This window comes from Sebastes umbrosus, chromosome 2, assembly GCF_015220745.1.
Source record: "Sebastes umbrosus isolate fSebUmb1 chromosome 2, fSebUmb1.pri, whole genome shotgun sequence".
Classification (NCBI taxonomy): Eukaryota; Metazoa; Chordata; class Actinopteri; order Perciformes; family Sebastidae; genus Sebastes; species Sebastes umbrosus.
Genome location: NC_051270.1, coordinates 8157078 through 8228067, shown reverse-complemented (window position 1 = coordinate 8228067; position 70990 = coordinate 8157078). Strand labels below are relative to the sequence as shown.

The 70990-nt window shown below is 40.9% G+C and overlaps 5 protein-coding genes across 7 annotated transcripts in view; all 5 read left to right on the top strand.

Annotated features, from left to right (window-relative positions):
• The window catches only part of eprs1 (glutamyl-prolyl-tRNA synthetase 1), a 26037-nt gene extending 11110 nt beyond the window's left edge, over positions 1-14927 (top strand). For 2 of the 3 annotated variants that reach the window (XM_037794197.1, XM_037794206.1), the window contains 23 exons: positions 884-994; positions 1621-1757; positions 1876-2083; positions 2184-2296; positions 2391-2502; positions 4205-4381; positions 4484-4651; positions 4969-5211; positions 6789-7049; positions 7188-7418; positions 7496-7767; positions 9414-9465; positions 9569-9778; positions 9930-10002; positions 10159-10238; positions 10350-10451; positions 10650-10805; positions 11008-11205; positions 11467-11640; positions 12276-12436; positions 13385-13463; positions 13564-13628; positions 13916-14927. In XM_037794197.1, coding sequence (XP_037650125.1) covers positions 884-994; positions 1621-1757; positions 1876-2083; positions 2184-2296; positions 2391-2502; positions 4205-4381; positions 4484-4651; positions 4969-5211; positions 6789-7049; positions 7188-7418; positions 7496-7767; positions 9414-9465; positions 9569-9778; positions 9930-10002; positions 10159-10238; positions 10350-10451; positions 10650-10805; positions 11008-11205; positions 11467-11640; positions 12276-12436; positions 13385-13463; positions 13564-13628; positions 13916-14066 — 3534 coding nt within the window. In that variant the 3' untranslated portion in view covers positions 14067-14927. The remainder of the gene's footprint in view (positions 1-883; positions 995-1620; positions 1758-1875; positions 2084-2183; positions 2297-2390; positions 2503-4204; positions 4382-4483; positions 4652-4968; positions 5212-6788; positions 7050-7187; positions 7419-7495; positions 7768-9413; positions 9466-9568; positions 9779-9929; positions 10003-10158; positions 10239-10349; positions 10452-10649; positions 10806-11007; positions 11206-11466; positions 11641-12275; positions 12437-13384; positions 13464-13563; positions 13629-13915) is intronic. The other variant, XM_037794214.1, reaches the window with a different exon arrangement.
• A 1534-nt stretch (positions 14928-16461) lies between these two features.
• On the top strand, positions 16462-25119 carry LOC119481439 (lactoylglutathione lyase-like). Its single transcript, XM_037758334.1, has 6 exons — positions 16462-16618; positions 21239-21321; positions 22638-22778; positions 22875-22942; positions 23332-23421; positions 24637-25119. Exons 1-6 carry the CDS (start codon positions 16550-16552, stop codon positions 24726-24728), a joined length of 543 nt encoding a protein of 180 aa, XP_037614262.1. The 5' UTR covers positions 16462-16549; the 3' UTR covers positions 24729-25119.
• A 2746-nt stretch (positions 25120-27865) lies between these two features.
• Positions 27866-31355, top strand: LOC119478392 (secretory phospholipase A2 receptor-like). Its single transcript, XM_037753114.1, has 3 exons — positions 27866-28077; positions 30010-30292; positions 30948-31355. Exons 1-3 carry the CDS (start codon positions 27866-27868, stop codon positions 31134-31136), a joined length of 684 nt encoding a protein of 227 aa, XP_037609042.1. The 3' UTR covers positions 31137-31355.
• Positions 31356-40130: 8775 nt separating this feature from the next.
• LOC119479139 (secretory phospholipase A2 receptor-like) lies at positions 40131-41857 on the top strand. The gene is made up of 2 exons (XM_037754418.1): positions 40131-40345; positions 40952-41857. The coding sequence occupies exons 1-2, from the start codon at positions 40184-40186 to the stop codon at positions 41138-41140; spliced, it is 351 nt and encodes a 116-aa protein (XP_037610346.1). The 5' UTR covers positions 40131-40183; the 3' UTR covers positions 41141-41857.
• Positions 41858-60045: 18188 nt separating this feature from the next.
• LOC119477041 (gonadotropin-releasing hormone II receptor-like) lies at positions 60046-63974 on the top strand. The gene is made up of 4 exons (XM_037750857.1): positions 60046-60242; positions 61164-61761; positions 62976-63180; positions 63299-63974. The coding sequence occupies exons 2-4, from the start codon at positions 61210-61212 to the stop codon at positions 63778-63780; spliced, it is 1239 nt and encodes a 412-aa protein (XP_037606785.1). The 5' UTR covers positions 60046-60242; positions 61164-61209; the 3' UTR covers positions 63781-63974.
• Positions 63975-70990: the final 7016 nt, after the last annotated feature.

Genomic DNA, 70990 nt, shown 5'->3' with positions numbered 1-70990 from the left:
TATTTAAAAACACAGACAGTCCTTCACCAGAGAAAGACATTAATATCCAGTGTTAAATCCTCCTCCCTTAATGTGTTCCTCTCCATCTATTCCCTTCTCTTCATCCTTCAGTCCGTTGCAGCTTTTTGAGCGAGCAGTTGAGACGTTTCCTCGTCATTTATTGACCGTATCCATCATTTATGTGAGATTTCAAAAGTGCTTCACACTTTATTTCCTAAATCGCCATAAATAAGTTAATAAAACACACTGATTGTTATTGGGAAATAGCATGCAAAAAACATATTTGTTAGTTTGAAGAGTTTATAGTCTTTGAGTTTATCAACTGGTTTGATTCCATCCTTGTTAGAACTAGGGAGACGGGACTATTATTGTTCCTACTGGGGCCTGCATACTGAAAATGTCTACTTCTATTGTACTGGGAAGTAATTTGCATAAAAGTATGCACAAGCGCTTCTTTGTGATCTTTGGGATTAAGATGGTGTTGGTGTCTTTCTGCTTGGATCATTTGGGCTCCTAAATGTGCTGGCTGGTAACGTAGTGAAAGTGAAAGGTGACTGAATAAGCAGCTGAAGAAAAGCTTGTTTCCCTTGTCTGCATACGATCATGATCCACTCATGAAATCCGCTTTTCTTTCTCCATTCGTCTTTCTTCTTGTGCGTCTTACGTTCTTCATTCGTGACTTACTGAGCCGGGGTATATTTTACATTTTTGGTTTGTTTTCCAAAGAAAACTGTTTTTGAATTGAGTTGCACCATTTTCTGCTTTGTCCTTTTCATTACTCAGCATTTTGTATGTAGAGATTGTTACAAAGCACTAGTCTGCCGTTTCTTTTACTGACCCGTTTGTGTCTTTCTGTGTGTGTCTTTGTTTGTGTGTGTGTTAGGTTATTGACCCAGTAGCTCCCAGGTACACGGCTCTGTCCAGCTCCTATGTGGTTCCCGTCTCCGTCTCAGAGGCTACAGAGGAGATGAAGGAGGTGGCCAAACACCCTAAGGTTAGAGCTCTCTCATACGGTCTCATCAGCGAACCTCGAACTTGTGATGTTTGTTAGTGCTGTTTGTACCTGGAGGAGATCTGACTGATCAAAAGTTACACAGCAGCAGGAGATAATAAAGAAACAAACATTGTGGGGATGCTACTTTTTTGATCATCTTTCATTTCAAAAAGCTGACAAAACACTGTCAAAAGAAACTACAGTTTACAAATGTCTGGTAGGCTAATCATGTTCGAGTTCTTCCTCATCTTGGGTTGGTTGGGATGCGTCCTCTTGCTCTACTTCACTCTCCTTCTCAATGTCTGCTCAAATCACGTTACCTCGCAAGGCAGCTGGATTCGTGAGAATTGTGAGATAACGTGAGAATAGCTTCCGTGGTAGAAACGGTGTAGCCAAATCTCTACCGGTGGACACATTTCTACCGTCGCATAGTATATACCGTCATATCGCCCAACCCTACCTGTTGGCGTCTACACATGATTCAGTTCAGTGATTCTGTTACAAACAACACTGCTGTAGTGTTGGACACATTGAGCTTTTAGAGGCCATTGTATTCTCACTCATTGGTCCCACAACTGTCTCTTAGTACACATGCAAGTGCTGAAGTCATTTCTGTGTCCTTCCAGAACGCAGAGGTGGGCATGAAGAACGTCTGGTTTGGACCTCGAGTTCTGGTTGAAGGAGCCGATGCCGAGACCTTCTCCGTAGGAGAGATGGTCACCTTCATCAACTGGGGCAACCTCATCATCACCAAGATCAACAAGTATGTACTGGGGGATCATTGCTCAGCTAATCCACGTTGTTGTTGTTGTTGTTGTTGTTGTTGAGAATCACGTGGTGTCGCATTAAAGTAATGATATGCATCCTTTCTCCTCGCTCAGAGGGGCTGATGGTAAGGTCGTGTCCATGGAGGCTCGTCTGAACCTGGAGAACAAGGACTACAAGAAGACGACAAAGATCACGTGGCTGGCTGACACAAGCAGCGCCCCCATGCTGCCCACCATCTGCATAAACTACCAGCCTCTCATCTCCAAAGCCGTCATCACCAAAGAAGACGACTTCAAGGACTTCATTAACAAAAACAGCAAGGTCTGTTTTCCAACGCGTGTTCTTGATCTCACAGCATGCGTCGCATTTATCCTTTTCAAATCTTATGTTTTGTTTGATTGTCTCATTTTCACTTTCTCAGTTGGAGGAGAAGATGCTCGGAGATCCTTGTCTGAAGAACCTGAAGAAAGGTGACATCATCCAGCTCCAGAGGCGGGGCTTCTACATCTGTGACCAGACGTATGAGCCAGTCAGGTGAGGGGAAACGACCAATTTATTTGTTTAAATGGAGATCACCATAAACATACTTGGATCTAACTATGTTGATTGTCCCACTGTCTGTGTACAGTCCTAACAGCTGTAAGGAGAGTCCCTGTGTCCTGCTCTACATTCCTGATGGACACACCAAGGAGATGCCGACTGCTGGATCCAAGGACAAGAGCAAGGCCTCCAGCAATGAAGTGAGTGCTTTTGATGAAAACCCCCCAATGTGTTTTAATTATTTACCAAGGACCATTATCCTCTATCTGTATATCAGACTTGTTATCAGTGTATAAGACCCCTTAAATAATCCAACAGAAACTGGTTCATCTGTTAGTGTTAATGTTGAATGGGAAGGACTGTATACTTTGACTGGTTCATAAAAGTTGTGGCCACCAGGGGGCAGCGGTTTAAATGCACTCCAGTTAAGATGTTCCTTCTGGTTATTTATTTGAAATAGACAAATGAGTGTGTGGAGTACTGGAACTGGAGATAAATGACAATAATTAGTACAATTTATATGTTTCAACAGGTTGTTACATAACCTACAGGTATACAGTGCAACAAATATACACTTTTAGAGGTTAAATACATAAAGCAAATACAAACCAGAAATGAAATAGTCACTGACATCTCTGTTCAAACATTCATTTTGCAAATAAGTCTCATACAACAATAAGGCATTACGCTGAATCAGCTGAACATTTTCTACAGTTTTTTCTTCATTATGACAGATGGCATAAAGTAGCTACTAGCATCCATCCAATATTAGCAATCTCACAGAAATAAACTTTGCCTAAATTTTGCAGAGAACAGCAAACTAATAACTGCCTAATTAAGGCTTGTAAAGCAACACCGCCATTAATATACAGCGTTGGTTATACATTAGTTGAAGGATTAAACATACAGGGACAGAATACAGGCTGTAATAAAAAAAAATTGAGACTGCTACTCTCTCCTTTATACAAACAACAGCGAACGAGCAGCAATATATATCGGACTAGATTGCTGTGCAAACCAACACAATGTAAACGTTATTATGCGATAAAACTAACAAGAAAATATACCTATATACTCAGATCATTACCCTGGGTGTTCTCAGTGTCTAGAATATCTCTCCCAATTCATTGTCTATGGAGCAGCTCCACACTTTAGACCCTATGTTTGAGTTTTAATTTTAGTTTTAACACTCTAGTTTTTGGATTTGGGAGAGAGTTGTTCATGTTTACTAATATTTTTTGGACCAATAGGAATAACATGTACGAATTTTGAAAATGGCCGTAGTTCCCCTTTAAATATTTTAGTATATAATCTATTTAAAACACTGCAGTCTTTCCACGCCGGCACTCCCTTCTTAACCTTTTCACAAACTCAATGTCGACCGTCTTCTTCCGCGTGCAGCAGAGTGTAGTGCGGTTCCTGCTTGGCTGCTTCTCAGACAACCAATCTGACCTGTCTACAGTAAGCCAGCGCTCTGCTTCTGTCAGCTTGTTGATTATTCACACACTAGTGCTCTGATCTTTTGTTACTTAACATCAACTGGTTGAGGATGTAAAATTACTTGATCTGGTATTAATAAGGGTATATGGGTGTTCAGCCTTGGGGTGGGTACAGAGTGTAGTTAGCTGTGTTGGGACGTCAACCACAGTAGGAGGAACCTGAGTGGTAGTGATTGCTAACTAGTCTAACCAGTAATGCAAATGTTGGCCAAACAATAGATAGACTTTAGGTATGCTTTGAATCAAGCTTTAAAGACACTAGTAGAGTCTTTAGTCACAACAGGGAAGGTGTTAGAAAAAGAAAGAGGAGCCCGCAGTCATCTCTTTGACGTCTGGGATAAACTGGCACCTGTCAGTTTCTTTCTCTTCTTTGTTTCTAAATCTACCTTACCTCTCATCTTAGCCTGCCTCAACCCCTGCAAAGGCTGCCTCCACCTCTGCCCCAGCGCCTGCCTCAGCCTCAGCCGGTGACGTGTTCTCCAGCATAGTAGCACAAGGGGAAGCTGTCCGTCTGCTAAAGGTTGCCAAGGCTCCTAAAGAAGAAGTGGACAAGGCAGTCCAGCAGCTGCTCTCTCTAAAGGTACGTCAGCTGTTATGAAAAGCAATTGAACTAAATAAAGTTATACACATGATTTGCAGTCTCATTCTTACTCTCTCTCTCTCTCTCTCTCTCTCTCTGCAGGCACAGTTTAAGCAACAGACCGGTATGGACTACAAGCCAGGAATGGCCCCTCCCACCTCAGCTCCAGCCCCGCCCACCACATCAGCAGACACCACCTCCTGTCCGTTCACCCTCGTTTCCCAGCAGGGTGAGCTGGTCAGGAAACTGAAAGCAGAGAAGGCACCCAAGGTAACCTAGACATTTGTCATGTCCACATCTGCTTGCCCTGTCACTGTTCATGTCCTCATCCGTCAATCAGCACTCACGTCCCAAGTCGTCTGTCCGTTCATTGATATTGTCCTGAGTGATTTGTCCAGTCATTTCTCGTGTCCTCGTTCGTTGTCCAGTGAATCCTCACGTCCAGAAGTTGTTTGTTTGTTAGTCGCTCGCTGCTCGTGTCCCAATGATTTGTCCAGTCATTGCTCGTGTCCCCAACGTCGTTTGCATGCCAGTCGAGTTTGTCCTTAACTACCTGCAACAATAAGCTGGTTTGTTGATGGCACCAGGACCAGGTTGATGTAGCAGTGAAGCAGCTCCTCGCACTCAAGGTGGAGTTTAAAAAGCTGACTGGTCAAGATTACAAACCTGGGATGGCCCCTTCCACTCCTGCCGCCTCCTCTGCTCCTTCTCCTGTGACCTCCTCCTCCTCCTCCTCTTCTTCTTCCTCCTGCTCTTCTTCGGGCCTGTATGAGCGCGTTTCACAACAGGGGGACCTTGTGAGGAAACTGAAGTCTGAAAAAGCCCCCAAGGTATTCTGATGCAGCATCGCAGGCAGTAGAGACGTAGTGATAGAAAATAATGTCAAATAAAAATCAAGTACAATTGTCAATATCATTGTAATCCCGCAAGTAGCTATATATTATTACTAATAACTAGTAACTCATTACTCATACAAACACCATTTAACAAACAAATCAGCCTCACATTTCTAAGATGACCAAGACGCTAATAACTGATTAGTCCATTACTCGACTGAGTAAAGTACCAATCTTTTATTATATAAACTATTAACCCCTTAACAATTCGATGGCCCGCCGGCGGGCCGGGCCGCTATTCTGTCTTTAAGAAGTTGTAGCGGGCTCAGTCTTAAAGCCAGAGTGAAAATCCTGGTATCACATGAAACTAGAAAACCTTTCGATTGGTACCAACCATGTCATGTTAGCTTGTTTAGAAAAATGCTAAATAACGCTCCAAAGTTACGCAAAATGTTGGTGTGGAAAAATTTGCCTGGGCATTTTCAAAGCGCTCCCTTGACCTCTGACCTCAAGATATGTAAATGAAAACTCTGAGGTGAACAGAGTGAAAACTGTATCTTATTAGATAAAACAAACGTTGACAAAGGTAAAAGGTTATATATCACAATACATGTTATTGCAATACTCAGCATATCGCAAAATGTTTAAAATCGCAATAAGATCGTATCGGGGGCCACTTGTGATTCCCACCCCTACTGTTTTCTGCCAAAGTTGGAACCAGTTGGGTTACTTCACATGATAGATTACAGTATTTCTTTTTTCTCCATGCTTTTCTCACATGTCTGAGTTGTTCGAAGCTCAGTTGGAGAAAGGTGATGTCACGTACGTCTGTGCACCAATCAAGATTTAGCAATTTAGAATCACTGGTCGACTCCACCTGCAACACTCAGCCAGACTCCTTTGTGCTAAAATCAAACATTCCTCCTGTTTATAAGGTCTTTTTACTCTCTGATGCCACCAGCCAATATAGGTTTTCAGAGAGGTATGAGGAATCATTTCAGGTTCACTTGCCAGTGTCTGATCTAGGGAGGCCTCTATAGTCTATGCCACTCCAAGCTGTCTTGAAGTAACATTGTGAGATGCCTACAGTGTTTCTGGTCTTATTTTATATGCTGAATTTAATGATGGTCTTATAGGAACACGCAAAAGACAAGTCTTAGTAGAACATACGACAAAAGGGAATCCCAAAGATGGTTAGAACAGGTGTTTAGAGTGGGTAATAACATTAATAATAAAATAAATGTACAAAATACACAGTATAAACACTAAGAACTTTTGGTTGAAACAAGATCTGGGGTGGGGCATTAACAGCTCTGAAAAGAGACTGACCCAACACCAATACGGATGAAAAGGTACACCTGGCCAGTGATTGTGAAAATTAGCTATCAGCTTATATGCTTAAACAAGTGATTTTATTCTTCAGTGTCAACATTACATAATCACAATATTTATATTTTTATTCAGTGCTTCCATGTCAATTATGCACATGTGCTGTCACAACAGTGTTTTAGCCATTACAGGATACTAAAAATATGAATTTAGTCACTGTATCCTTGTCCGTGTGTCCCCAGGACCAGGTTGACGCAGCAATTAAACAGCTGCTTGTCCTGAAGGCAGAATACAAACAGGCCACAGGCCAGGAGTACAAGCCTGGAGCGGCCCCAGTAGAGAAAGCCTCCGCCCCAGTCCAGAAAGCCGCCGCCCCGGTCCAGAAGGCCGCCGCCCCAGTCCAGAACAACCCCAGCCCTGCCCCTGCTGCCACCGGCCTCTATGAGAAGGTTGCTGAGCAGGGAGAAGAGGTCAGGAAACTGAAAGTTGGAAAAGCACCCAAGGTAAGACTATAACTGCACTATCACGACTACTAAGTATCCATCTACTACCAGTGTTTCCCTACTTTCAGAGTCTTTATACTGTTGAATAGTCTCTGCTGCTCTGACTAAATGGTTCTCTTCTTCCTGGCTGTTCATCAGGATCAGGTAGAGGCTGCAGTGAAGCAGCTGTTGGCTCTAAAGGCAGAGTATAAACAGCAGACTGGACAGGATTACAAACCAGGATTACAAGCCCCAGGTAGCCAAGCCAAGACCCAGTCCAGCCCCCCCTCGACCCAGTCCAGTTCTCCCCCGCAGGCCCAGGAGCTGTTCTCACAGGTGTCCCAACAGGGAGAGCTAGTGAGAAAGTTGAAGTCTGAGAAAGCCCCAAAGGTAAGGACTCAATCACAGAGTGGAGTTAAATACGGCTAGTACTGAAGAGGAAATATATAACTTTACATCCATTTCAGGATCAGGTGGAAGAAGCCGTGAAGGCTCTCCTGGACCTGAAGAGCCAGTACAAGACGCTTACTGGACAGGAGTACAAACCAGTGGCAGCTGCCGGAGCCACTGGAGGAGAGGACAAAAACCGCAAGGAGAGGGAGAACAAGTCTGAGAAGCAGGGAGGAGGAGGACAAGGAGGTGGGAAGAAGGGTAAAGGAGACAAAGCCGGCCAGGGCAAAGAGGCGTCAGGAGGAGCAGGAGGATCAGGAGAGGGTCAAGGACCTAAGAAACAAACACGGTGAGAGACTGGAAACGGATATATAAAAGGAGAGAGGTTAAGAAGTAGATCCAGACGATGATAAACTAGCTCTTTCTTCATCTGACAGTAGTTTGAAATGTTACCAGCCAGCACGTTTAGTATAAAATGGGCTCCATTACGGCGAGTTGTTATCTCAGGAACAAAAATGTTATTTTACTTTTTGCATCTGAAGTCAACTTTTTCTACTTCAAACTCTTTCTTTCAGTCTCTCTCTGTAAATGCACATTTAACCTCTCACATCATGATTTTCAAACCTGTTTTCAGTTTTAGTTTGGTGTCTCTAACTATAGTGAAACTATATTTCTCCGTCATCCCACATGTGGAGCTCTGCAGGCTGAAGAAAGATATGTGGATATTTAGGCAGTTAGATGAACAGATGTATGAGGAGATCATAAGCAGTCACAGTTGGTTGTACTGAAAATGGATTATGCTGAAATTGACAGGATTTGGTGTCAAAATGTCTGAGCCAATAAAAAGCCTTGTACTGAACCGTCTTTTCTCTATTGGGCACGCTATAGTTCGTTGAATGAGATGCTTCCTTAGCAAGGTGCATTGTTTCATATGGAGGAGTTAAAAATACAGTAACTGGCAATTAATAGACCTTATGATGCCGGGAGTTGTATTTTTTAGTCTTTAAAACAAATACTGGAGCGGTGACACATTGTGGGGACAGAGACACATACTTGGATTTCTTACTTGGACACTGAAGATGGATCACCTGTAAGCACGACCCTCTGCTACGGTTGCTTAACGACTGAAGAGGTTTTGTTTTTTGTAATCAGATTTGGTGAGTTTTAAATGGTTGGTGTGTTTTTCGTCTGCTTGATCAGTGCTTGTGGTCTGCTGTAAGCCTCAAGGGTGCTCTGTGAATGATAGTGCTGCACTACTAATGAATATGAATATCTATATTCTGCATGGTTTTCTATCAATAGTAAATACAGAACACATCAGCACCCTTAAACCCTGAAGACCTGTGGAAGTTGAAAAGGTTTTGATAAAAGATGCAAAAAGGACAATAAAAACATCTGTTCCTCAGATAAAGATAATCATGATCACACTGTCGCCCTAATAATGGAGATTATGATATTTTGCCCTTATGGTGAAGCTCCGTCTCCGTTTTGTCTGTTAGCAGATGGAAGCTGGTTTGCTGGTTTTATAGCTACTGATGTGAGCTTTGAGTTGCATATTTGGCTGAGCTGGGAATGGCTTTGTGTTTTGTTAGAATTGTGTTATTGCACTCAAGAGTATTCTTGTACCTACACCTAGACTAACTAATCAGGCATGGCCTGACATATTGTGTTGTGTTGTGGTATAATTTCCAAGATTGCTCTGCCACTTTATTTGGGCAGTGCTTCATCACCACTGCCTCTAATTTGACAAATTGTTCTTTCAGTGCAAAGATAATAAAGCAATATGAGTGGAGAAAACTCTAATACAGTAAAACAGACAAAATAACCACTTCTTAAAAAAAGTGATGCCTATAAAACAAAATAATAAATTGAACTGTGTGATTAACAAAATAAAAACACTGTTACACACAGTTACACTTTAGGTATTGTTTTGGAGTGTTTTGGTACTCTTAATCTCGAGGTTTGCATCACACTAACTTGTCTGTCTCCTGACAGGTTGGGCTTGGAGGCCAAGAAAGAGGAGAACCTGGCTGACTGGTACTCTCAGGTGAGTTACTCCAATAAAATATGTTTTTCTACCCACGGAAAAGCCATTTAAAATGTATTTTAAAAATCCCCCTCGTCAATGTAATGCTGCTCCTCCTCACCAGGTCATCACTAAAGCAGAGATGATTGAGTACTACGATGTCAGCGGCTGCTACGTGCTGCGGCCCTGGGCCTACTCCATCTGGGAGGCCATTCAAGACTTCTTTAACCGGGAGATCAGGAAAATGGGAGTGGAGAACTGCTACTTCCCCATGTTCGTCTCTCAGGCTGCCCTGGAGAAGGAAAAAACACACATAGAAGACTTTGCTCCAGAGGTAAGAGGAGAGGACCTCCCATGGTTGAAATAATAAAATGGAGGGAAGAAGCATGATAATAGAAAATACCAGAAGTATACTTTACTGAAACAATGCAGCACAACGATTTATATTATAATAATCATTTAATGATGATGTTATCTTTTGTCAGGTTGCCTGGGTAACCCGGTCAGGGAAGACCGAGCTGGCAGAGCCCATTGCTGTCAGACCCACCAGTGAGACAGGTCTGAACCACAGCATCAATCATCATCATCACCATCAATTCAGACACATACAATGAACATAATAGCTTTTATCTTGTTGTTAATGCAGCGGTCGGTGTTGTTTTGCTGTTCTGTCATGTTTGGTATGAACCTGTGGTCTGTTTTGTTTTGCCTCAGCGATGTACCCTGCCTACGCTAAATGGGTCCAGTCCCACAGAGACCTGCCAATCAAACTCAACCAGTGGTGTAACGTTGTGGTCAGTATCCTCTTACAAGCTTGTTAAAGAAAATTAGAACACAGAGGACTGGCAACCTTGTGTCTTTTTCTCTCTTCTCACCTCTTTCTCTCCTCCCACTTCTGCCTGCAGAGATGGGAGTTCAAACACCCCCAGCCCTTCCTGAGGACAAGAGAGTTCCTGTGGCAGGAGGGACACACAGCCTATGCCACCAAAGAGGAGGCAGCTGAGGAGGTAATAGCCGTGCTGGCAATGCTGTCGTACCTACAACTGACACAAGCACTCCTCTGTCCGTTATGTTTAATGAAATACACAAGAACTGTTTTTGATGCATCAGTGCTGAGATGGATAATACATTTACAGCCCCAACAGTAGTGTTGTTGTTTTAACTACGCTGTATTGTACAAAACTGTAACTCTAATCTATTTGTAGGTGCTTGAGATCCTGGATCTGTACGCCAGGGTGTACGAAGAGCTGATGGCGATCCCCGTGGTGAAGGGGAGGAAGACGGAGAAGGAGAAGTTTGCAGGAGGAGATTACACCACCACTGTGGAGGCATTCATCTCTGCCAGCGGCCGAGCCATTCAGGTACTGTAGTAGAGTAGATCACTCAATTTGATCCTTTCACACCGATACCAGCAAAATGTTACGTTTAATTCCTATGATGAGCTGCAGAGAAACAGACAATGATTTGTGATAATTATTCTCCTCTTTTTCACACTTAATTCAATATACAGTCTGTAAAAAACAAAACAAAACATGAAGTCATCTTGTCTTTGTGCTTCGTCAGGGTGCTACATCTCATCATCTCGGCCAGAACTTCGCCAAGATGTTTGAGATCATGTTCGAGGATCCGAAGAAGCCGGGTGAGAAACAGCTGGCTTACCAGAACTCCTGGGGAATCACAACCAGGACCATCGGTGTCCTCACCATGGTCCACGGAGACAACATGGGACTCGTATTGCCACCCAGGGTTGCCTGCCTGCAGGTAGACACACACACACCATTCTAACACAGAGAAATGGAAATACAGTAGATATACTTGATGGATGATTTTATTCATTATTTACACCCATAAAACCCAAGACACCTGATTTTTTTACCTCCATCTTATATTTTTACATGAATTAAAAGAATAGATGAAGAACAAACCCCCCTTCTAAGGGAACAAAAACACCTTTGATAAACTGATACATGCAAGAAAAAAAGCATATAGCACTTTATGATTAAAATGTCTCTTTTTTTCCAGGTTGTTATCATCCCATGTGGGATCACTGCCACCCTGCCAGAGCCGGAGAAGGAGGCACTGTTGACCCAGTGCTCTAAATACCTGAAAAGGCTGCAGGCTGCCGGCATCAGGGTGAAGACTGACCTCCGAGACAACTACTCCCCAGGGTGGAAGTTCAACCACTGGGAGCTCAAGGTCAGACATAATATGATGACAACAGTGGTAGTTGTAGTGATAGTTGTGGAACTGCTTTACCGGAAGGCATAAATTCAACAATAGGAAACAATAAAAAAGAAAAGACAAGTCACTGTCTACAGATCTGAATAGTCCAGTGTGACAGCCTGAGTGTCAGCAACCACTAACTCTTACTTTTCTAATACTTGTTTTGGTGTCTGTATTAATATGGTTTTGTTTTTTATTTATTTTTATATTATTATTATTTTTTCTATTTATTTTATTTTTGTATCTATTTATTTATTCATCTGTTTATTTCTTATTTACTTTGTCTGTGATTATCTAATTTAATTCCATGTTAAACTTTCCAAATCTTCCATGTGTACCACACTATCTCAATCACATCAGAGGAGCCCTGGTTTGAGGGAATATTGGTCTAGGATGACAGTGTTGTGAAAATATGTAAAATACCTATCCCTTTATAATCGTACTCTTGTATTACACCTTTGTGCCAATAAAAGTTCAAGTCACAACAAACTAGTTGTGAAGACATTGCTAATGACAGTATCTGTTTCTCTCTCTCTCTCTCTCTCTCTCTCTCTCTCTCTCTCTCTCTCTTTGTTGTTTCTCTGTGTGTACGTCCGTCTTTCGTCCAGGGAGTTCCTATCCGTCTGGAAGTGGGTCCTAAAGATATGCAGCAGCGCCAGTGTGTCACAGTGAGGAGAGACTCGGGCGTGAAGACGACAATTCCAGAGGCTGAGGTGGAGAAGAAGCTGGTCGTCATGTTGGAGGACATCCAGACCAACCTGTTCAACAAGTAAGATGCAGCACCACACACCAGGGTCAGACCTGCACTATACTTGTCTGGCAACTTGACATATCAGCATTCAACTGACCACAGAAAAGGCATGGAAAAAACAGCAGTGAAACCTGTCTCGCATGATCTTAATCTCACTCAAAGGATTTTAACACCATGTGCTTTAATGTCATGTGATAGAATAAAACCCGCTGTTTCAGAGGCATTCACACTGCACAGAATAATTAGTCTACTGACCCTCCTATTCTCATGTTGGTCGGACCTTTGCTTACACACACAGATTACATAAACCCATACATATAACTGATAGATAGAAGGGGCTTTTTGATATAATAAAATACACTTGTATTTGATAAATGTATGACATATATATAGTCCGCTTGGTCGGTCATTGCTTTAGGACAGCTGCTGATCAACACTAACTTTCACAAAGGCACAAAAAACCTGATACATGCAGTATTAAACTTCTTATAGTGTTGTGGTTGACATAGCTGTAAATTGAAGTGGCTTTAATTGATATTTTATATAATAATGTATCAAATGATAATGTGTAATGTGAGAGGGATTCGTTCATAGTGAACCTACCTATCACTCGAATCTGCAGCTCCCCTCGACTTTACAGAGCTTTATAGTGCTGCTGGACGTGTAAAGAAGCATGCTAAGACGTTAGCTATATGAACTTAAAAGGTGATGATATGTCAGTTTACTTTTTTTTTTTTTTTTTTCTGCTGCCCCCAAGTGGCCAAAAAACATTTTGTTGCAGGTTTAAAATCTTAATCCCAACCAGCTCGGGGCAACATTGTGTTAGAAGTGATGTACACAGACTGTGACAGATCCAGTTGTAAATGAGAATACACAGAATTATAGTAAAAAGAAGAGATGCTTACATGGTGTCCATAAACATACAATAAGATTGATTGAAGTGTGTTATGTGTGCGTGTTTGTCAGAGCATCAGATGACCTGAAGAGAAACATGGTGCCTGCAGACACAATGGAACAGTTCCAGAAAGAGCTGGATCAGGGCAAGGTGAGTAACAACAAACCACATGCAGCACAAAACGTTTAATTTATCTCGTCTGTTTCTCACCAGAGTAAATAACTGATAATACGTTTATCTTGCTTGATAGATGGTCCAGATTCCGTTCTGTGGAGGAATCGAGTGCGAGGATTGGATCAAGAAAACCACTGCCAAGTACGTCGAACATGTCACTGGCTGACAAATATACAATAAGCACTGAGTCACATTATTAAAAAATAATACTTTTTGCACATTTTGCTGTTCTATGGAGTCATTTCAAATACACATATTCAAGATAGGGTTATTTGTAAAGTACTATATGATTTGTCCCTTTCACATCAGGTTTTTGGAAAATACAAAATGTTAAATATTAATTATTCCTGCCAAATTTCATCTCCTTTTGCTTTGAGTGCTTTAATTTCAACCAGTAAAGACATTGTTGTGCTTCGTTGTCCCTTTAGGGACCAGGACCTGGAGCCTGGAGCTCCGTCCATGGGAGCCAAGAGCCTCTGTATCCCCTTCTCCCCTCTGAAGACGCTGCAGCCCGGTCAGATGTGTGTCAGCGGCAAGGAGCCTGCCCAGTACTACACTCTGTTTGGACGCAGCTACTGAGCAGCTGCTACGCTGCAGCACGAGGACGAACATCTTAGCTAAAAAGGGCTTTCCTACCTTCTCTCATCTCTTTCTTTTTCTCTGATCTCTTGTGTGAGCGTATGGGGTATAAGGGGTAACGGGTGACTGGACTGTGGGATTTAGAATGGCAATATGTTTTTTTTAAACATTATATGTTAACATTGTTATAAAGCATCTGGAAGAAAGTTACTCTTAACAGTTCCGTCATGAGAGGAAATGCTGGTTGTGCTGTTTGTCTCCTACATGGCTGATTACTCTCTAAAGGCCATGTCAAAATAACACTCACTGTCAGGCAGTGGTTTGTATTAGGATGGGAAATACCACCAAAAAAACAGGCAAATGTTAAATCTTTCTACCCATATTTTTTTTACACTGTTAAAAAAAATCTAGTTAAAATGTTTGTTAGGTTAAGTTTCTGTCACACACATTAAGTTGGTTTGCGCCTTTTGAAATCTGGAAAAACTCAAAAAAACAAATACTGTTAGAAAAAAATCATGAGAAACATACCATCTACTGCCGTCTGGGGGAAAAAGTACTCTTTGCCTGCTAACAGTCCCGTCTCTTGCAGCCAAACTGTCTCAGGAACTCTGCAGGTACTCAGGCTTGTAGTTGGGGTATTATTCTCACAGCTTTATCAGCCCTCCTCGCTCCGTATGACTGGTTACAGTATGTGGCTCATGATTCACAGCTTAATATAAACTCCTCAGATCCACCAGAGCCAAATGACGCAAGGCTGCGAGGAACTGTAAATGGTTAATAGTCAGTAATGTAGTCTTCTGTCACTACTCTCCCGTTAAGGAACTCGACAACTTGTCTATAATAAAGTCATTTCCATGGCAAGCTGCCCTGTGTTGTGTTTGATTCTGGATAAACATGGGTGGAGATGTGAAACCAGGGAATCCTGGGCCTGCTGAGTTGGTCATTGATTATGCTTTACATCCATATGAGTATTATGCAAGTCAAATTAAGGTTTACAATGTAAATGTGTTAATGAATTAAAATGGTTTATAACTTTATAATATGCAGTATTAACACACCATTACCAAACTGCAATGCTGGGATGTAGTATTACACTAAGCTGAGCATAATTAGCTTCACAAAAATATGAGTTATTACAGTGTTATTGGAACACATCAGGTTGTGCAGGTGTACCTATTAAACTGGTAATGGTGTATAATAAGTGGAATATACAAGGTAATTAATAGGACATTATACATTCAGCAAGCTTCCTTGGTTACATAATACTGAGCCTTGTAGTCTAGTTCTTTTAATACATCCATGGTCTTGGTCTTGACCAGCCAAGAGATAAAAACCGATACTTCCTGTCTTATTTTCAAAATAAAATTGTTGGAGGTGTTACTTGGACTTCACTTTAAGTTAAAGTGATAAAAACAGATTCAAACACAAATTAATTTTTCCAATAAAAGCTTCATGAAATGTAGTGTAATCCAGAAATTATTGCTGTGTTAATAGCATATGATTCGATTTTATAGGCCATTACATATGCAATATAAAATCAGTCTAATTATAAAGAGGGCAAAGGCCTTTAAATGTCTTTTGAGGTGGCCCAACAGTGCTGTCCTGTTATCAATATTTATTTTTCCAATAGACTTTATTTTAGATTTGTAACACAATACAAAGAACACTTAAATCCAAACATACAGTAAGTAAACAATACATATCAAGGAAATAAAGGGATGAATAAAAACAAACATAAAAATTAAATAAATTAAAAATCAGTATTTATTTTTCCAATAGACTATTTTAGATTTGTAACAATATAAAGAACAATTAAATCAAAACATATAGTAGGTAAACAATACATATAAAGGAAATAAAGGGATCAATAAAAACAAAAACAAAATTAAATTAAAAAAAATAAAAATAACATAAAACACAAAACATTGCAGGAGTTAATATAAATAAGATAATAGTAACTTAAGTAAAAACATTTAAATAGGAGCACAAACTAACCTTTTTATTTTTTGCAGAAGGTATTGTTATTGCTATTATAGTTCCATCTCTTTCTTGTAAAACTTTGCGACAATGATAATGAGATTGATTGGAAAATATTCTCTCTCATATACTGTGTTGAACCTTAAAAAAAAACAAAAAAAAAACATATATTTCCCAGTAGAAATTCAAAGTCACAGACAATATTTTCCAAGATAAATCTACAAATATCTTGCCACAGTTTACAGGGTATATGTACATTTCCAGAACAGTTGGTTTCAGTATGGGAAGGCACAGCTTAAATCAATATAATTTTTTAATTTAACAAGAAAAAAAAGACCTATATCCTGTAATCAATACATTCAAATTATTATAGTGGCTTTTATTTTTGAAAGCTGGTACCGGAAGGTGTTTCTTTTAAAGTTCCCCCCGGCGGCGTTGCATTCCACTCTGGTGGTTCCACTCCCACTGTCAGTCCGGTCCAGATTCGTACAGTTTGTTAGCAAAACATGAGCGACAAAGGTTTGTCAGACGAGGCAGCGGCGTCAGCCTGCAAAGATGGAGACCCAGTTACTAAGGTAAGATTATTGTCGTCTCTCTTGGAAGTTAAACTAAACTTATAACGTTACTAGAGACACTGAAACCGAGTCAACCCGAGTCAAACTGAGTCAACCCGAGTCAACCCAAGAGGCCAACGGCTCCCAGATATGCACATTCCGTCCATCTGACAGCGGTTTGTCATCCGGTGACAAGAGATTTGCTTATGTTAAACATGTTTTCCAATGCTTATTATTATATTTACAGTAACGTTAACATGTCAGCTAACTAATTTGTGGGTTTTTATTACATATATGTTAAAGCTAGGTAATTTATAATCTAACTTTCTCGTGTAGAAACTCATTAAAAGCTCAGACGTGATTGCCAAATATCGCGAGAGAAACAAGCGACCCCCAAAAAACGCCCCAAAACAAGCAACCTTACCTACCACAATAAGAGAGAGAGAGGCAAACTTCATATACATGTATGAATTTATTCTGGATTGAATGCATTGCATTGCATTTTTTGCATCAATTTTTAGCTTGTAACTTCACTTTTTTTTTGTTAACTAAACTAAAAGAAGTTTGACATTTCATGTCATTTTTGCACCCATTTTTAGCTTGTAATTTGTTTTATTTGTATTGTTATAGACTTAAAGTTGAACGTTTCATGTCCATTTTTAGATTGTAACTTTATATTTTCTTGTTAACTAAACTTAAAGAACATTTTATAATTTAGATTTTTTTTATGCTAGTTATAGTAGTAGTAGTAGTATATTTTTAGTGTATTCCAATATTCTTTATATTTTGTATTCTATGGATATTTTTCTTTAGTGTTGGCATGTAAATTTGATGTATTGTTCCTGTGCATTCTTGGATAACCTGATGCTGTTACACAATAATTTCCCAATGTGGGATCAATAAAGTACAATTATCTATCTATCTAGACCAGGGGTCAGCAACCTTTACTATCAAAAGAGCCATTTTAGGCAAAAATAATAAAAGAAAATCTGTCTGGAGCCGCAAAACATTTGAGCTTTGTGATGAAGGTAACACAGTTTATAGTCTAAGTATATAGTATATAAGTCTAATGCAGTGAGGGCCAAAGAGCAAATGTACTACGGAGTATTAGGGCCACATTGAGGGAAAGAAAATCTGAGATTTCCAGAATAAAGTTATAATGTTACGAGAATAAAACCATTACTTTACGAGAAAAAAAAGGTCGTAATATTACAAGAATAAAGTCATAACTTTACGGGAAAAAAAGTCTTAATATAACGAGAATAAAGTCATAACTTTACGAGAAAAAAAAGTCATATTAAGAGAATAAAATCATAACTTTATGAGAAAAAAAGTCGTAATATTATGAAAATATGGTCATAACTTTACGAGAAAAAATCATAATATTACGAGAATAAAGTCATAACTTTACAAGAAAAACAGTCGTAATATTATGAGAATAAAGTAATAACTTTACAAGAAAAAAAGAAAATAACACTTACAATTACTACTTTATATTATGACTTTATTCTCATAATACTACGAATTTTTTTCTCGTAAACCTATGACTTTATTCTCATAATATTACGACTTTATTACCGAAATCTCAAATTTATTTTTTTCCCTCAATGTGGCCCTAATACTCTGTCGTACCGTCGTACCATAGACCTACAACAATGATAAATAAATTTGAAAATGTAAACAAAAAAACAGCTTTCATTTCCACTCATTTTTTTTTTTTAAATCCACAGGGAGCCACTGGAGAGGGGCTTAAGAGCCGCATGTGGTTAGCAACTGTTCTCCTTTCCTGTGCCCTTCCTCCAACCGTGTCAAATATTCACAGTGTACAGAAGTATCTTCACTTCCATAGAAACTCCCCAAACACTGCTGCAGCATAATCTCCAGTTGACTACATCCATACATTCCAAACAGTCACAGTTTTGTCACCTTATCGCTAAATGCATTACTTCTGGTGGAGCTTTTAAAACTCCAAGAGGGTTAACGGGATGACATAGAAGCAGAGTGCATTCAGCCATATTATGTCAATCTGATTATGCGGTGAACTCTAAGCAAAGAAAGAGCAGAGATCATGCTGCAAGCGAGATATGAAAGGTTTCTATGGACTTTTATCCAGCATTATAAAGTCTATTTTATTTCTAAGGGTCAAAGGTGAACTTTGACATGTGATTCTACTGATACTGCCAGAGCTACTGCTACCAACTATCAACTTTATTGAACAAAAGGCTCGTAGAACAGAGTGAATATCCATTGTCCTGTCAGTTTTGTATTGTAGTCCTATACACTGTACATACATACAATATATACTTGCTTAGGAACAGGAAAATATCATATCTCCCAAATTGACAGGACATTGGAGATTCACTCTGTTCTGCGAGCCTTTTGTTCAATAAAGTTGATAGTTGGTAGTAGTAGCTCTGGCAGTATCAGTAGAATCACATGTCAGGTCATGTTCACCTTTGACCTGATAAATAAAAGAGACTTTATAATACTGGATTAAAGTCCATAGAAACCGTTCATATCTCTCTTGCAGCATGATCTCTGCTGTTTGTTTGCTTAGAGTTCGTCACATAATCAGGTTGCAATAATATGGCTGAATGCACTCTGCTTCTATGTCATCCCCTTTTGGAGTTTTGAAGCTCCGCCAGAAGTAATGCTTTTAGCTATAAGTGACAAAACATTGACTGTTTGGAACATATGTATGTAGTCAACTGGAGATAATGCTTCAGCAGTGTTTGGGGAGTTTCTATGGAAGTGAAGATACTTCTGTACACTGTGAAAATTTGACACGGTTGGAGGAAGGGCACAGGAAAGGAGAACAGTTGCTAACCACAGAGATAACACTCAACTGTGAAACACACAGAGTAGTATTTTGGTTTCCATACGCTCATATGATACAAATATCAGAATCAGAGTGAAAACCAGTTTTTACCAAATTTGCGATTTCTCCTTTGGTTACTTTGACACATTTCCCTAATCAAAATCCACGTTCTGACCCCTCCATGGGCACGCAAGATAGTTTACCTAGATTTACCTCCAATTTACACTCAATAATCCTTTGTGAAACACGACGCTGTAACCATTTGCTTATGCGTGGAGTCGCTAATCGCTTCTGTGAAATCGGCCCTAGTACAGTAAAAAAAATGAGGACATCATCAGACCATCACTGTCACGCCATGTTTTTGCATAGAAAACAAGGAAGTTAATGTAACTCATCCAAGCAGGCCTGATCTGTTCAGTGTGGTGATATTGACCGATGCGTCGCTCACACAGATGTGGTGATTCATATGCGCTTGGTTGCACAGAGGTGTAGTTTGGCTGATATACCTTTTCACGAGTGAGTGCCAGCCAGGATACAAATTTCCCTCTGCTGGAATTCAGGCACAGCCGACAGAGATCTTGTACCCTGCAAGCAAATGTGTTGTGAAGGCTTTTCGGAGCATTTTAACACAAGAATATAATTATATTTCACATCAGTAACTATCCCTTTACCTTACATCTCTAGCGTTAATCCTTCCTTATATGTATATTCAGTGTATTTTTATTTTTCCTGTGGAAGAAGCAGGGTCTGGAGTATTCATACACACTTCAAATGCACATACAGTGTACTCGCTGGGAATTAGCATAACAGGAAAACCAGTGACTGGGCCACTAGCCTCTAACGTTGGCTAACATGCAAGCTTTTGTAAATGGTTTCTATTCAACTTATTTTTTTGTATTGGCTGATGGCTGGCCACAATTTGTTTCGGAGTAACCAATAGAGTGCTACAGGGATGACGTATTTTTGTTGGCCAACCAGGAAGTTAGCATCGCCCTGGTTCCCTCGACAAAAAGCTAATGGGATTTTTCCATTGAGTTTTGGATTATTACAGAAAATAAGCTCTGTGGCAAACGCGTGTTTTGTTCAGCAAGATAATCTCCACAAATGAACACCACTTTTGTAATTTCTGAAGCATAAATGCAATCGCCAGAAGTAAAAAGCCAACGTTAAAGAACTACACCACGGTCACATGAGCGCGAGTATACACAACAAGGCTGTAAAGGCGGACGAGTCAACGGCGTGATGGCGTCTTGTAGTCTCATTTAGCCACTTGTTAACAACCGCCTTTTATAAGACACACAGGCTTCAAAATTCACGAGCGGGATATATATTGACGTATTTTATAATGTAGAACAAAATGTTAAAATCTATCAAGCTTTATTTCAGGCATCTAACTAAAAACCCATTAAAAAAAACATTGACTTTCAGATGAGGGAACCGGTCCAGAAGTGATAAATTAAGTAATTTCTGGGTTTTAGGACTCATTCCTGCAGCACTCTCTTGGGTCTGTGGCTAACCAACTGTGGCATGCCTAGAAAATGAACCAGCAGTGTTTCTATTTAACACACTGTGGTGCAACACATCCAAATTCACACTTTCAGCTACTAAAATGTCTGTTTCTCCTCTTCGGAAGACCTGTTTTTAGTAGTGCTAAATCAGCACTAATCAGTATTAGTCAAATGTAACGCCCCGGGAAATTTGAATTACTGTTCCATCTGTATTTTAGAGATATGATAACTCACTATCCTGTAATCTTTGTGATTGATTCATAGTATTGCCGACCACCTGACTTAAAGCTCTGTTATTGTATTTGTGTGTCCTAGGATTTTATGATGCAGCAGACTATGCTGCGGGTTAAAGATCCAGTTAAATCCTTGGATTTTTACACCAGAATCCTCGGCATGACGTGAGTATGTAGTGTGGGCTTCAGCTCAAAGAATCTTTATTCCCACTTGCAACAAATTATTCCCAAAAAGTGACACAAGGGGTGTTTCTCAAATTCAAGGATGCTTCTTTGGTAGGACGGGTCCTTCCAAGTCGTGTCCTACTGAGGCTAGGCAAGACTCCTTCCTAGCATTCGGAGAGCACACATTGGAACAGTCTAGCTAGTGTGCCGGTGTGCGGAAGAAATGGACCTGGTATTTGTACTTTATTTAGAACAGACCAGTACAATACAATTTCTAGTAGGAATATTGATTTTGCATTCCTCAAAACAATATAAACAGATTAAAAACATGTCGGCCTATTGAAAAATAACTAAAACCAACAGAGATTTGGACAATTAATATAATTTAAAAACGTACAAAACATACAATTAATATGCTCTCCTCAAAGCCACCAGACTCCATTGGAAAAACACAGCAATTTTACCTCGCTGATTAATAAAACACACTTCATTCAAACTCAACAGAGACAAAATCAAACTCATCTTGGTTAACTCTTTCCGCTGTTCCAACAATGACCCACTCTAGTTTGAAATAAACCCTTAATTCCCCCTCGTTAAATGTGAAAAGAAACAACCGCAATGCTCTCCTCAAAGCTACCAGACTCCACTGGAAAAACACAATACTTTTACCTCGCTGAGTCTTTACACTTCCAACAATCTGGGTTGGTTGAAATAAAGCCTTAATTCACAGAGCTCGATGCGGAAATATGCCGGCTCTACCCGGCTGTCTATCTCTTGCCGTTGCCTTCCACTGTGCTATTAATAGCTCGCTGAACAAGTCTGTTAATGAAATTATGCCTTAAATTAGGCCCTGTGGATCTAATGTGAGTGGAGATTCAACATCTGGTTTGGCAATTTGTCACCTCAAATTTGTTCAGAAACATATTTGGGCGGACTGCTGAGGTGAAATAACTGAAAGTTTACTAGAGTGTTTCCGCTGTTTCCAAATCGGGGTACAGGAAATGCATCATGAGCACAGGATTGTGGGTGTTTTAGGAGTGCAGAGGACACACGCATGCATTATTGAAAATCCTCAGTCCTCGGTAGAATTGGAAGGATCTTCGACATTGGAACAGTCCTCCGGGGGGATTCGATGACGTAGCATCCTTGAAATTCAGCCGATGAAGGATCCTTCCTTGACTTTGAGAAACAAACATGAATCCTAAACATTTTTCAGAGATGTTTTTGTGTGCATGTGCTGGTGAGAACATCTCATACATAAACTGGACTTGGTGACTAAAGTGGGGTTTTCTCTCCTTCTGTGTAAAATCTTCCAGACTCCTGCAGAAGTTTGACTTCCCCTCCATGCGTTTCTCTCTCTTCTTCTTGGGCTACGAGGACAAGAAGGAGATTCCTACAGAAGTGAAGGAGAAGACGGCCTGGACCTTTTCCAGAAGAGCCACCATTGAGCTGACACAGTAAGGGTCTACAATATGTGCCTTCCTCTCTTTCCTCTTTCTTCATTTCGTCTCTTACCTGGTCATATTCCTCCTCCCGCCCCTCCTGTCTTTCAGTAACTGGGGCTCTGAGGCTGACGAGAGCCAGTCTTATCACAACGGAAACTCAGATCCACGTGGCTTTGGTAAGATCGCTTCCCTGTTTTACAAACGGACAGGAAAGACTTTGTTGTCCCAAAACATAAAGTTTTCTTCTATGATGACATACAATATATGAATGGATGAACTTGAAATACAGGAACACACTCTTGGTTTACTTAGGTTAGTAACATTTTAGCTGTCGTGATCTGTGTTTTAAATGTTGAGCATTCAGTTTTTCCAAAAATCTATCAAAAATTCATACAGTACCAATTCATCTATCATTTATTCTTTCTTATATTGCACCACATTTTTAAAGGATATACTGTATGCTTCTTGTCTGTTACCGTTTGAAGACTCACTAGAGCAAACTATGTGTGACTGTAGTGTGGATTTACAGTGAACAGTCTCTATTTGTCCTCCTGGCATTTGACAGGACACATTGGAATTGCCGTTCCTGACGTCTATCAAGCCTGCAAACTGTTTGAAGAACAAGGAGTCACATTTGTCAAGAAGCCAGACGATGGTAAGATGAGAAGCGTTTGTGAATATGAGGGTCACAGACAGGTTAAATAGACACAACTTAACCGCCTTTTTAGTATATTTAGTTAACCTTTAACCTTTCTTTCCCCACTTCACTTTTTAGTTGGCTTATACACTCAAAATGGAAAATAATTGAAGTTGTAATCGGGGTTGAAGCCATTTATTCAAGACAGAAAATTCTTGATTAGGGCGATGGGCAGTAAGCGCTGAAATATATATTACAGTAGAGGTGAAGAATCTGCTTTCTCACAGGTAATGTTATTTTATTAATAAATTAATTTCTACACTGCACAGTAGGGATATCACAAGAACCGATGCTTGCCAAAATCCTCGTTTCTCTACATACCGCAGGAACCGTCAGGGCTCGAGACTAACAACATCCTGGGGATGATAGAAAATGTGTTTGGGACGCAATAAACTCACTATCGACGCATCCATGTCCAAATTAGCAGCCGGTGAGCAGCACAGTCCTGCAGAGCTAACAGCCAATGTCAACGGGAGGTGCATTATGACGTGTTCAGGCTTTGTTAAGTATTGGGCGAACGTAAATTCTAACGTTATCATGGTGTGTTCAAATGTATTGTAAAACGCAGTTTTTGTTGAGAAACTTTAATAAATCCAGTTGTTTGAAGATGTTTTCACACCAATATAGAATAAATAATAGAGAGAGAATTATGACCTGTTTATTACCGTGCATACTGGTATTTGTTAGGAAGTTAAAGGAGTGTATCATGAAGTACACAAGGTTTATTGTTCTACTTTTGTTTTTTACCGTGGGAATCAAATTGGTAACGAGAATAGTGGAATTTCACTGGTGTTGGTATTGACTACTAAATTTCTGGTAACGTGACATCTCTACTGCACAGCTTGAGTTTCATCCACTTCACCCCAAGAATATTAATGATTGCAGATTTCTGTAAACTCTAAACTAACAGATAATTATAAGTATTTGTACTGGCGCAACTAGTTCATGAAAGTGTCAAAAGATAATTATGTATTACCGTAATACACTGTATTGTATGGCTATTCCTTTCCATGTCCTGCCTCATTCCATAACAACAGAAAGCACCTGTTCAGTACCTGTTTCTACATTTGAAATATATTTTTCCTCAGTGTATTGTCATGTCATCACTGCACCATGATTAGAGCATTTATTCATACAGTATTAACAGTTCCTTTTCTCTTATTTCCTTCTCAGGTAAAATGAAAGGCTTGGCCTTCATTCAGGACCCTGATGGTTACTGGATTGAGATCCTGAGTCCTAACAACATGGTGTCCATTACCTCCTAAAAACTATGACAACACGCTACCTGCTGCAGTTCATACAGGCAAGACCTGTGGCTTCACATGTGAGAGGAGGACGTCTGGGTTTAGAGAAGAATTTAGCAGCTGAGCTGAGGGAAAACGGAGCGGGATCACTTGCACCACAGGAATCAGTCTGCCCTCCCTGGCATGTGCTGGACTTCTATTGGACAGTTGATGAGCAAATAGATTAGATACCTGAGTTATTGCTATGAATAGCAACGACTTTGTGTAGCTGTTGCGTTTGTCTACAATCATCAGTTTGTATGCGTCTTCAAAAAGGGATGCTGAAACAAAGCGGTATTACTGTGTAATAAATGTGAAAGCCATCGTTTGAACAAAATGGATTTGTGTTTTCTTGTAGTTTTGAGAGACGAAGCAAAACGTAACTGTATTTGTTTGTGCAAAAAACACTCAAGGCAGTTCAGTCATAAAGGGAAAAGTGTGATTTACAGTTTTTAACGTTTTCTGAATTATTTTAAAACAATGAATTCTCACATGTATTGTTTTTCAAAGAAATAGTTTTAAAATCCACATGGTTGCTTTACCACCTTCAACCGCATAACTGTTTCCACTATTCGGTCGACATCATTTTGAAGACCTTTCTGATTCAATAAGAAAAAATCTGGGCTGTAAAAAGAAACTTAAAAAAAAGTTAAATCTTTAATTTGTGTTAAAATGTCTGGCTGTTTTGAGAAATCAGTTTTATAATTCAACATTATACCAGAATATCAAAATCTCAAATTTTAAGTGTCTTTACAATCACACTTTTGCGTGTGGGCTCACATTTTGATGAATTTTCAAACCAAACAATAAAATGAGTTGTTGAGATCTTAAGATAATTTCCCTAGAGCAATTTTAGCGAAATTTGAACCAAACCAAGAAGTTGTGAGGCACTTTTTAGATGTGTTCAGTGTGCAGGAATTTTGGCTCCGTTGGTTAAAGTGCCGGTCTTGTAAACAAAATCCCAACCGTGCCTGTCTGACACTTCTGATCCAACCTGCTGTTGTTGGGCTTCAACATGAAAGCTTGCTCTCTAAAGCGCTGAGACCAAATTTTGACCTCTGCCACCTGCTCTTCATTCTATCCATCTAGTCAGGGACTGCTTTACATCCGCCAGACTACTTGCAGCCTACTAGAGATGAGATCATTTACTGCATCAGAAAGTCTTACAGTCTAATTTGGCTTCATTGTTAGCAGATTACACATCAATTTATTGACCACTTGAACCCGGTAGAAAGGTCTCTGTGGTGTGTTGATCAGTCAGCGCCTACAGCTTTTAACCTGAAGGTTGGCGGCTCAAGCTCACCCAGGAACGATGTGACTTCATTTCTGCACCGTCCGAAGGGTTTTGTGCTTTGATAAAGCAGAATCGACCGTGAAGTCGCTGCTTCAGGGTCTGGATTTGCTGAAAATGCTACCAGTATTGCCTATTTTTGGATGTAGATTTAAAGGGCCAGTGTGTAACAATTAGGGGGATCTATCGGCAGAAATGGAATATAATGTTAAGTATGTTTTCTTCAGTGTATAATCACCTGAAAATGAGAAACGTGTGTTTTTGTTAACTTAGAATGAGTCGTTTATATCTACATAGATAGCAGGTCCTCTCCACGGAGTCGGCCATGTTGTACCGCCATGTTTCTACAGTAGCCCAGAATGGACAAACCAAACTCTGTTAACTTTTCCTGCTTGGACCGGAGTCGATAATGTTACTCGCTCCCGTCGCCGCCGCTCTCTCTCTCTCTCTCTTGCTTCACCACTGCCCCCCGGAAAGTGTCACCCTAGGCGACCGCCTATATGACCTATGCCTTACGCCGGCCCTGAAAACACAACATGATCATCCATCCATCCATTATCTGTAACAGTTTATCTTATTCAGGCTCGCGGGGCGGCTGGAGCCGATCCCAGCTGACATTGGGCGAAGGCGGGGTTACACCCTGGACAGGTCGACAGACTATCGCAGGGCTGACACATAGAGACAGACAACCATTCACACTTACATTCACACCTATGGGTAATTTAGAGTCAACAATTAACCTGGGCGGCTGGTTAGCTCAGTAGGTAGAACGAGCGCCCATGTATGGCCAAGGCTCAGTCCTAGCAGCGGTGGACCTGGGTTCGAATCCGGCCTGTGGTCCTTTCCGCATGTCATTTCTCTCCGGAGAAAACCCACGCTAACACGGGGTTAACATGCAAACTGCACACAGAAGGGCCCCAAGCCGGGTTTGAACCTGCGACCCTCTTGCTGTGAGGCAACGGTGCTGATCCAACACAACCAGCTCGGTCAAAATTTCAGCATGTCCGTCTGGGTTTGTACTTCTTGCAAAATAATATGCAAATCTATCTCAGGTAAATGTAAAAGGCAAATCAAAGAAGACGCTCATGTTTGTTTGTTGATGAGATTTTGTAATCCCAATTAATGCTCCCTGGTCTCTCTCCGCTTTGCATCACTGCAGACATTTGACTACTGAGGATAAAAGCGATTAAAGATGTCCTTTGTGTGTTTTGGTGGATGTTCAGGTGAACGACCCAGACTGCTGGGACCTGAGCTGTTTCTACGCGCTGCTCTGATTGGTCCGTTTAGTCGGAAATCAGGCATCCTCTCTATCAGCTCTGTCTCTGAATAAGGAGCGTCCCGTCTCTTTTCAACAAACGCTGAGCTCCCTTTGTCGGTGCCGTCCTTTATGGTGAGTGTTAACACAGAAACAGGATTGATTGTTGTTTGGAAAAAAAAAAGGTTGGGTTCATAGCTGTTGATTTTAGTGTAAATCTTTTAACCGTACCAGCTTTTCATTTTTGCCTGTGCCAATAGAAGATACTGAGAAGTTTATGCATAAATGTAGTGTGTGAGAGACAGAGTTCATCCTCAGCTATTGCTTACCAGAAGATGGTGATCAATGATGTTTGGCTTTGTGCTGCTCTGTATAGCACTATTCTCATATACAATTCCAGTTACCTTTAGTGTGGTTTGATTGACAGTCGCCAGATATCTTTCTCTCAGTGAGGATGTACAATGAATAAATAGCGTTTTGTAATTAAACTAAAAGACTTTTTGTAATTATTGCATTGTGTTGTAAGCCCTGAAAGATGATCTAACTCTACTTTGAAGTCTTTTTGAAGACAACATGGAGAGAAACGTCCCCAGTCTTCTCCTCATCCATCTCGTCTTCTTCGTCCTCTCCGCTCCTCCATGTGCAGAGTCTACAGTCAGTAACATTTCAAAGGTTGTCCTCATCAGCGATTCGAAGGACTGGTTGTCTGCCCAGAACCACTGCAGAGAGTTCCATGGTGACTTGGTCACCATCACAAACCTACAGGAGGCCACCGAGCTTTTCCCGTATGGAGGCTGGATTGGTTTGCATCGGGTAAACACAGGAGATTGGAGATGGTCCAGAGGAAATAAGAAACTCAAATTCGACAATTGGGATAATGGTGAGCAGGGTTGGAAGGAAAATGACGATACATACTGAGTGTTGTTCTCAAGTCCAGTTTCAGTTTACACTTTTAATGTACTCCACAATTTCAGGGACTCAAATGTGATTTAATTTCAGTAATAATATTTGAATGTAGGACTGTTTAGCCACGCTAGCTGCATATGGATGGCAATGTTGGATTGTTGGTTGGTCATTGCACTACTTTGATAAAGACTGAAATATGTCAACAACTATTGGATGGATTCACATTTGGAACAGGCATTCATGTTCCCCAGAGGATGAATTCCTCTGACTCCTCTCAGGCCACCATGAGGTGGATATTTCTGTTTTTCAGTGAAATATTTCGATAAATAGTGGATGCATCGCCATGGATGTTGGTACAGATATCCATGGTAACATGAGGATGAATCATCCTGTCCATGATCCCCTGACTCTTCCTCTAGCGCCATCATGAGGTTAACATTTGTGGTTTTGACTGAACTGTCTCAATAATTACTGGGTGGATTGGCATTCGTGTTCCCCACAGGATGAAATGTAATAACTTCGGTGATCCCTTAACACTTCATCTAGGCAAATCAGCGGGTCAAAATTTTTATTTTTTTTAGGGCTGTTAAACGATAAAATGTTTAATCATGATTAATTGCAAATTAATCGCAATTTTTTTATCTTTTCAAAATGTACCTTAAAGAGAGATTCGTCAAGTATTTAATACTCTTATCAACATGGGAGTGGACAAATATGCTGCTTTATGCAAATGTATGTATATATTTATTATTGGAAATCAATTAACAACACAAAACAATGACAAATATTGTCCAGAAACCCTCACAGGTAGTGCATTTAGCATAAAAAATATGCTCAAATCATAACTTGGCAGACCAATCAACAATCATAAAATCACAAGCTGCGTTGATGCATTAAAGAAATCAGTGGCGTTAAAACAACTTTGCATTAACGAGTTAACTTTGACAGCCCTAATTTATAATATACAGTATTCAGTATTATTATTATTCTATATATTCTAACAGTTGGTTTATGACCGAATACCTGCAATACTAATGGCTTTCCCATCAGCCTCGGCTGCACTTGTGTTTAATGCTAATTAGCAAATATTAGCATGCTAACACACTAAACTAAGATGGTGAACATTATACCTGCATTAACATTAACATGTGTGCTTTCATGTATTTAACACCGTTGTCGCTCGGTAGCCCCCCCCCTCCCCCCCAGAAACACGATTGGCCCCACTTGGTGCCCCGCCAGGCTAGAGCACTTCCTGGTCTTGTGCATCTCCACTTTTCATGTAATACCACCTGCATTAGGACACAGAACAGTGCACAAGAGCCTGAAAATCATGCCCAATGTTACCTAAGCCAATTTTAAACGCTTTTTCAACGGGTCAAGAACCCCCGACTGGTTCTTGGCCCCCCTGTGCCACCTCATTTAAAAGATCCTGGAATCGCCCCTGCCACAAGCCAGCAAGAGGGTCGCAGGTTCAAAACCCGGCTTGGGGCCCATCTGTGTGGAGTTTGCATGTTCTCCCCGTGTTAGCGTGGGTTTTCTCCGGGTTCTCCGGCTTCCTCCTACAGTCCAAAGACATGCAGGTTAATCGTTGACTCTAAATTGCCCATAGGTGTGAATGTGTCAGCCCTGTGATAGTCTGGCGACCTGTCCAGGGTGTACCCCGTCTTCGCCCAATGTCAGCCGTGATCGGCTCCAGCCCCCCCGCGACCCCGAATAGGATAAGCTGTTACAGATAATGGATGGATGGATGAATGTTTTGAGGTGATGAAAATGATGTTTACCAGAATGCTACCATGTCCATGTAATTTCAGTCTCTCTCTCCTTGTTCTTGTAGGTGAACCAGACCCTAATGAGCACTGTGTTTGGAAGAGTCATTCTCACCTAAAATGGGCAAATTATCCTTGCAAAGAGCTTCACCCCTTCATTTGTGATAAAAGAGTGGACCTGGTCCAGGAAAAGAAGACATGGGAAGGGGCCTTGGAGCACTGTAGAGAAAAAGAAAATTACGACCTCGTCAGCCTGCCGGAAGTCGCTGCCAGAAACACCTTTCTGTTGAACAGAGGGACAATAACACAGCAAGCAACCAATAATGAGGTTTGATGTTTTTCTGCAGAGTTTGTATGTGTTCGTAGTCAGGTTATATCACTGTAACTGTGATGTTAAAAGAAAAAGACTAGTTTGAAATTTTGAGAAATTTTGCTTTCTTGCCCCGAGAGCAGCCGGTTAGCTTAGCTTAGCACAACGACAGGAAACAAGGGGAAACAGCTAGCCTAGCTCTGTCCAAAGGTAAGGTTACCGCCACCCCTGAAGGTCATGAATTAACACATTTTATTACACATCTTCGTTGAATGCTCGATTCTGATTGGTCGATCACGGCGTTCTACGGTCTTTTATTTCTTTATAGCAGACCGTTGCTATGTATAACAGACCGTTGCTATGGGCACAGTTCCGATGTCAGACTCTGGCGGACCGTTTGTTTGTCAAATTATTAATTTTTTAAGGAAGCAGCCGTGTAATAAGCGGGATAATATACAGCAAGCCGATCATTCTTGTGAAGTAAACCCAGACAGGGCGATGCCGCACCGCGACGCTCTGCACATTTGTTTAATCCGTACAAAAATGCGGTTATGCTTTTATGGGGTTATGTGACGAACTATTTCTTGGCCCGGCGCAGTGACTTCCTGGAGTCTCAGTGATTGTGTGTTACACAGTGGTTTTCTCTGCCAATTGCCCCTGTTGTTTCCTGCAGGTGTGGATCGGACTGCGATTCCTGGCTGGTGAGTGGTGGTGGATGAATGGAGAGAGGGCGACGAGCTCCGACCTTCCTCACTGTCCTGCCCAGCAGCAGCACTGCGGCGCCCTGCTTCCCAACGAAAAAGGCTGGAAGATAATGAACTGTAGTGAGAAGAGAAACTTCATCTGCGGCAAAAACAAATGAACGTTGGGAGAGGAATCATTTGTTCATCTTGAACATCAATGTCATTTTAAAATAAAGGCAACATGAGTAGAGAGTCAAAGCCATGAAAAGAAACGTGATTGGTGGTGTGGCTGAAAGAGGAACTACGCCCATTTTCTAAATTCATACATGTTTTTCATACACATCAGACCGGCAATACGTCATCCAGAGTTGGCTCACATGACCACGCCCCCTTTTGGGGGAAAACAATCCCATGTCCCTCATAGACGGTAACAGCGTAAAGAGAAGAAGTTGAATCATGTCATCAAACTTCTACTTTAAACAAACCGGTAATATTAATAACGCTATGCCATTAAAAAAAATCATTGACTTCCAGACGAGGGAATCAGAAGTGCTAAAATGCTAACTCATTTCTGGGCTGTAGGACTCATTCCTGCACCACATACATACATTGACCTTCGAGTTAAACTTTTCTCCCTAGATTCTTATAAGACAACGCAAAAGTTTTGCAATAGATCTTAAGAAACATCGCAGATGTAAACAAACCTTTTACGCTTATTAGAAACAATTCCTAATAATTGTTTTTAGTTGCTGTCTTGAACTAATTTTTGTGTTATAAAAAGGTCTGTCAATCAATTTGGGACTAATATCAGGTTCAAATGCTGTTTTTGACTTTGGTGTTGTTTGCTTTGGGATCATAGAGTGTGCCTTTAAGTAAGTGATCTAACTTAAATAAATGACTTAATAAATGAGAAATAAATGAGATTCTTGAAAATTAAATAGTGTCATTATATTGAAATTACATCACAGAACATTAGGAACACCATTCACCACATTGACATTACAAGAAGTTTGCATCTTTAATAGTACAACATATATACTATATATGGTCTCATATGAAACTATAAAACCTAAGGAATCCATTGGTACCAACCATGTCATACTTACGTGTCACGAAGGAGGTGAAATAACGCTCCAGACTTATGCTTAATTTTAGCGGGGAAAAACTGTCATGGCTATTTTCAAAGGGGCCCCTTGACCTCTGACCTCATCATATGTGAATAAAAATGGGTTCTATGAGTACCCACGAGTCTCCCCTTTACAGACACACCCACTTTATGATAATCACATGCAGATGGGGGCAAGTCATAGTCAAATCAGCACACTGACACACTGACAGCTGTTGTTGTCTGTTGGGTTTGAGTTTGCCATTTTATGATTTGAGCATATTTTTTTATGGTAACTGCAGTACCTGTGAGGGTTTCTGGACAATATCTGTCATTGTTTTGTGTTGTTAATTGATTTCCAATAATAAATGTGTACATACATTTGCATAAAGCAAGCATATTTGCCCACTCCTATGTTGATAATAGTGTAAAATACTTGCCAAAACTCCCTTTAAGGTACATTTTGAAAAGATAGAAAATGTGAGATTAATTTGCAATTAATTATGACTAACTATGGACAATCATGTGATGAATCACGATTAAATATTTGAATCGATTGACAGCCCTAATATGTACACTGTATAGCCCTAATATGTCAGTAGTATATTTTCTTTTTGTGGTAAAATACACACCTTTAACTCTTTATACTATAACAAAAATATAGGGTGTAGGCAAAAATAAAAGTGTTTTCTCCCAAATTTGGGTCTGTATTGTAACTGCTTGTGAATGTCTCCCCAATATAAAATATCACCCTGTGTTATTTTGTGTGCCACTAGCGGGCACTCTTAACCAAGTCACAGTGGGTCCATGTTATGGTTAAACTAAGGAAACATTCAGTTACCTACAGTGTTGCAGAGATCTGCAATAGTGTTAATTTGTCATGATTTCCGCATACGATACCAGAATTTAAATTAAATTCTTTATTTTATGAATAAGTTATATCAGGGAAAGGCTCAAATCCACACCAGCAAATCCACACATACACAGGAAAAAAATGAAAATAAGTTGCAGCCCAACCAGAATGATATGAACGTGTTTATTTTTGCACACGTAACACACGCATCTCATCTGAGAGGCTTCATCAGTTTTGCAATCAGTACTTACAATGCTGTCCGGATATCCCAGGGTGATTTTACATCATTCACACCTTAGTTCAAGTGATGACTATCACAGTGACCTCAATGAACTCATCATCTCTCATGTGACACCAAGATAAGCACAATCGATGTGATGAGCACAATCGATGTGATGAGCACAATCGATGTGATGAGCACAATCGATGTGATAAGCACAATCGATGTGATGAGCACAATCAACAGAGGTCTACAGTAATTTAGAGGTTTTTATTGTACGAGCCGGCCCAAAGGACTGGTATAGGCTGGAGATTGTGTTTAGGGCATGCTGCATGGACTCTGGGTTATGTGCAAAGACAGCGCAGTCATCTGCGTATTGGAGCTCACGGATTTGGCTTGTCTTTTTCTTTGTGTGGGTCTGGAGCCATCAGATGTTGAATAGACTTCCATCAAGGCGATACTCCATGTGAACTCCATCTCTGTATCCCAGGGTATGGTGGAAGAGGTGGGTAATGGCTGAGAGGAGGAGATTGAACAGGACCGGTGCCAAGACACAGCCCTGCTTCACCCCAGTGTTGACCATGAAGGACTCTGACTGGAGTCCTCCTGTGAGAACTCTGGCTTGCATCCCATCATGCAGTTGCTGCAGGATGGAAAGAAACTTGGGTGGTACCCCAAGTTTGGAGAACTGTTTCTAGAGCATTTCACGGTTTATGGTGTCAAAGGCTTTGCTGAGGTCGATCAAGGCAATGTACAGGTCCTTGCGTTGTTCTCTGCTCTTCTCTAGTAGCTGCCGTAAAACAAAGATCATGTCATTAGTGGATTTGGACTTCTGAAAACCACAGTGCGTTTCTGGGGAGCACTCTCCGAAATGTACTCCACCAGCCTATTAAGCATGATCTTTGCCAGCACTTTTCCTGCGATGGAGATGAGAGAGATTCCGCGGCTGTTCCCGCAGATGGCTCTATCGCCCTTCTGTTTGTAGATGACCACAATGTTAGTATCCATCTCGGACTTCCAGATGTTTATGATCAGGAGATGTAGGTGAGGAGGAACCCCTCATGTTTGAGGACCTCTGCCGGGATGCCATCAGGTCCTTTTGTTGTTCTTTAGGCTTTTAATGGCTTTACAGGTTTCAGAGAACTGTGGTGGAGTGTCAAGAGGGAGGATTGGTGGAAGATCTGTGAGTTTATTAAAGGATATGGAGATCAACGGGGTTGGTGTGGTTGAGGAGGGTCTCAAAATGATCCGCCCAGTGGCCAAGAATATCATGGCGGTCCTTGAGGAGAGTGTTCCCGTTTGCTGATCGGACAGGGGCAATGGTTTGCCTCCTGGGGCCATATATACAGACGTAGGCAAAATTGTTGGTACTCTTCCGTTAAAGAAAGAAAAACCCACAAAGGTCACTGAAATAACTTGAAACTGAGAAAAGTAATAATAAATAAAAATTTATTGAAAATTAACTAATGAAAATGAGACATTGCTTTTGAATTTTGGTTCAACAGAATCATTTTAAAAAACAAACTAATGAAACTGGCCTGGACAAAAATGATGGTACTCTTAACTTAATATTTAGTTGCACAACCTTTTGAGGCAATCACTGCAAACAAGTGATTTCTGTAACTCTCAATGAGACTTCTGCACCTGTCGACAGGTATTTTGGCCCACTCCTCGTGAGCAAACTGCTCCAGCTGTCTCAGGTTTGAAGGGTGCCTTCTCCAGACTGCATGTTTCAGCTCCTTCCACAGATGTTCAATAGGATTTAGATCAGGGCTCATAGAAGGCCACTTCATAACAGTCCAATGTTTAGTTCTTAGCCATTCTTGGGTGTTTTTAGCTGTGTTTTGGGTCATTATCCTGTTTGAGGACCCATGACCTGCAACTGAGACCAAACTTTCTGGCACTGGGCAGCACAGAATGCCTTGATAGTCTTCAGATTTCATTGTACCCTGCACAGATTCAAGACACCCTGTGCCAGATGCAGCAAAGCAGCCCCAGAACATAACCGAGCCTCCTCCATGTTTCACATTAGGTACAGTGTTCTTTTCTTTGGATGCTTCATCTCTTCGTCTGTGAACATAGAGCTGATGTGACTTGCCAAAAAGCTCCAGTTTTGTCTCATCTGTCCAAAGGACATTCTCCCAGAAGCTTTGTGGCTTGTCAATATGCATTTTGGCAAATTCCAGTCTCGCTTTTTTATGATTTGGTGTCCTCCTGGGTCGTCTTCCATTAAGTCCACTTTGGCTCAAACAGTGACGGATGGTGCGATCGGACACTGATGTACCTTGACCTTGGAGTTCACCTCTAATCTCTTTGGAAGTTGTTCTGGGCTCTTTGGTTACCATTCGTATTATCCGTCTCTTTGATTTGTCATCAATTTTCCTCTTGCGGCCACGTCCAGGGAGGTTGACTACAGTCCCATGGACCTTAAACTTCTGAATAATATGAGCAGCTGTAGTCACAGGAACATCAGGCTGCTTGGAGATGGTCTTATAGCCTTTACCTTTAACATGAAGGTCTATAATGTTCTTTCTGATCTCCTGAGACAACTCTCTCCTTAGCTTTCTGTGGTCCATGTTCAGTGTGGTACACACCATGATACCAAACAGCACAGTGACTACTTTTCACCCTTTAAATAGGCAGACTGACTGATTACAAGTTTGAAGATACCTGTGATGCTATTTACAGGACACACCTTAGTTTAATATGTCCCTATGGTCAAATTATTTTACATCTTTTCTAGGGCTACCATCATTTTTGTCTAGGCCAGTTTCATCAGTTTGTTTTTTAAAATGATTCTGTTGAACCACAATTCAAAAGCAACAGCTGATTTTCATTAGTTCATTTTCAGTAAATTTTTATTTATTATTACTTTTGTCAGTTTCAAGTTATTTCAGTGACCATTGTGGGGTTTTCTTTCTTTAACGGTAGAGTACCAACAATTTTGCCTACGTCTGTAGCTTTGATGGCATCATAGAAGCCCTAGGTGTTGTTGCAGTCTGCAAACTTTTGGATTTCTTGTGCCCTCTGCATCCACCAGGCGTCTTCCATGGTCCGGAGCGCATGCTGGGTTGTAGCTCTTGCCTCAGCAAAAGTGGCTTTCAGAGTGGAGGATCCAGGGTTGGCCAAGAGAGCTTTATGAGCTTCATGTTTTGCTTGCAGGAGTGATTTGATTTCTGTAGAGTTGTTGTCAAACCAGTCCTGATGACGTTTCCTTGACAGGCCAAGTGCTTCCGACAATATAAATGAACAATTGGTCACTGATATTGTTGGCTTTAAAGTGTTTAGTCAGTTTGAAAAGTATATTTCTTTCTTTATTTATTTGTTCATTTGTTATCTCAGTGCAGAAAGTAAAGAAAGGTGCCCACCTGCATGTTTTTACATTTTTTTTTTTTTAAAGAAATACACTTTTAGGAGGCGACCAGCACCAACCCAGAAAGTGCCACCCTAGCCGACCGCCCATATGGCCTTTGCCTTACGCCGGCCCTGAAAACACAACCCAACCATCCCTCCATCCATTATCTGTAACAACCAATTAACTCAAGCACATTTCAGCATGTCCGTCTGGGTTTGTACGTCTTGCAAAATAATATGCAGATCTATCTCAGGTAAATGTAAAAGGCAAATCAAAGAAGACGCTCATGTTTGTTTGTTGATGAGAACTGTAATCCCAATAATTCTCCCTGGTCTCGCTCTGCACTGCATCAGTGCAGACATTTGACTGCTGAGGATAAAAGCGATAAACGATGTCCTTTGTGTGTTTTGGTGGATGTCCAGGTGAACGACCCAGACTCCTGGGACCTGAGCTGTTTCTACGCGCTGCTCTGATTGGTCCGTTTAGGTGGAACTAAGGCGCATCAGAGCTCTGATACCTGGTGGGGGTGTTAGCAAAGGTCCCACATAACACACAGCCCTCTCTATCAGCTCTGTCTCTGAATAAGGAGCGTCCCGTCTCTTTTCAACAAACGCTGAGCTCCCTTTGTCGGTGCTGTCCTTTATGGTGAGTGTAAACACAGAAACAGGATTGATTGTTGTTTGGAAAAAAATAATGGTTGGGTTCATAGCTGTTGATTTTTGTGTAAATCTTTTAACCGTACCAGCTTTTCATTTTTGCCTGTGCCAATAGAAGATACTGAGAAGTTTATGCATAAATGTAGTGTGTGAGAGACAGAGTTCATCCTCAGCTATTGCTTACCAGAAGATGGTGATCAATGATGTTTGGCTTTGTGCTGCTCTGTATAGCAATATTCTCATATACAATTCCATTTACCTTTAGTGTGGTTTGATTGACAGTGGTCGACGGTTGCCAGATATCTCTCTCAGTGAGGATGTACGATGAATAAATTGTGTTTTGTAATTAAAGTAACAGACTTTTTGTAATTATTGCATTGTGTTGTAACATGTGTAACGTGACTTAACTTTACTTTGAAGTCTTTTTGAAGACAACATGGAGAGAAACATCCTCAGTCTTCTCCTCATCCACCTCGTCTTCTTCGTCCTCTCCGCTCCTCCGTGCGCAGAGTCTACAGTCAGTAACATTTCAAAAGTTATCTTCATCAGCGATTCGAAGAACTAGTGGTCTGCCCAGAAACACTGCAGAAAGTTCCATGGTGACTTGGTCACCATCACAAACCAACAGGAGGCCACCGAGCTTGTCCCGTATGGAGGCTGGATTGGTTTGAATCGGGTATCAGGAGATTGGAGATGGTCCAGAGGAGATGAGAAAGTCAACTTCGACAACTGGGATGATGGTGAGCAGGGTTGGAAGGAAAATGACGATACATACTGAGTGTTGTTCTCAAGTCCAGTTTCAGTTTCAAATTGATCACACATTTTTTATCTGTTCAAAATGTACCTTAAAGTGGCAGTAGGCAGAATATTTTTGGCATCAATGGGCAAAAATTCCATAATAACCTTTCAGCATATTGTTATTCAAGTGTTCTGAGAGAAAACTAGACTTCTGCACCTCATCACGGCTCTGTTTAGGGAGACTTTGGCTAATCATAGGTAATTTCAGAGAGAGAGTGTTCCTATTGGCTGTGCTCCGGTCATGTGACCGGTGCTTGGCGTTCCTTCAAGAGATTTCAACATGGCTGCAGGGTATCAAACTTTCTCATGTTACAGCTAAACCGTGCACTACAAGATGATTCTGAAAACATTTGAGGTGAGAAATAAACATTACAGTAACAGAATATTGATTCATATTTGATCAGCGCGGCCTAGTTTGACCGTTTGGTCGGAGTTTGTGAGTGATTGACAGCCGGCTCTCATAGACGGCAAATGGACAGCAGATCCCAGATCAGCTCTGACAACTAGTTTTCCTCCGGTCTGTGAAATCTTGCAGATGTCGTCGAAGCACCGGAGGACACATTATTTTTTTCAAGTTACCTGTTTCATGCACTACTGTCACGATATAGCGACCGTTTTATAAAAATAACTTTTTTTAATCATATTTGCTCCAATATCGCCTACTTCAGCTTTAAAGGGAGATTTCGCAAGTATATACAGTAACACTCTTATCAACATGGGAGTGGACAAATATGCTTGCTTTATGCAAATGTATGTATATATTTATTATTGGAAATCAATTAATAACACAAACCATCACAGATACTGCAGTTAGCATAAAAAATATACTCAGATCATAACATGGCAAACGGCAGCCCAATAGGCAACAACAGCTGTCAGTGTGTCAGTGTGCTGACTTGACTATGACTTGCCCCAAACTGCATGTGGTTATCATAAAGTGGGCATGTTTGTAAAGGGGAGACTCGTGGGTACCAATAGAACCCATTTCATTCACATATCTTGAGGTCAGAAGTCAAGGGACACCTTTAAAAATTGCCATGCCAGTTTTTCAATTCAAAAAAAAAGTTTGCAGTTTGCGACAAGCTATTACAACATAGCTGGTACCAATGGATTCTTTAGGTTTTCTAGTTTCATATGATAGCAGTATCTTCTTTCTAGTTTTAAAAGTGAGCCCGCTAAAATCATAAAATCGCAAGCTGCGTTAAAGAAATTAGTTGCGTTAAAACGAATTTGTGTTACTAGAAACATGATTGGCCCTATCTGGTGCCTCGCCGAGCTGGAGCACCAGCTACCAAGCTTAGTATTTTATAGAATGTTTTGGGGGCCGTTAGCACTGTCACCTCAGTGTCATCAGTCTGGGTCTTTCACCTGAACATCCACCAAAACACACAAAGGACATCTTTAATCGCTTTTATCCTCAGCAGTCAAATGTCTGCAGTGATGCAAAGCAGAGCGAGACCAGGGAGCCTTATTGGGATTACAGTTCTCATCAACAAACAAACATGAGCGTCTTCTTTGATTTGCCTTTTACATTTACCTGAGATAGATCTGCATATTATTTTGCAAGAAGTACAAACCCAGATGGACATGCTGTAATTTGCTTGAGTTAATTGGTTGAAATAACACAAAATATAGATTGGTGACTACAGTTCACAGTTCACACTAGCATTGTTAGTAACATTTTTAACAATTTGACCGAGCTGGTTGTGTTGGGTCAGCACTGTTGCCTCACAGAAAGAGGGTCGCAGGTTCAAACCCGGCTTGGGGCTCTTCTGTGTGGAGTTTGCATGTTCTCCCCGTGTTAGCGTGGGATTTCTCCGTGTTCTCCGGTTTCCTCCCACAGTCCAAAGACATGCAGGTTAAGTTAATTGATGACTCTAAGTTGCCCGTAGGTGTGAATGTGAGTGTGAATGGTTGTCTGTCTCTATGTGTCAGCCCTGTGATAGTCTGGCGACCTGTCCAGGGTGTACCCCGTCTTTGCCCAATGTCAGCTGGGATCGGCTCCAGCTCCCCCACGAACCTGAATAGGATAAGCTGTTACAGATAATGGATGGATGGATGAATGTTTTGGGGGGATGACTCTTAAATGATGTTTACCAGAATGCTACCATGTCCATGTCATTTCAATCTCTCTCTCCTTATTCTTGTAGGTGAACCACACTCAGGTTACCGCTGTGTTTGGAAGAGTCATTCTCACCTAAAATGGGCAAATGATGTATGCAAAGAGCTTCACCCCTTCATGTGTGATGAAAGACTGGATCTGGCCCAGGAGAAGAAGACATGGGAAGAGGCCTTGGAGCACTGTAGAGAAAAAGAAAATTACGACCTCGTCAGCCTGCCGGAAGCAAACACCTTTCTGTTGAACAGAGAGACAATAACACAGCAAGCAACCACCAATGAGGTTTGATGTTTTTCTGCAGAGTTTGTGTGTGTTTGTAGTCAGGTTATATCACTGTAACTGTGATGTTAAAAGAATAGTTTGAAATTTTGAGAAATTTTGCTTTCTTGCCTCGAGAGCAGCCGGTTAGCTTAGCTTAGCACAAAGACAGGAAATAAGGGGAGACAGCTAGCCTGGCTCTGTCCAAAGGTAAGGTTACCGCCACCCCTGAAGGTCATGAATTAACACATTTTATTACACAGCTTTGTTGAATGCTCGATTCTGATTGGTCAGTCACAGCGTTCTAAGACCGTTGCTATGGGCGCAGTTCCGATGTCAGACTCTTGCAGACCGGTTTTGTGTCAAATTATTAATTTTTTAAGGAAGTAGCCGTGTAATAAGCGGGATAATACACAGCAAGCCAATCATTCTTGTGAAGTAAACCCAGACAGGGCGATGCCGCACCCTGACGCTCTGCGCATTTTCTAATCCATACAAAAATTTGGTTGTGCTTTTACGGGGTTATGTGACGGACTATTTCTTGGCCCGGCGCAGTGACTTCCTGGAGTCTCAGTGATTGTGTGTTACACAGTGTTTTTTTCTGCCAATTGCCCCTGTTGTTTCCTGCAGGTGTGGATCGGACTGCGATTCCTGGCTGGTGAGTGGTGGTGGATGAATGGACACAGGGCGAGGAGCTCTGACCTTCCTCACTGTCCTGCCCAGCAGCAGCACTGCGGCGCACTGCTTCCCAACGAAAAAGGCTGGAAGATAATGAACTGTAGTGAGAAGAGAAACTTCCTATGCGGCAAAATCAAATGAACGTTGGAAGAGGAATGATTTGTTCATCTTGAACATCACCGTCATTTTAAAATAAAGGCAACATGAGTAGAGAGTCAAAGCCATGAAAAGAAACATGATTGGTGGTGTGGCTGAAAGAGGAACTACGCCCATTTTCTAAATTCATATATGTTTTTCATACACATCAGACCGGCAATACGTCATCCAGAGTTGGCTCACATGACTACGGCCCCTTTTGGGGGAAAACAATCCCTTCTCACTCATAGACGTTAACAGCGTAAAGAGAAGAAGTTGAATCATGTCATCAAACTTTTACTTTAAACAAACCGGTAATATTAATAACGCTATGCCATTAAAAAAACCCATTGAAGTCCAGACGAGGGAATCAGAAGTGCTAAAATGCTAACTCATTTCTGGGCTTTAGGACTCATTCCTGCACCACATACATACATTGACCTTCGAGTTAAACTTTTCTCCCTAGATTCTTATAAGACAACGCAAAAGTTTTGGAAGAGATCTTTAGAAACATCGCAGATGTAAACAAACCTTTTACGCTTATCAGAAACAATTCATAATAATTGTTTTTAATTGCTGTCTATAACTAGTTTTTGTGTTATAAAAAGGTCTGTCAATCAATTTGGGACTGATATCAGGTTCAAATGCTGTTTTTGACTTTGGTGTTGTTTGCTTTGGGATCATAGAGTGTGCCTTTAAGTAAGTGATCTTACTTAAATAAATGACTTAATAAATGAGAAATAAATGAGATTCTTGAGAATTGAAATTGTGTCATTATATTGAAATTACATCACAGAACATTAGGACCACCATTCACCACATTGACATTACAAGAAGTTTGCATCTTTAATAGTACAACATATATACTATATATGGTCTCTATTTGAAACTACAAAACCTAAGGAATCCATTTGTACCAACCATGTCACGGTTGGTATCATGTAAAAACACAACACAATCATCCATCCATCCATTATCTGTAACAGCTTATCCTATTCAGGGTCACGGTGTGGCTGGAGATGATCCCAGCTGACATTGGGCGAAAGCGGGGTCCACCCTGGACAGGTCGCCAGACTATCGCAGGGCTGACACATAGACAGACAACCATTCACACTTACATTCACACCTACGGGCAACTTAGAGTCAACAATTAACCTAACATACATGTCTTGTGTGGGGAGAACACCTCCACACAGAAGGGCCCCAAGCCAAGTTTGAACCTGCGACCCTCTTGCTGTGAGGCGACAGTGCTGATCCAACACAACCAGCTCGGTCAAATCTTTTGCAAAACGCAGCCAAAATGTTACTAACAATGCTAGTGTGAACTGTGAACTGTAGTAACCAATCTATATTTTGTGTTATTTCAACCAATTAACTCAAGCACATTTCAGCATGTCCGTCTGGGTTTGTACTTCTTGCAAAATAATATGCATATCTATCTCAGGTAAATGTAAAAGGCAAATCAAAGAAGACGCTCATGTTTGTTTGTCGATGAGAACTGTAATCCCAATTAATGCTCCCTGGTCTCTCTCTGCTTTGCATCACTGCAGACATTTGACTGCTGAGGATAAAAGCGATTAAAGATGTCCTTTGTGTGTTTTGGTGGATGTCCAGGTGAACGACCCAGACTGCTGGGACCTGAGCTGTTTCTACTCGCTGCTCTGATTGGTCCGTTTAGCTAGAACTCAGGTGCATCAGAGCTCTGATACCTGGTGGGGGTGTTAGCAAAAGTCCCACATAACACACAGCCCTCTCTATCAGCTCTGTCTCTGAATAAGGAGCGTCCCGTCTCTTTTCAACAAACGCTGAGCTCCCTTTGTCGGTGCTGTCCTTTATGGTGAGTGTTAACACAGAAACAGGATTGACTGTTGTTTGGAAAAAAAAAAAGGTTGGGTTCATAGCTGTTGATTTTTGTGTAAATCTTTTAACCGTACCAGCTTTTCATTTTTGCCTGTGCCAATAGAAGATACTGAGAAGTTTATGCATAAATGTAGTGTGTGAGAGACAGAGTTCATCCTCAGCTATTGCTTACCAGAAGATGGTGATCAATGATGTTTGGCTTTGTGCTGCTCTGTATAGCACTATTCTCATATACAATTCCAGTTACCTTTAGTCTGGTTTGATTGACAGTGACCTACAGTTGCCAGATATCTTTCTCTCAGTGAGGATGTACAATGAATAAATAGCGTTTTGTAATTAAACTAAAAGACTTTTTGTAATTCTTGCATTGTGTTGTAAGCCCTGAAAGATGATCTAACTCTACTTTGAAGTCTTTTTGAAGACAACATGGAGAGAAACGTCCCCAGTCTTCTCCTCATCCACCTCGTCTTCTTCGTCCTCTCCGCTCCTCCGTGTGCAGAGTCTACAGTCAGTAACATTTCAAAGGTTGTCCTCATCAGCGATTCGAAGAACTGGTGGTCTGCCCGGAACCACTGCAGAGAGTTCCATGATGACTTGGTCACCATCACAAACCAACAGGAGGCCACCGAGCTTGGCCCGTATGAAGGCTGGATTGGTTTGCGTCGGGTATCAGGAGATTGGAGATGGTCCAGAGGAGATGAGAAAGTCAACTACGTCAACTGGGATGTTGGTGAGCAGGGTTGGAAGGAAAATGACGATACATACTGAGTGTTGTTCTCAAGTCCAGTTTCAGTTTACACTTTTAATGTACTCCACAATTTCAGGGACTCAAATGTGATTTATATTCAGTAATGAAAGAGTGTTTTTAACCTTTGCTACATCCACTAAATTCAAATTTGAATGTAGGACTATTAAGTCACGCTAGCTGCATATGGATGGCAATGTTGGTTTGTCGGTTGGTCATTGCACTACTTTGATCAAAACTGAAATATGTCAACAACTATTGGATGGATTCACATTTGGAACAGGCATTCATATTGGGATGAATCACTCTGAATCCTCTCAGGCCACCATGAAGTGGATGTTCTCGTGGGTAGCATGGGTTTTCTCCGGGTTCTCCGGTTTCCTCCCACAGTCCAAAGACATGCAGGTTAATTATTGACTCTAAATTGCCCGTACATGTGAATGTGAGTCTGTACTATGTGTCAGCCCTGTGATAGTCTGGTGACCGCTTTCGCTTTCGCCCAATGTCAGCTGGGATCGGCTCCAGCCCCCCGTGACCTCAAATAGGATAAACTGTTACAGATAATGGATGGATGGATGAATGTTTTGGGGGGATGAAAATGATGTTTACCAGAATGCTGCCATGTAATTTCAGTCTCTCTCTCCTTGTTCTTGTAGGTGAACCACACTCAGGTTACCGCTGTATTTGGAAGAGTCATTCTCACCTAAAATGGGCAAATGATGTATGCACAGAGCTTCACCCCTTCATTTGTGATGAAAGACTGGATCTGGCCCAGGAGAAGAAGACATGGGAAGGGGCCTTGGAGCACTGTAGAGAAAAAGAAAATTATGACCTCGTCAGCCTGCCGGAAGCAAACACCTTTCTGTTGAACAGAGAGACAATAACACAGCAAGCAACCACTAATGAGGTTTGATGTTTTTCTGCAGAGTTTGTATGTGTTTGTAGTCAGGTTATATCGTTCTGCGGTCTTTTATTTCTTTATAGCAGACCGTTGCTATGTATAGCAGACCGATGCTATGTATAGTAGACCGTTGCTATGAGCCCAGTTCCGATGTCAGACTCTGGCGGACCGTTTGTTTGTCAAATTATTAATTTCTTAAGGAAGTAGCCGTGTAATAAGCGGGATAATATACAGCAAGCCGATCATTCTTGTGAAGTAAACCCCGACGCTCTGCACATTTGTTTAATCCGTACAAAAATTTGGTTGTGCTTTTATGGGGTTATGTGACGGACTATTTCTTGGCCCGGCGCAGTGACTTCCTGGAGTCTCAGTGATTGTGTGTTACACAGTGGTTTTCTCTGCCAATTGCCCCTGTTGTTTCCTGCAGGTGTGGATCGGACTGCGATTCCTGGCTGGTGAGTGGTGGTGGATGAATGGAGAGAGGGCGACGAGCTCCGACCTTCCTCACTGTCCTGCCCAGCAGCAGCACTGCGGCGCCCTGCTTCCCAACGAAAAAGGCTGGAAGATAATGAACTGTAGTGAGAAGAGAAACTTCATCTGCGGCAAAAACAAATGAACGTTGGGAGAGGAATCATTTGTTCATCTTGAACATCACCGTCATTTTAAAATAAAGGCAACATGAGTAGAGAGTCAAAGCCATGAAAAGAAACGTGATTGGTGGTGTGGCTGAAAGAGGAACTACGCCCATTTTCAAAATTCATACATGTTTTCCATATACATCAGACCGGCAATACGTAATCCAGAGTTGGCTCACATGACCACGCCCCCTTTTGGGGGAAAACAATCCCATGTCCCTCATAGACGGTAACAGCGTAAAGAGAAGAAGTTGAAAAATGTCTTCAAACTTCTACTTTCAACAAACCAGTAATATTAATAATGCTATGCCATTAAAAAAAACCATTGACGTCCAGACGAGGGAATCAGAAGTGCTAAAATGCTAACTCATTTCCGGGCTGTAGGACTCATTCCTGCACCACATACATACATTGACCTTCGAGTTAAACTTTCCTCCCTAGATTCTTATAAGACAACGCAAAAGTTTTGCAAGAGATCTTTAGAAACATCGCAGATGTAAACAAACCTTTTACGCTTATCAGAAACAATTCCTAATAATTGTTTTTAGTTGCTGTCTTGCACTTGTTTCTGTGTTATAAAAAGGTCTGTCAATCAATTTGGGACTGATATCAGGTTCAAATGCTGTTTTTGACTTTGGTGTTGTTTGCTTTGGGATCATAGAGTGTGCCTTTAAGTTAGTGATCTAACTTAAATAAATGACTTAATAAATGAGAAATAAATGAGATTTTTGAGAAATTAAATTGTGTCATTATATTGAAATTACATCACAGAACATTAGGAACACCATTCACCACATTGACATTACAAGAAGTTTGCATCCTAAATAGAACAACATATATACTATATATGGTCTCTATTTGAAATTACAAAACCTCAGGAATCCATTGGTACCAACCATGTCATACTTACGTGTCGCAAAGGAGGCTAAATAATGCTCCAAACTTATGCGTAATGTTGGTCGAGAAAAACTGTCATGGCCTTGACTTGACCTCTGACCTCAAGATATGTGAAATAAAATGGGTTCTATGTGTACCCACGAGTCTCCCCTTTACAGGCATGCCCACTTTATGATAATCACTGGCAGTTTTGGGCAAGTCATAGTCAAGTAACTGCTTGTGAATGTCTCCCCAATATAAGATATCACCCTGTGTTATTTTGTGTGCCACTAGAGGGCACTCTTAACCAAGTCACAGTGGGTCCATGTTATGGTTAAACTAAGGGAACATTCAGTCACCTACTATGTTGCAGAGATCTGCAAAAGTGTTAAGTTGTCATGATTTCCGCAACGATACCAGAATTTAAATTGAATTCTTTATTTTATGAATAAGTTATATCAGGGAAAATTACCACCAACAAATCCACACATACACACAAAAAAATTAAAATAAGTTGAAGCCCAACCAGAATGACATGAACATGTTTATTTTTGCACACGTAACACACACATCTCATCTGAGAGGCTTCATCAGTTCTGCAATCAGTACTTACAATGCTGTCCGGATATCCCAAGGTGATTTTACATCATTCACACGTTCAAGTGATGACTATCACAGTGACCTTATTGACCTCATCATCTCTCACGTGACAGCAAGATAAGCACAATCGATGTGATGAGCACAATCGATGTGATGAGCACAATCAACAGAGGTGTATAGTAATTCAGAGGTCTTTATTGTACGAGCTGGCTTGTGATCAGAGGGCGGCCCATGTTGGGATGCTGAGAAGGTTTCCAACAAAATGATTCACAAGACAAGTCACACATACAGAGCTGGTGTATTAACATCTGGGGTTTTACATTTTTATACCACTCTAGGTGCTGAGGGTAGCTGAGGGTAGTGATCGGGAGCAAATTTCACCTCGATACACTACAACAACAGTTTTAACCAGCTGTTTCCAGATGTGTATATTTGCCATGAAGTGAATTAAGTCTGGCTCCATGACACTAGCTGCATTGCATGGATTGCCATGTAATTTGGCAAAGACATTCATGGTCCCCAGAGGATGATTTTTATTAACTTTGGTGACTCCTGGCACCATCATAATACTTCAATCGACCACAGCTGTATTTTGTGTTTAGTGCTTACTCAGCCAATGTTAGCTTTCTAACACGCTAAATTGGCAAACATGGCAAAGCTTATAACTTTAGCATGTTGTCGTTTTCATTGTGAGCATGTTTGCATGCTGATAGTATTTCGCTCTCAGAGCTGCTAGCATGGCTGTAGACTCTTAGTCTTGTTAGATTTGTGCATCCCTGAATATTATGTATTACGGTATCCTACATTGTTGGATAATAAAACCTTTTTTTCTAACAGTTTCTTGATAATTACTAGACTGTACATATAGATGGACGATGTGTCTCCACTTCCTCCCACTGTACAGAAGTAATGCCAAAATATCCCAAATACAGGAGCTGCCATCTTGAGATTTTGACGTAATTTGGAGCCAGAGTCTGCGCAGTAGTGATCGAGCGGTGGAGCCGCGGTATCAAGGTCCCGCCCACACACCAGCCTGAGCCAATCACAAGCTGAGCAAGTAGGCAGCTTGCTAGCGTGAGCCACCTAGATGCTATGTTAGCTAGCACCGCGGTAGCTGTTTGGCTAGAAAGACACAACAACTAACCATAATATCTCTATAAATACATGATGATGATCAAATTGACACATGTTCTATGACACAGACTTGTGACGGTTATGGAAGTTAAAGTTACGTCTCCTCTCTCGTACAATTCACGAGCCTCTGGCTCCGCGACTACTTCACTCAGAGCAGCTGTCAATCATGACGTCTCAGCCCTTTTTTTTATAGCATCAAATAATTAATTAAAACCAAATTTATCAGAAAAATGAACACTTGAACATACATCAGCGTGATAAGAACTACGTAAAAAATACAGAAACCATCTTCGGGAAAAATGTATTTGTCATGTAATTTGATTTTATAGTTTAGCTCATGTCCCATCCGCTAACATGGAGGGGGCGGGATTTATTACCTATACTGCAGCCAGCCAGCAGGGGGCGATCCAGATGTTTTGGCTTCACTTTTGGGGAGCTGTCATGTCCATTAAGTAAACGCTAATGGATAGAATGGTACGAGAATAGGCTACTACTGCGATTTCTCGAAAATGTTCCCTATTTTCATAATGAAGACTACATATCCCACCATGTTTCTTTTCACATGTTGAAATAATAAGAGCAAAATAAAGCAGTATGCCATCTTGTAGCCTAATAGGCAGCACATTTCCCTTTGCTTTGCTGTGGTGACTAGAAGGTTCATAGTGTGAGGGCCAGCACCTATAGGCAGGGAGCACTGCCCTTTGTAGGTGTGGTTGAGTGGAGCTTCCTGCCTTCATAAGGTCAGGTGTGGGTGATTAGAGTCTCTTTGTCTGACTCCTGGTAGATCGGTGGCAGGTCAACACTGTTTGTTCAGGTAAGGGAGAGATTTCGGGGGGGGGAAAATGGCTCTATTGTTTTATAGTGAGTTTAACCACTTCCTCTTTATATGGATTTGTAGTGCAGCTGTGTCCTGAGCCGTCCAGATTTATGCTCTGCAACACCATACTGAAAAAGTATGTTGCAGAAAGTCTGTTAATTTCATATCATATCAGGAGTAATATGGTCAATCTAACCTTTTATAGGGAAAGATTCAGCCTTTTGCCTCTCCCCCAGTTGAGCCACAGCAGAGCCAGTGATTGCAGTGAAGTTGGGCCCTGATGAGTAAGGTAACTTAAAGTAGGCTGGTAATGTAGGAGGGTTACTCCCTCCGAGGTATTCTTGCAGAAATATTTGATTTTTACCATGTTTCCCCTTTTTTCAGATTGAAGCTAGACTGCTGCTTTGCCTAGATGTATTTAACACCGAAGCCTGATAAATGTGACCACTGATTGTTTTACATTGACTTAAACTGAGACTTTGTCCAGCCGCCCCTTTGTTAATTTGGATACCTCCAAGTCTGACTGTTGCATTGTGGTGGTTGTAAATTAACATCCTTTTTAAACTCTTTGTAAACCAGAACCAACTGATTCACATTATATTGTGTTTTTGTTTCTGTTCTTCCAGGCAGTGGGAGACCTGCGGGGCCAGTGGGCTAGTCGTGGTATTTCCTCTCTCTTCGCATGCCGTGTGGTAGGCCCAAAAGGGTGATAGTCACTTTTTTACAGTTTCATACATTATCTATTTGCAGTGTAATGATAAAGTTCATAGTGTGCTCACGCGGTGGGTTTAAAGAGGGGTTACAATAGAATTCCCTCGCAGACAGTACCCTGCCTATAGTATTTGGCATTTTTTGTGGGGTTTTGTGGTTTCTAATTTAAAAAGGGAGTCAGTTGGAGTTTTTATGGATAAGTGGTTTTAACTATTATTGTTGAATAAATATTATTAATTTATGATTGCCCTCCTTTTTTTAGGTTATCCATTTCCATATTTTTTTTTCGCTTTAATTCAATAAATTTGGTAGCGTTGAACTGAAAGCATGTCTCCCGCTCTTGAATTTGTGAATTTATTGGTGTCAACACTCAAGTAATTGAGGTCTATTGCCTGTGGGTTTCTGCAGTAGCATTGCATTGACCATTCTCTATACTATGTTGGGTTACAAATGAAATGAGAAAACATCCTTTTTTGGATGCCATTAACCATATCTGCTGTGTGCCTATTGGCTCACTTCTCTTGCTTTGGGATTGATGTGTTTATGGTTTCAGACAGGTAGGCTATTAGTCATAGAGGCGCATAGAAAATGTGCTTAGAAGCTCAAAATAATTGTACTTGAGCCTAGATTTAACTGGCATTACAATAATAAAAACTGACTTGTGTCCTCTGACAATTCAGAAACAGACACATCATTATTTCAGTCTATTATTTCAGTCCGTCATCCACCATCATCTGGCTGATAATGTAAGAATCCGCAGCATTCCTCCATCATGTCCAGGCTGACTTGAAATGATTGTGTGTTGACTAAATGACTGAGTGATGGAAGTGGACCAGTGGTCCAGCTGCAGTTCCTTGTCTCTGGACATGAAACATCCAGCTCAGATTTGTGTTTTCTGTCTGGGTGAACCTGAGACAGAACTGAGTTATCTCTCCATATTCCCAGAGAGAGAAGCCAGCAGACAAGCTTTGGCACTCTGAGGGAAGTGAGACGGGGCTAAAAATATTCCTACTGGGGTTTTCTAATTCATAGACCTCCACCACTTCCTTTGCAGTCCCACCTACTGCTGAGCAAACCTGAATGGGTTTATTTGTTTTATTATAAAACACATTGACATGTAAATAATATAGATTATAGTATATAGACAGTTTCTTCATCCTTTAGATAAAGCTCTGTCTGCCCATTTCTGTTCTTATCCTGTAGAGGTGTTCAATTTTGAACTGTTTCCCCCCCCCCCCCAGACGTTCAGGTTATTTCATTTGTACCCATATGTAAATTTGGTTTGCAGTAAAAAGACGAGGTATCCATCTTGTACACACATTTTACAAACAGATAATGGACAAACATGATAAAAAAAATGCTCAAGGCTCCACTGATCACTAAAATACAATGAATAAATAAATACATAAATAAACAAGTGTTGCTACAACTTGTTCATCTGAGTGATGGAACCTCCATCCAGAAGGAAGAAGCTGAAATTCACTGTGCAAAGGGTGGGAGTCATCATTTAAATCAGAGCCGGTTATCTGCTGATGATAACTCGGTCACAGAAGGCCGGTTTATTTACTCTGGTCCCAGGCCTCTGACTGACCACCCACATCTCCAAATAAAAGTGAAAACCAAATGACAATTCAATCTGATTATAGCTGTATGGTCTATTATGGAAACTCATCCCTCTTTTGAAGCTACATTTAAAAAACACTCTGCAGTCGGCCTTTGTCTCTCTGGATTGCATTAGACCACACCGCACACAGAAACTAATTTGACTATAAATTAAATTGTGACTTGCCTGATGATTTGCATGTAGTTTGGAAGATGGCAGCAGCGCAGTTGGTTCAGCCATCCCTGCTGCTCTCATCATGTTTATGTATTTTCTGTTATATTCTATCTGCTTCTGTGACCTCCTCAGGAGATCATTGTAATCAGTGGTTTCAGTTTCCTCCACCAATTTAAATCAGTTTCACCCAGTCAGTAATAGAAGAGAGGTCAATGAATGAACATTTGGTCAACGGAATTTCGTGATTCTTGTATTTATGTTGTGTGTATGATAAACATCAGTGGTCTGAGTGGTAGCATCTGCAGGTAACCTTACAGGAGGAGGAAGAACTGTTACACCAGCTGTTTCCTATCTTAAAGGTTCTCTATGATATCCTGAGCATTAATATAGCAGCAAACAACTATTTGCTATGTAAAGATATAGAGGGGTATTGTCAACCTGAGCAGATAATGAAGTTTCTCTCCCTCTGTGTGTGTTGTAATCCGAGCTTCTCCTTATTTTGTAGAGATATCTGGGCCGACATGCTTTTAGTGCATATTTGTGCATGTGAGCGTGCCCCACTGGCTAGCTCACGGCCTCCGCTCTGCACTTCTCTCGACGACGTGACCGTTGAGGAAGCATAGCACCCACTCCCTGGTTTCTTCCCAGTTTAACACCGTTGCTGTTTTCACTGTTAACGCCGTTGGCATCGTTAGTTACGAGCCGCCGGCTCAGCTGTCGCCATGTTGAGAGCTGTGCGGAGGCAATAGATATGCTCCCAATCTTGCATTTAACACCTTTTAAAAATACAAATACTTGGCCGACCGGATGAAGGTGGTGTGACTTAAAGTCAAGAGTTTGAACTCTGATGTCATTTCTCACCATTTGCAACATTGATCCATTTGAAGGAAACATGGAAAGCGACTCATTTGGCGCTGTGCTCTGGCATTTCAAGCTAAGTGATTCCTGTCAGAAAACCATATGGGCTGTTCTGCATGATGTATTGTGTTCTAGTCAAAGTAGCAGCTGTCTCTGCATGCTGTTTTCAATTGATTTGTAAAAGTAATAGCAGCCTCTGACTATCAAGAATGAAGACATAGTGGCTGTCAGTTAATGTTGTCGATCCCGCTGTCCTTACAAATTAGAGTCGTGATAGATGCTGTCATGTTATAGTTAAGGTCAAAACATGAAGCTTTTTACGCAGTGACTGTTGCACCATCCAGTCCAGTGTTTGATTAAACTCAAAGAGACAATGCATCTCATTTCTGATTGGCCTTGGGTGGGATATGGAGATGCAAACATGTTTGATTTCCGCTGGCTTTAGAGTGTTTTCAGAATATGCTAATGATGTCTATGTTGAGAATAAAATAATGTAATATATATATTTTTTTCCTGATTGTATTCCTCTCAGATGTGGCAGTGGTGTGCAGTTTTTCTGTGTAGATTCATTATGATTATGGATTGACTTCAACTTGACATGCTCAGTTTGATTGATACCCCCACACCAAAACTCTCCACCAACACTTAAACTCTCTGTGCCTGCTGTCGCCTGCAGCAAAAAAGCCACACGATGCAAAGTACTCCAAATGCCACAGGATTTGTTCCCTGTAATCTCTCGTGTGCAGATAGTGCCTGTTGACTGTGAATGGTGTTGAAAAGAGTGTCAATTATTTTTCTGCCACCGTACATCCGTCTGGTAAATTGGATTGGAGGGTAAAGTGCTTTCTTTCTTTGCTCCGAGATCGTATGTGAAGAATTGCACATGTGAGCTATAAGAGCAGGCTAGTTCATTACTATGGGTACATCATTTAGATTAAATGGTCAAATGCATTTTGTTTCATGACTGAAAATTTACATACTGTAATAGGGTGACACATATTGTACTGAAAATGTTTATGACAAAAGAGGACTCCTTGTGAGAGAATATAAAATACATGTGAATTTGCAGCCTCAGTATTTTGTCAGAATATCACTGAAGGTCACTTGTGTTATTGTGCTACGCTGCTCTGAATGAGAGCAGTCACAAAATCCTCTCTGAAACATTCGATCGCTCCTGTGGTTTGGCAAGATGGCGCTGCAGGTATGATTTCCCGCTGCTTTATTCTATTCACATAATCAGCAGGCAGACAAAAAGGTTGCTGATTGGATAGAAAATTATAGGCAATCGGGCAAAAGCAGAACACAAGACAAAGGGTTGTGTTATGGCGTTCTGGAGAGCTCGGAATTGTTATTTGTCGAATACGTTGAAAACCAGCTGGTATAGTCCTTTAAAGTCCATCCATCCATTATCTGCTTATCCTTTACAGGGTTGCGGCAGGTGGCTGGAGCCGATCACAGCTGACATTGGGTGACATATTTGAAGCACCTTTTTAATATAAAGACAACAATTCAACAGCACCACTAATAATAACCTCTGAAATGAGCATAAAGTTCTGTGAACACCTCAGTCTCAACTAAACATGGTAAGTTTCATACAGTAAAGGCAGGATTTATTGCACGGCTGCTGCATTAGATGTATTTAGGTTGACTTGAAAAAGTAGAAACTTGATTTATTCCCTATAAATCTCATTCTTTTGATTATATAGTACAGCTCGTGCTAGAGCTGAATAAAAAAAAATCTATTCTGTATATATCTTGATATCTTCTGCTGCAATTACCTCCTCAGACACCATGAGATTTTTATGTAACATATAGTTCATATTCAGAGGCGGACTCAGGCTGTCTGAGGGGCAGGGGTGAAAAAAATAAAAATGGCACCAGCTGCATGCGGTGGAGCTCCAGCGCACATGATGTTTCTCCACTGGAAGGGCACCCAAGAGGGCACTTTATCATGTTTTCTCCATTTAAGGGCACCCTAGAGGGCACTATATAAGGTTTTCTCCGCTGGAAGGGCAACCATAGGGGCAATTTATCATATTTTCTCCATTTAAGGCCACCCTAGAGGGCACATTTTCACACTGGAAAGGCACCCTAGAGGGCATGTTATCAAATTTTCTCTATACTGGAAGGGCACCATCATGTTTACTCTATTTAAGGGAACTTTATCTTGTTTTCTCCACTGGAAGGGGATCATGTTTTATCTTCCATAGGGGCATCCAAGAGGGCACTTTTGCTGCTCCAACTCCGACTCCACCAGTGTTCATATTAGATCATTGCACAGACACTGTAATGGTAAAGGGGACATTTGTTTGACTTTCATTATTCATAATCATGTTTTATGGATAATCAGTTTATTATCTTACTGTACTGTCACTGAGAACTCAATTCCACATGGTTATTACAAACACTAGAGTCTTGAATCTTCAGTTACTGATAATCACCAACATTATGAGCAACAAGAAGTGGTCATAAATGTCAGTGGTCACTGCACCAAGAATTATTATAAGGGAAACATCCATTTGACAACAGAATGATGATCCAACATGAGGAGGTGAGTGGTAGAAACTGTGTAAAAGCGTATATATGTAGGTGCAGATGCTCTGCAAAAGTACAAAACAATGAACAGAAAAATGAAGGAGGACAATCTGAGGACGCCAAGTTGGACCTGCAGTCTTCCTCACAGCCACAAACAGAGTACCTGCCTGCCTCATCGTGGCCAGTCATCTCTTCAATGTGATTACACAGCAGTCAAACACAAACCTGTTTTTACGCTGAGTATGCAGCTTCTAGTCAAGGTTGACTCTGCTCCATCAGGTTGAACATAGCATCATCCGATAAAATCGTCTGATTGCGGGTGACCTTCAGTTCAGGAACCACAGATAATGAAATGCTCACTGATATGTTAATTTCTTGGATCAGGACAGGTTTTTAGCTTTTAGGAAGGTGAATGGTTACTTTACTGTTCTCAGGTATAAAACTGCATTAATGCTGCTGCAGTGTTTTACATGGTTATGGGTCAGTGAGCCACCAGCTAATATCCATCAGTGGAGCTGCTTCTTAATTCACATCCACTCTGGGTTTGTCCATCAACAGTGATCAGCTCATCAACAGTCTTATAAGTTTGAATTCTGATGATATGATAGTGGAAGTGGTCGCAGTTTCTCTATTGAGAAAAATAACAAATGCTGCATGGTATGGGGAACTTCTGTGGAAATTAGTGACGTCTTGTAGGTGGGGACATATGATAGCTAAATCCTCTATAAAACATTTGTGCTGGTCAGATTAGCAATGGACTACTCACTTATACTTTGACCTTTAGACATGTACTGTGTGGACACATCTGGCGCCTGTGGCCGAGATGTAGTATCAGCAGTTTGGGTATCAGCTGACTTCCCTGCCAGCTCCTTTTAGCCTGTTAAATCCCATCCGGCCAACATGTAGGTCGGTATTACAGAGGCTTGCAGTGTGGCCACCATATTGTTTAGACTATTACTAAGGATTTACTTCATTCAAATCAGTTTCCAAACTTATGATTTGATTTGATTTGTGTCTCTTTGTGGTCATTTTGTGTCACTTTATTTTGTTTTGTTTTTTTTGTAGATATTTTTTGTCTGTGGTGGTTTTTGACCCTTTCTTGGACCCTGATTGGTCTCTTTGTAGTTGCTTTGTGTCTTTGGTAGGCCTTTTGTATCTCTTTATGGTTGTTTTGTGTCTCTCTTAGTCCTTTTGTGTCTCTTTGCAGCTGTTTTGCATGTCTTTGTAGTTGTTTTGGTCTCTTTCTAGTTGTAATCTGTCTCTTTGTGGTAATTTGTGTCTCTTTGTGGTTGTTTTGCCCCTTTCATGGTTGTTGTGAGTCTCTTTGTAGTCTTTTTGTGGTTGTTTTATGCGTCTTTGTGGTCATTGTGAGTCTCTTCTTGGTTAGTATGTGTCTCTTATTAGTGATATTTTGTTGGTGAAGGCCGGGGGGGCCCTGACACTTTGGGCCCCTGGGCCTGCGCCCTGTCGACCCGTTCAGTAATCCATCCATGTGCATAACATATCCTGATGAATCTTTATGACTTTAGTGCTCCCCTGACTTTTCTTTTATTGTCACCGCGAGATTGACATTTGTGGGTTTGAGTGAAATGTCTCAACACCTGGGTTGCTCTGGAATTTGGTGCACACATTCATGTCTCCCTCAAAACCTTAACTTTACATCTAGCGCCACAGTCTGGTCAAATGTATAACTTGTCCCAAATATTAGCATGCTAACACGCTAAAATAAGATGCACCAACATGCTTGCATTGTCATTGTCAGCAAGCATGTACAGGTTAAAAACCCCGTTGTGCTCGGCTTCATGTGCCTGCAGGTGCAGTAATATGTGTTGGTTGTGGAAGGGGGGGGGGGGATTTCAGCAATATCACAGTGAAGTAATGAATGATGATAATACTTAGCCTCAATACAAGCACCACCATTACTGTGGATTAACGTGAAAATGGGCCGGATGTCTATGGAGCTGGGAAGGTCACGGCCTCTTTGGACAGTAGCCCGGAGCCTGACATCTGCATAAAGGTGATAGCTTAGCAGTCTACGTCATGGCCTACTTGGTTTGAATCCAGGTCACAACTTGTCATCTGGTCTCAACATCCTTTCTGTCACTCTCTATTGTCTAATAAGTGGAAAGGAAAAATAAAATATACCCAACAACACATTTCATTCGGTGGATTATTCTAATAGTGTCTATATGGGAAGCACACATAGGACTTCTTTTGTTACTTCATATAAAGAGCTCAGATTATGGGAATGTGTAGGGTTGGTGTTTGATAATGTGCTGTAAAAACCAAGTCCGCAGGGTGTTTTCATTCTTACAATAATGTGTTGGAGCTGAAATGTGGGGTGTAGTGCATACGTGTGGAAACAAGACTTATTCACTAGTGACCTTTTCTTGTGTGTAATTGCATGCATATCTATAACATATAACTGCCTGGGCCATTGGTATGTGCAGTCAGGGGGCTGCGGAAACAGCTACTAACACTGACATATCACCTTTTAAAGGAATGGTTAGACATTTCATGAAACATGCTTATTCACTGTCTTGCTGAGAATTAGATGAGAAGATCGATACCACTTTCCAGATATGGGAGGGATTTGATCTTCTCATCTAACTCTCGGTTAGAAAGTGTCAAACTTTTCCTTCAAGTTGACATTCACTCTCCTTTAAGCTCTTCTTTTGGTCTCCACCAACTCCTGAGAAAAAATATCTGTCTCTTCTCTTTATAAGGCCGACTTCACCGGCTGGACTGCGCAAAACATTTGCTAACTCACAGCAGCACCGGGCACACACTTACATGCTACAAACAAATGTCATTTTTCATGCTTTGAGCGCCATCTGATGTATCCTGCACTCAGAATCTCATACTCTGAAATCTCCACACTGGGGCTAATAAAACTGTATGACTCAGTATTACCCGTGGAAACAGAAATATGGTTTTATTTATTTATTGTGATAAAGTCTGAACAAGACTGTGCCACTTATGTTAAACCTCATAGCAGCTGGCAAACGGCTGGAGGAGGACTGCTTGCTCTTTATTAGATTCTTCCCTGTATTTGTCTGTTTGAGCGCTGCTGCTAATGGAATATATAGATGTAAGACGTAAAAGTGTTCCTCCTGCTTTGAAAAGGAAAACAAGAACATCGTTCATCATATGAGAAAATGCTACTGATTCACATTGAATAAATAATATAGGTGTGGACAAAATAAGAAACATGTGGCAATACAGATGTATCTATCTATCTGTGGCGGTACTGAGTTCCCCAGACTTTAGTTGTTCAGTAAGACTGAAAAACAGTTCCCATCCACATAATAATATAAAATAAAATGCCTTCTTAATAATAATAATGAACAAATGCCTCTTCAATAATGAACAAATGCCTCTATATTAACAAACAATTAAGGAAACTGAAATATTGGTTTGTGTTTTTCCTTTTACCCTCCTTTAAAGTTTTCCCAAATAAAATACACTAAAAGAAATGGGTATAAAGGGTTTCATTGAAAATCAACAAATGAATAGAATACAAAAATACAGCCTGCAAGCGTTAGGCTATTGTAAGGCAAGCCAGATCGTTGCACAAATAGTACCTAAACGTCCCAGTGCAGGTAACCCAATTGGTTGGCACTTAACTTGTTTCCTCAACTAGGAGAGTCAACACTCTCAACAAACAAAACACAAAGATCACAGAATCCCAAAAGGGCCCAAAACAGACCAGAGTTTCTGGTAAAGCTGATAACACATGTTGCATTGAGTGAAGAGAGAGATCAGAATGACACTGGGGGTCGTTACACCCTGATTGGCCAAGAGGGGAATGCACCAAGCTGCTCTCAACTATCATTTAAGAGCCAGTCCCCACACCCTGCGCAACAGGTGAACTGAATAACCCTCTAATCACTCAGCAACTCAACCAAAAAAAACACCAGGGAAAAGGGAAACAACAGCAAGCACCAGAGAATTGGCAGCTGCCACATATCTACAGATAGATCCGATCTGTAGACTACTTGTAATTTGCAAACCATGTTAGGATTTATTTATATTTGTTTGTAATAGCCTTTATATGTAGAAATGTGCATGTATCTGGCACTGTATTCTATCCTTTATTCTTCTTATGTCTGCCTTGTAAAGCTTGTTTTGATAAGTGCTTATCATAAGAGTCAATCAGCTCTTTGATCAGGCGTTTCCCATCATGCCCTGGGTCTTGCGGTCGGTGGAGAGCAACCCAACCAGTATAGAATATATAATAATATACTTTCAATATAAGTTCATGGGAGCAGCTGCAGTGCCTGGCTCTAAAATCTGCGGCTGCCTCGACCTTGTGAGGTTATCTTTGTGTTGGTTTGTGTTTGGTTGTCCATGTGTGCACACCCGTAAACTGTGGCAAGATATTTGTAGATTTATCTCGGATAATATTATCTATGTGACTTTGAACTTCTACTGGAAAACAAATTTTAGGGGTTTCTTAAGGTTCAACACTTTATATGAGAGAGAATATTTTTCTAATTAATCTCATCATTGTCGCAAAGCTTTACATTCATAAATGCAAATTTGTGAGAGTGAAACCTAATTTTAATGTTTTCAAGAAAGAAATGGAACTATATATTAAGACAGTATCTTCTGCAAAAAAAAAAAAAAAAGGCTAGTAAAACGGTGAGTTTTTCCTCCCATTTAAATGTTTTCACTTAAGTTACTATAATTTATTTATTTATATTAACCCCTGGCCTGTTTTGTGTTTTATGTTACTTTTTTAAATTTATTTTTGTTTTTATTTATACCTTTATTTCCTCTATATGTATTGTTTACCTGCATGTTGATTTAATTGTTATTTGTATTGTTTAAAAATTTTAAATACATACAATTTTACTTATTGAAAAAAAAAAAAATCTAACCAGAATGCATTGTGCCCTGATCGCAGGTGATCGATGTTGGTGCCTCTGCCCAGGCACCATCAGACCGGATCAAGTGAAAGGTAAGAAAAAGGTTTGATTTCTCTGTAGGGTTCTTTTCCATAATGTTGTCAGACACTAACAATAACAATGTCGGTGGGAAACACCTGTTATAGTCTCAATAATGGACCAGTTTCAGAAAGTGTTGTTCCCATTAATCACTTTTGACTCAGAAACATGGGGAAATATGGTCCAGGTTGGAAAATACCAAAGTTAAGCTTGAGATTGCATTAATATATTTTGTAGATATTCTTGTAGCCTAATTTTGTCCACTCCTCTGTATCATCACATGACCTTGCAGCACATCATCATTAGACTAATGCAGTTATTATTAAGAGCAGGTTTTAGTGATGCTACTAGGGGGCTGGGGGACTGTAGGGGTGTCTCATCATATTTACTCCGGCAGGGTTAAAATTAGAAACTTTGCTCTTGGAGCTCACAGCGAGGAAGAGGAGGAGGGAGGGAGAGAGGGAGAGACAGAGAGAGGGAGGGAGAGAGAGAGAGAACAAACTGCGTGTGAAAAACTCCTGAAGGAGCTCTGAGATGAAACTGAGAGCTCTGACTGGAGACTCAGGAACTCAGTTCTGTCCTGCTTGCTCATCATAACGAGGTCCAGCAGGGAGATGGAGCTGAGCGCAGCAGAGTCTGGGACTTCTTCCATCAAGAGGATTTCACTTTGTTTTATCATCTGATGCAGGAAATACAACACGGACATAGATGTGAGTTTGCTGTATTTCTTATATCTATATATTAATATATTTTTTTTGGCCTTTTTGCTATATAAAATGGAGATAAATAGTGTATTGTAACATGTAGTATTTGGTTAAGTAACCCTTGTTGTTGTTGGTGCCATTGTTTTTATGCATTTGTTATTATTTCAAACACAGAAACCAAATATAATGCAAGATAATAACATAATTCAATTATAGTCTTAACTGTTGCTATTCGATATGCTTTGTTGACAATATTTGCCAAAGTGTTAAGTAATAATGATACAAGTATATCTTTACATTGTTGGAAAATAGCCCACATTATGCAAATTGATGTGATTTTATTTAAGATGTGCTTTTCTGTATTTTTATTTTTTATTTTCTTTTCTTAAAAGCCTAACCATGGACAAGGTCTGCAAATTAGCTATGGCTAGAAGTCCTATATACCTTGCATCGGTTGCACTTTAATTAAGTGTAACAATGCTTATATATTGTCCCTGTCAAATAAACTAATAAATAAATAAAAAATAAATTAGAAGCCATTATTAAGATTTAGTTTTAGTTAAGATTTATTGCTATTTTCACTCTGCAAATTCTAGTATATTTAAATGGAAAAGTTTGTATTATGAATACCAAACAATTATATATATTTTTTTGTCATATAAGAGAATATTTTCTAGTTAGTTGATTGGTTGTCAGGTGTTGCTGTTGGTGGTGCTGCAGATTCAATAGTCTGGAGAGCCTCCTATGCACACAGGGCAATCATAGCATCTTTCTACCCCAGTGAGCAACAGAGAGAAACAGATGTGTCCTACCCACTGTATTTCTCACATAACTATTCTTTTACTCTTCTTATGCAAATCCATGTAGATGAATATTTTGCACCAAAACGCTCATGTTTTTTATTTTTGCCTTATGTCCCTCTGGCAGCACCAGCCTCTGAACAAAATGCTGACTCCTTGGTGATGGTCAGAAGATGAACGCCTCCTCTCGCTCTGATCCCGCAGTCATCATGTATCAGCAGAGCTCGGGGTTTGACCTCAATGCCAGCTGTGACTGGCTGACTCCTCACTGCAACTGGACGTCAGTGGACAGAGAGCCGCCGCAGCTGCCCACCTTCTCCACAGCGGCCAAAGTCCGAGTGATCGTCACCTTCATCCTGTGTGGCGTTTCCGTTTTCTGCAATTTGGCTGTGCTTTGGGCGGTGAATGGCCACAAGCGTAAATCCCACATCAGGGTGCTGATAATCAACCTGACCGTGGCCGACCTCTTGGTCACCTTCATCGTGATGCCCGTGGACGCAGCGTGGAACATCACGGTCCAGTGGCTGGCCGGAGACCTGGCCTGCAGGTTTCTGATGTTCCTCAAGCTGCAGGCCATGTACTCGTGCGCCTTCGTCACAGTGGTGATCAGTCTGGACAGACAGTCGGCCATCCTCAACCCTCTGGCCATCAGCATGGCGCGGAGAAGGAACAGGGTCATGCTGATGGTGGCGTGGACTATGAGCGCCTTGTTCTCAATCCCTCAGGTGAGGCCAGATGACACTGGTTTGACTAGACAGGTGATTGTTTGGCTCAGTTGAACACTGAAGCAACGGGTTCACAGAGAAGAGCTGGATAGTTTGTGAACTGATCTCTCTCTTGTGTTCCTCCAAACAGCACCACAGTGAGGCCCTAGGTCTTTACATCTGGCAACAGATTATTGGATCTGCATGCATTATCTCACTCTCATAGAGGTATTAAACTGTAGGGAACCAAAACATACATGTTAGAGGAAACTAAAATCTACATTCCTATATCATCATTCTCTGTATATCTCTGTGCATTTACATAAAATGCATTAATTCGTAGAGGCTTTGCTGCAAGAAAACCTGCAGCAGGATTTAGGGGACCCACCAGGTCTCGGTGTTGGGGATTAGTGGTTCTATCGTTTAGTTACACAAGGATGGGAATCCCTAATCCTGGCAGTGTAGATGCTTCACTTGTGAGAGAAAAAGCCGGCGATACGGTTCAATCCAATCTCCAAACAGACTGTTGTACGATTCTGCATAAGACTCGAGTACATCCAATGGCAGCATTTTCACAGAAATACAACACAAATACAATGAGATTAGAACGGGAATGACTGCAAATTAATCTGCAATTATTGCGCTTATTAATCAAATGTTTCAAGAAAATTTCCCACCAAAAATACCAAACATTCACTGCTGCATTAAATGCTTTTCTTTGTCATATAGGATAGACTGAATATCTTTGGCTTTTGGACTGCTGGTTGGATAGAATTAGCAATATCATAATACAATATATAATTACTCATTTCCATTAAACACTGGCATTTGACCTACATGAATGTTATTCCTAGGGATAATGGGCTATTTAAAACAAATAATAATGTAATACAGGCAAAATACACATAACAAACAAGACAATTTGATGACATGACAATATAACATCCAAAAAAGAAAGACGAAAAAGTAAAGAAAATACCTCAACAAAAGGAAAATAATAAATAAAATTAATGGGATCTCTTCAATAATTCAAATAATTCAGTTGACAGTAACAATACATTTAGAAAATATAATGTACATACTGGGCTATTTGTTCAAACCATGAGACACCAGTATTACATAATGCTTTAATCTTTCTCTGCTAATCAAACAGGGCAAATTAAATATTGCATGGCAGCTGCTGCCAGCAAAATGCTATCCTATAATGTGTTCTTTTTTTTTTTTTTATTCCACAGATGTTCATTTTCCATAATGTGACCATCACATACCCAGCCAACTTTACCCAGTGCACCACTAGAGGGAGCTTTGTCACTCACTGGCAGGAAACAGCCTACAACATGTTCACCTTCTCCTGCCTCTTCCTGCTGCCGCTGGTCATCATGATCATCTGCTACACCAGGATCTTCATCCAGATCTCCAAACGGATGACAAAGAGGGGCTGTAAGTTCACAGCTGATTCTGCTGTTGGGTTGGTCAGAACATACATGAGTGGGTCAGGAAGTTGTTTCATGCTCACACATCCCATCTTTCCATTAATATCTGTCTCTCTTTCCTCCAGTGTCCTCGGATGAGCCACATCTCCGTTGCTCAACGAACAACATCCCCAAAGCTCGAATGAGAACTCTGAAAATGAGCATCGTCATAGTGATCTGCTTCATCGTCTGCTGGACTCCGTACTACCTGCTGGGTTTGTGGTACTGGTTCTTTCCAGACGACCTGGAGGGGAAGGTCTCCCACTCCCTCACCCACATCCTGTTCATCTTTGGGCTTTTCAACGCCTGCCTGGATCCCATCATCTACGGCCTGTTCGCCATACGCTTCCGCAAGGGGCTGAGAAGCTGCTGCCGCAAAGCCGCGGTGATGTCAGAAACCAAATATGCTGCCGGGGCTTTGCCCTCTAAGAGAGGGATTGCTACTGGTGAGCAGGACAGCCACTGTGGACAGGCTGAGCCAAAATCCAATGATGGCAGGTCTCTGACTGCGTCCAGCCGAGGAGAACGAGGACAACCTTGCTCATTCAGCGCTGAGAGTGCAATATGATGAGTACAACCAGGAACTTTACACTGACTGGTTGACCTATTTCCCCTTTTTTCAGGGTTATGTGTATACCGGACGTGTTTATTTCACAATCACAGCTAACGTGCATGTGTAGAATAAGTCTGAAAAATTCCATAGATGTGTCTTTGTGTGTGTTGTGCTTGAGGCTGTCCATCTTACTTAAGGGTTATATAGCATCTATACAAACCCAGTAAACATGTTTGATGCTTTGTGTGTCGTGTAAGTGGCTCCTATTTTAAGACGAGTCAATATACATTCATCAGAGTCTGGAAAAAGCTTCAGGACTAAATGGAAAAAATAGAGGATGGTGATTATCAGGTTACAAGAGTTGGTTATGTGGTTACACACTGCCTATGATTGACTGTCGATGTTACTGAGGTTGAGAGCTTTTGTTTACAGCTAACACAAAACAAGATAAAAGTTTAAGAGATGCATTATCCAGTCCATTCCCTTAGGAAAAATGAAAAACCACATGTCCATCCATAGACTGTATATAAAGATGGACGACGCGTCTCCACTGCAGAGTCTGCACAGTAGTGATCGGCCGGTGGAGCTGCGGTATCGAGGTCACCCGCCCGAACCAATCGCGAGCCGAGCACAGCCGCTGCTTGTCAGCGAGAGAGACTCACAGCTGCCAATCATGACGTCTCACCCCCTTTTATAGCATCAAATAATTAATTAAAACCAAACTTATCAGAAAAATGAACACTTGAACATACATCAGCGTGATAAGAACTACCTACAATGACAGAAGCCATCTTTGGGAAAAATGTATTTGACGTGTACTTTGACTTTGTAGTTTGGCCCATGTCCCATCCGCTAACATGGTGGGGAGGGGTTCATGACCTATACTGCAGCCAGCCACCAGGGGGCGATCCAGATGTTTTGGCTTCACTTTTTGGGGAGCTGTCATTTCGTCCATCTTTATATACAGTCTATGTGGCCATCATGTCGTAGTAGGAAAATCTCAATGTGTCCCAGTAAGTCATGATGACAGCGTGACGGAGCCAGCATGCACTAAACCAGGACCCTGAAACTGAAGCAGTTAAGCTACTCCTCAAAAATATTCTCCTTGAAAAGGGCCGTTAGACGTGTAAAAAAAGTTTGAAAAGGTTTATAATTATTCATCATAAGCAATGGTCTGGTAATGAGTTTAAGAGTTTAGTGTCTTTACAGTATGCAACATTATATAATTAATTGCCGACGATGATGATGTGGAGATGAAGCAGGACAGCTGCTGCAGGGAGACTTGTACTGTATGCACTTTTAATGCGGATTACAGTAATATAAGACAATCTTAAAGGCATAGGCTACTTTTGCAATTGCCACCACTTCATATTAGACTTGGCTGGATTATGTTAAAGGTCACCTATTATGCAAAATGCATTTTCCATGTCTTTTAAACATCAATATCTGTCCCCAGTGTGTCTACAGGTCACCATAGTATCATAAAAGACCATCCTCTCTCTTTTTCTCCTGCTCCGTTTGTCCGGAAATGGTTGTGGAAAATCACTGAGCAGCTTTTCCTTCTCTTCTGACGTCATTAGAGAATTTCAAGCCATGTAAGGGTTTCCTGGTGGAACAAGAGAGAAGTCCGCTGTGACGCTGTGTTGAGGATGTTTGATTGACAGAAACACTGACCAATCAGAGCAGAGTGGGAGGAGACAGGCTGTAAATCAGGGTCTCTCAGACAGAGGCTAAATGCAGGCTGAGTGAGAGCGACACTATGAGAAGAATAAAGGATTTTTTGAACATTGTAGCATGTTAACATGTTCTAATGCAACATTAAAATACATCTATGAACCTGGAAATGAGCATAATATGAGACCTTTAAAGGGACTATTTGTAACTTTCAGAATTGCTGCTTAACAGCGACACCTGTTAAGACTTGATATTTGTCTAGAAATAGCTACACTAAGTGTAGCTATTTCTAGACAAATATCAAGTTTATCCGCCCAGGATGGAGCCTCTGCTCTCTCTGCAACACAAATAGTTGTTTTACATTATTGTCATTGTGCTGAATGAGATGACGTGTTAATTAATTATAATTAGAGGTTATAGTAGGCATCTTTTTTCAACTTTGGACAGAGCCAGGGTAGCTGTGTCTCTTTCTTAGCTAAGCAAAGCTAATTTCCTTCTGGCTCTATAGTTTAATGGAGTGATATCAATCTTCTCATCTGAGGGTGATTTCACACTTGATCCCCGAACTCAGCGATTAGTCAGCATCTTTTGCGTATTATGTGAACACTCCAAAAGAACTCAGACCGCTCTGAAACAAACTGCACTGGTCTGAGTACGGTTTATTTCAAGTCCATGTTGCAGTTCGCTTAATCTGTGCATTGTGAAACACAAAGCGCTCCAGGTTCGCTTTAGGGATGTCACAAGAATAGGCTACTTCGGTACCAAGTTGATGCCAAAATTCTGAAAACATGACGGTAGGCCTACTCGTTTTTCTATGGTAACACAGGTATTGCAGGTATACTGTTCAACTCACTATCAATTAGTGGTGTAACAGACGGTATAGTTGATCTGTGATCTGTACGGTTCCCCTGCAAATATCAAATATTTGCAGAATAATTGATGACAAAACACATTAATAATTGCACTGATTGGACATCTGGCTTTTTCCATATACACCACACAGACGTTATCTTTTTTTTTTCAAGATAATTTTTTTGGCTTTTTGCCTTTATTTGACAGAGATAGATAGTTTCAAAAGGGGGAGAGAGAGGGGATGACACGCAGCAAAGGACCGCGGGTCGGATTCGAACCCCCAAGCCGCTGCAGCAAGGACTTTACCAGGTGAGCTAACGGGGCGCCCCACATCAGACGTTTATCTTAATGAATTTATTTCATTAGGACCGAACAGCAAGAACCGCGTCCAAGTAAAAAAAGAATCAATGTGGGTCTGAGCTCCTGAGAAACTATAGTGTGAACAGAAAGAGGACTGAGGACCCATCAGAGCTGAAGTGAACCAGAAACAGAACCGAGTCCTTTCAAATTAACTGATGATGTGAACAGAAAAATAACTGAGTCCCTTTTCTGTTGGTCCACTTTTTTATCCATTTTATGAGGACTGAGATGTGAAAACACCCTAACTCTCGGCAAGAAAGTGTATTTTCCAAAAATGTCAAACTATTCCTTTAATTTAATTCAGTATTTCTAATAATACATCCAAAATCATGATATACAGTAAACCAATATATATATGATATCTTAAACCCATCATGGTACAGTACTTTATAGTGGATTTGTGCCACTGTCATTTGTTGTTATAGGTTTCACTGAGATTTTTCTGGCTGCCGTGTTGAACAGGATGATGTGGATGGTCCAAGTCTCTGTCGGAGTCTCTAAGGGGACCAGAGCATTTTATCGCTGATGTTTGTCATCTTGTAACCAGTCCCACTGAGTCCTCTGGAGACCCTGAAGCTGTGTCCCTGTTACCGGAGCAGTCAGCACATCTGGTCCAGAGCACTGATGTTATTCTGTCCTGACAAACTGAATGACAGAATGGCCATTGGCTTAATGAAAGAATAAAACACAACAGTCACTGCTGTTTTAATCTGGTTGGTCACATGGATCCATATCACTGATACTGTTTCCAGTCTAATCCTCTTCTCAGCCCAGACTGAAACACAGCGTGTGTTATTGCTTACATTGTTTAGGACTTGGCCCCGATTATTTTCTCCTCTCTTCTCGGCTGGAGAATGCCAACTCATTCATTGCTCACTGATCCTTCCCAGGCCTGTCCACTCCTATCACGTCTCCGGTAGCACATCGTCTGATGAGCAAATCATCATGCAGGCCTCCTTTCGACATGCATCCGCTGTATGCCGCTCACGGAACAGATGTACGTACCTGTAGCTCGCTAAAAGGCAGCTTCTGAAGCCAGGAAACGTACGTGTTTTGCGTTCGCCTCGTTGCAGCCGCCAATTCAATGTCCTCCTGACATGAAGCCCATACAGATGTGCTGGGTTGGGTATGAGGAGTATAAAAACGGCCACTTGAGGACAGTCAGACCAGTGTGGCTCAGTGTGTAAATAGTGATCTCCTCACAGAATCAATTAAAAAGCGTGCTATTTCATAACGCTGAATCAGCCTGCTGCTCTGGCCTGGCTCTTTCAGCCTCTGGTGAAATCACCACCACTCATTCATGGGGTCCGATAATGTCTTTGACTGAGATATTATTAGCCTGGATACATTCTCTGGCCTGCAGTAGCCTCATGAATTTCATGGCCATGTATGAATCCATGTGGAGTTCCCTGGAGCACTCTATAGTGCTCATTTTCAGATGCATACTTGTATTTTAGCAAAGCGTTTCAGGCAGTTCAGGAGCAGTGTTTCTCTGGGGGAGAGTAACTCCCTTCGGCGAGGACTTTAGGTTTTGTAAATTTGCAGACCTTTTACACGTACAAATATATATATAACACACAAAGGAAAGGGAAAAAGCATAATAGGTAACAATGACTGCTCAGTATGTCAAACTGCATTTATCTTTGTGCAGTAACACTCTTGAATGAGCTCAGTGAAGTGATTGTTTTTTGTGTGCAGTTTTTACATGGTCCCACAGTTCCGTTTTGGGCACGAAATCACTTTGAATTACCTTTCAGAAGCTTTAAATTCAGAGGAAGGAGTCAACAAAGATCTTGTTTGACTTGTGCGAGCAAAAGTGACTCCTTTTTTCCCAAAAAGTTCCCTTTGGAACCAAATTTCTCGACTTTTTAAAGGTCAGTTTGGCCTAATGGCAGATTTGTTGGGTTGAAGACTTGGCATTCTGTCCGCAGTTAAACTACTTTACCGTACAGACTAATGCATTTTTTCTCTCAAACATCGGTGCAGATAAAGTGCAGAGATAGCTAAAAGTCATTAAGGGCACATCTTTTCCAGATGCAGGGAGCTCCAATCATTGCTAACTGGTTTTATCATGTCAAGGTGGCATTTACCATCTGTAGTGACCTTTTCAAATATGTCAACACTATCAGGAACTTGACTGCACTTTGAGTTCTGCTGCGAAGTAAACCTGTGAATTAATGTTGATTCAGTCAAGTCAGATTACAGTTATAGTTTATCTAGCTAAACTGAGTTAAATGCAGCAATGTGAGAGAATTATAGTAACATTTATTCATTTGTCCCGAGTCTTAATAATCAGTTAATAGGTTTCTTAAAGGATAAGTGTGGAGATTTTTCTATTTTTCTCTGTCAACAAATTCCATGAAAATATCCTCCTAACAAGTGGTGTTTGTAAAAACAAAGCCTTATACAGCTTATTATTTCTGTGCCAGGGGTTTTCAAAGTCTGACAGTGTGGGCTCTGCCTCAGAGAAAGTCGTGACAACTGTTTTACACACGGCAGGCACCTTGTTATGTTGGAGAGTAAAGCAGAAGAGACGTCTCTCACAGTTTGAAAACCTCTCTTCTATAGACCTCCACTGTTGCCCTAAAAACATTTCTTCATTTTGAGTTGATCCTACTGCTCCAGTAAATATTCAGCAGAGCACCAAAACCAGCTTCAGAAAATAGTCTCCAACAAATGCACTATTTAAAGGAAAAGTGTGTTACATTTCCGGGGATTTATTAGTAGAGATGGAATATAATATTCATAACTATGTTTTCATTAGTGTGTAATCACCTGAAAATAAGAATCGTTGCGTTTTTATGTTATCTTAGAATGAGCCCTTCATATCTAAGCGGTTCCTCTTCATGGAGTCCTCCATGTTGCTCCTCCATGTTTCTACAGTAGAGATGGTCTTTCACGTTTTTACGTTACCTGAAGGCCACCGTAGTTCTCCCACGCGCTTGTGAAACTGAAACTGAGCCTTTGAGTGCAAAAGTGTGGTACTGCCAGCCGCCATCTGACTACTGTTGCTCCCTAAGGTAGAGTTACTTTGGTAAGGATGTGATGCCTTACCACAGTTTTGCACTCGGTGGCCCGTGTTACCGCTGTCCTTGGAAAGGGAAGAGTGAGTGGAAGGATACTTAGTTGGTCTGCAACCACACCGCTAGATGCCGCCAAATCCTACACACTGTACCTTTAAGTAACATTTGCAAAAAATCTAATAGCCTACTGTTTTCAGAAACTATTTCTCATTAAAAAAATAAAGTACTTAGTTGTGACTCCTTTTTTAAAGATGCACATTTTCATGTCAGTCTCTCTGTCCCTCCTGTGTAGCCATATTCTCTGTTCCCAAGGCCCCTTCATTATTGACATTTTCCATCCATCCACCAGATCTGCCCCCGTACCTGCCTGCCTGCCTGCTTACCTGAACCTGCCTGCCTGCAATTCACCTACCAGTAAGCCTATATACCTGCCATAAATCACTGAACTGATCCTGCCTGCCTGCTCCATCTGAACCTGGGCCCTATCCAGAAAAAAATATCACCAGTATTATCCTTTTAGGCTCATAATATACAGGAGAAGTGTGTAATGGCTGTGCAAAAACAACTCAATTGCTGCTTTGGTCCTGTTGTAGGATACTGATGAGGATGTTGCCATCTATGTCTAATAAACTGGGTTAGGGATGTGTTTATCACTCATGGTAAATTGGGGCTTATGCATGGGTGCACAGTCTCAAAGTACGTTGAGAAGTATAGAGGAAGTTAAATAAATCCTGGTAAGTAGTGTAACTGCATCAAGAGTCATTGCAACTGCATGTTCTAATGTACATTGCTGAAAAAAATTTATCTTTTTCATAGGGTTTTAGACTCATCCCTGATGGACCAAACATGTACAAGCAACTTTCAATGCACTGATGCATGCTATTATTCAACCTTTTTCTTTAAGGGGCCCCTTTTCTATCATTGAGTAAACTGACGACCCCTGACTAAGTGACATTTTTTATGGATATTTCATATTATATTCAATGCATAACAATAACAGTACAGAACAACTGATAAACTGTGCAATTAGCCCAAAAAGTGAACACAATAACTGCAGGAAGTTTGTGTAAAACGAGCGATATGGATGAATTTTGAGCAGATTATTCACTGTTTTCTTCTAACAATCATTCATACTTAAAAGGCTTCTTTTCTGACATTTTAGTGTTTTCTCCCTGACGCTTTGCCATTGTTCTATTAGCTCTTTCCTTGTTTTAACTGCATACTTTTCTAATGCAGGAAAAGGCTGTTTAGCAGAGAGGGAAGGCTCTGTGAATATAGCTTGTGTTCAGGTCTTCGCCGTGCCCTTATCCTGTTTA

Bases quoted from the DNA above. Each gene is read 5' to 3' on its own strand.
- LOC119481439 (XM_037758334.1), top strand. From the start codon at position 16,550: ATGAGCGACAAAGGTTTGTCAGACGAGGCAGCGGCGTCAGCCTGCAAA. The intron at 21,322-22,637 runs GTGAGTATGTAG...AAAATCTTCCAG, and splicing joins ACCAGAATCCTCGGCATGAC to ACTCCTGCAGAAGTTTGACT. The intron at 22,943-23,331 runs GTAAGATCGCTT...GGCATTTGACAG, and splicing joins CTCAGATCCACGTGGCTTTG to GACACATTGGAATTGCCGTT.
- LOC119478392 (XM_037753114.1), top strand. From the start codon at position 27,866: ATGGAGAGAAACGTCCCCAGTCTTCTCCTCATCCATCTCGTCTTCTTC. The intron at 28,078-30,009 runs GTATGGAGGCTG...ATGTAATTTCAG, and splicing joins GAGGCCACCGAGCTTTTCCC to TCTCTCTCTCCTTGTTCTTG. The intron at 30,293-30,947 runs GTTTGATGTTTT...TGTTTCCTGCAG, and splicing joins AGCAAGCAACCAATAATGAG to GTGTGGATCGGACTGCGATT.
- LOC119477041 (XM_037750857.1), top strand. From the start codon at position 61,210: ATGAACGCCTCCTCTCGCTCTGATCCCGCAGTCATCATGTATCAGCAG. The intron at 61,762-62,975 runs GTGAGGCCAGAT...TTTATTCCACAG, and splicing joins CCTTGTTCTCAATCCCTCAG to ATGTTCATTTTCCATAATGT. The intron at 63,181-63,298 runs GTAAGTTCACAG...TCTTTCCTCCAG, and splicing joins ACGGATGACAAAGAGGGGCT to TGTCCTCGGATGAGCCACAT.
- LOC119479139 (XM_037754418.1), top strand. From the start codon at position 40,184: ATGTGTGATGAAAGACTGGATCTGGCCCAGGAGAAGAAGACATGGGAA. The intron at 40,346-40,951 runs GTTTGATGTTTT...TGTTTCCTGCAG, and splicing joins AGCAAGCAACCACCAATGAG to GTGTGGATCGGACTGCGATT.